The sequence below is a fragment of the Pinus tabuliformis genome, chromosome 5_1, assembly GCF_031772625.1.
Source record: "Pinus tabuliformis cultivar Carrire ecotype Pingquan chromosome 5_1, CPIR1, whole genome shotgun sequence".
In the NCBI taxonomy this organism is placed as follows: Eukaryota; Viridiplantae; Streptophyta; class Pinopsida; order Pinales; family Pinaceae; genus Pinus; species Pinus tabuliformis.
The window spans coordinates 494,108,253-494,180,341 of record NC_142305.1 but is presented as its reverse complement, the minus strand read 5'-3'; the positions used below and the strand labels follow the sequence as shown (position 1 = coordinate 494,180,341).

At 36.6% G+C, this 72,089-nt stretch overlaps 1 long non-coding RNA gene across 3 annotated transcripts; it reads right to left on the bottom strand.

Annotated features, from left to right (window-relative positions):
* Positions 1–18,542: 18,542 nt before the first annotated feature.
* Positions 18,543–43,007, bottom strand: LOC149165652 (uncharacterized). Of its 3 annotated transcripts, none has more exons than XR_016260766.1 (5): positions 41,745–43,007; positions 41,502–41,563; positions 23,479–23,542; positions 19,285–19,332; positions 18,543–19,205 (listed from the first exon to the last, which is right to left on the bottom strand). It is a non-coding gene; the product is annotated as an uncharacterized LOC149165652 (long non-coding RNA). The 3 variants fall into 3 exon arrangements; XR_016260767.1 differs by having other exon boundaries at positions 19,295–19,332; XR_016260765.1 differs by lacking the exons at positions 18,543–19,205; positions 19,285–19,332 and having other exon boundaries at positions 19,675–23,542.
* Between the last annotated feature and the right edge of the window lie 29,082 nt (positions 43,008–72,089).

Genomic DNA, 72,089 nt, shown 5'->3' with positions numbered 1-72,089 from the left:
AGTTTATCCACAGTTTTTGGAGGCATTAAATGGTTTGGCTGCAATTCGTGCATACCAAGCATATGACCCCATGGAAATGATCAATGGAAAAATAATGGGCAATAATGTCAAGTTTACATTGGTAAACATGGGCTCCAACCACTGGCTTGCTATAATATTGGAAAATTTAGGGGGTCTTATGATCTGGTTGACATCAACATTTGTTGTTATGTAGAATCAATGTACTAATTCAACAACATTTGCTCCATTGATGGGTCTACTCCCTAGTTATAGTTTAAATATTACTAGTATGTTGACAACAACTTTATGGTTAGCAAGTATGGCATAGAATAGTTTTAATGATATAGAAAGAGTTGGGACCTATATAGAGTTTCTTGTTGAGGCCCCACTTAGTGTTGATAACAATGGGCCACCACTTGGGTGGCCTTCATCTAGAGTCACTGAATACAAAAATGTTGTAATGTGATATCATCAAGAACTACCTGATGTTCTTCGTGATATATCATTTAGAGTAATGGCAAGTGAGAAAGTTGGAATAGTTGGACGCACTGATGCAGGAAAGTGAAGCATGTACAATAACTTATTTTGCATTGTTGAACTAGAGAGTGGAAATATTATCATTGATGAATGCAACATTTCTAAGATTGGACTCGCCAATTTGCACAAAGCTTTAGGCATGATACCACAAGAACCAATTCTATTTTTAGGTATAGTCGTCTCTATAACTATGGTACATTGTAGCTCACCATTCATCACTCATGTTTAATGTGTGTTGAGAGTTATAAATTTAGAGATACCTTTTATGAAACATTTTTCACCATTTGACATTTACTAATATTAATACCCCAAAGAAAGATGTTCATCTCTGAAGATGGAATATGCCACCTTATTGAAGCATATTCAAGTGTGGCAAGAGAAGTAAAACTAAACTTTGCGAGCACATTTCAATCTTTTTAAAGATGAGACTACTACTTACACATCAGCCTCATCTTAATTGATACTTGTGCTAACCTATAGACTATTAATACTTATAAAGAGTCATGAAATTATAAATTGTAATCTTACTTGTAAAAAGGCTACATTATAACATCATATCCATCTATTATTTTTTGAACATAGTTAAAATTCTGCAAGGATGGTACAATTCAATCTTGATCCATTCGGTGAACATAATGATGCTAATATTTGGGAGTCTTTGAAAATGGCACATTTAAAAGATGTTATCAAGAGGAATTTTTTGGGACTTGCACTAAGGTACTCTCCTCTTTTACCTTCCTCTCATCAATAACTCCATTCTTACCATATCGACATATTAGAGGGAATATACATACTAGAGTATGTGACCTATATCATTATATTTTGGTTTATAAGTTGACTTATTAAATTCAACTGATTTTTATGTGCATAATCTATATATCAGCTTGAATTTTCTGTAGATAAAAGTCTTATACATGCTATTGATATAGGAGTCCATTTTAATGCATTTTTTCTTTTAAAAATCATTAACCTATGAACTCTTTTAGGGTGAGATTCAGTGAATTATTTTTTTATTTTTATCTTTTTGGGTTACTTTTAGACTTTTGTGTCTGTTTTCTGGTAAATAAATATGTTTTCAAAATTCTAATGGGAAAAGATAACTCAACTCATGGAATTATTATTATTATTATTTTGGTAATTTTATACTTTTGTGCCTGTTTACTTGTAAATAAATCTGACTTCAAAATTCTAATGGAAAGATAATTCAACTAGTGGAATTCATCGTTTTCTGGTCTCTTATGAAACCTATAATCCCAAAGTTTGATTGTTGTATTGTCGAAATTATATTTTTCATAGAAATTATATTTGTGGTTGGAGAGACGAGCTTTTATCTAAACTATCACCTCTCTCAAACATTTTCTCAAATGCTCACCATGCATCCTCCATATTTCCGCATTTAGCATATATGTCTACAAGTGTGATCGCCAAAAAAACATCCGAATGAAGTCCACTTATTACCACAGGACCGTGAACCTCCTTACCCTCTTGCACGGCTAATAAGCCAACACAAGCCTTGAGTGCAAATGGAAAAGTGAACTTATTTGGTTCTAATAGTTTCGTACGTTTGATAATAAAGCTTAAGAGTTTCCTAACAGAGGCCATTCCGAGAATTTTTTCTTTCAATCAGTGTTATCACCTAAAAAATCATCACTTATCCATTTCTAACTAGGTGGATCGAAATACACCAAGTAGAATTAATTTTACCATAGTAAAATCACTTTTACCACGAGAAATAATTTAGTAAACCATTTTTATTAAATTATTTCTGATTAACAAAAAAAAAAAAAAAACTCATGAGAATAATTGAATAAATCATTATTTATTTAATTTTCTCTAAGAATAACTATTAAATCATTATTCGATAATTATTCCTTGTCACATTTGACTAAATCACCTAGGAATAATTAAATAAATCACTATTTATTTATTATTTAATTTTGTTTTTGGAATAATTGTTAAATCATTATTTAATAATTATTTCAATTTCACACCTCTCTTAATCCTCGTGAAATAATTAATAAATCATTTTATTTCTAAATAAAGACAATTGACCATTGAGAAATATATATAATATTTGTTTAAAGAGTTAAAAGGGGGACAGACGGATTGGCTAGGGTTTCTGGACTCCTGAGCGCCGCCGCTATGCTGCAGAACAGCGACGGGGGTGTGTTAGCAGCTAGCCCCCTCAGGAAATCAGCTGCAGGGCTACCGGAATCGAATACACGAACAAGGATTTGGCTTCGCGGCAGATCGGATAACAAAACCCCTGTGGCTGAACGGTCCCCTGCGGCAGATCGATCTTCACATAGGTCACGGACGCATACACTGTCTCAGGGTTTATCATACTGTGTGCCGTCTGAACCCACTAAAACTCGTCATGGCATGGATGATGCAGCCCATCACCGACCAGATCTGCAAACCCACCCTGATTCAGTCATGCTAAAAGACAAGGGAGAAATGTTCGGGTCAGGAACGGCTGTGCAAATAAGGGCAGAACAGAATGATGCGCCACTACCTCCCAGTGGGCCAGATCCAGCAAAGCGAGGGCTCCACAAGACCGATCTACTTTGCATGTGCGCAGATCTGGTTCAGCGAGGGCTTCACAAGACTGATCTACTTCGCACGGACGCAGATCTGGTTCAGATTTTCATCAAATCGATTGAGGGCAAACACTTATGCATGCGGCTCAGTAAGGGAATGAGCATCCTTGAGTTAAAAAAGGAAATCCAGGGTCACCTTGGAACCCCAGCACAACTTCAAAACCTCATATACTCAGGGTACAGTATGCAGGACTACCAAACCCTCCAGTACTATGGCATTGCCAAAGATTCAACCATTATTCTAAATCTCCGACTGCGGGGCGGAAGCACTGGAACCAGCTCTAAAAATACAGGTTCCTTTCGGGATGCAGTGAAAGGGAAGGAAAAAATGAAAAATAAAGCAGCACCACCATCAGAACTACCAGGACCCTACATTGTTGAACAGAAGCCAGAATCACCAACGCTACAAGTATCCATGCCAGAGGTAACTAGTTTACACACCGACTTATCTAATAGTGCAGTTATTTGTAGATTTAATGGTTTCTAGCCAAAATCAGATGCCCTGCACCAATGGATCTTCTCAACATGGACATCTAACTGTGAAATTTACCTATGCCCTAAAGGGTTTTTCATAGTTAGATTTAACACAGAACAAGAAAGAGACAGCATTATCAATCAGGGGCCTTGGTTCTGGGGCAGTGCTGGCCTCTTCACCACCCCCTGGTTTTCTGATTTCGACGCCAATACAATGATAGTCTCAATGATGCCTGTATGGGTAAGGCTACATGGGCTCCCTCTACACTTTTGGCATCACAAAGTATTAACAACCATTGGGAATACCCTTGGGAAATTCCTAAAAATGGATGAAGACAGAGCTATCAGGGGAATATTTACATTTGCAAGAATATGTGTAGAAGTGGACTTGAGTCAGGGGCTACCTGACCACATCACGCTGAACTTCAATAATTCTCAATGGATACAACAGCTTGACTATGAGAACACAGCGTTCCGGTGCAGGGGCTGCATGCAAACAGGGCACCTTCAATACGACTGCCCTTTTGCTCGAAAGGACCCCAGGAGAACTAAGAAACAACAAAAAAAGCCCAAAGGCTGGCAGCACACTGACCCATTGGAAGAAGAAGACATAAAGGTGGAGCCTACAGAGAACCAGACACTCAAATGAGACAGAAACAAAATCAGGAAGTAAATGCCCCAACCACTCATTTGGGGCCACACATTTCAGATCTGCAACAAGAGTTACAAATGGAAGTAAGTGGCATCAAACGAACCCATGGATCAGAGGGCTCAGAATCTGACAAAGAACTTCAATTGATCCCAATGGAAAATCAGCTAGCTATTATTACACCCACACCTGACTCTGGAGGATGGCGACGGGTGGAGAAGAAGAAGGGTAGGAAAGTTTAGGCTTGCTGGAACTTATAATTTTTCTGTTATTCTATTTCTGTTGCTTCCTGTCATCACAGGAACAGTCATCTGCTATTTTGTGTTATTTCTATGTTTGTTGCCTGACATTATAGGAACAACCATCTGCATATGCCTCTGGCATCTACAAAATGTAATTTTATCAATATGAATAAAATTACGACTTTTTTCTACGGGAAAAAAAAGATAATTGACCATTTCGAATATATTTTCTCTCTCCAAAAAATATAATAAAGTATTCCTAACAGTTAGATCTTGATTTGGTCAATATTATTTTATTATTTTCCATTTTCGAGATCAACCCAATACTTTGTTATAAATAAGAGGGTTTCCCATTCATTCTACAACATGATCACTATCATTGTCACAACTATCATTACTTCACATTTGAGCTCCCATTTGAGTTCTATTCTTTTGTTTTGGGTTTTTCACATATTGAGAGAGAGAAATAAAGCGTTCAAGCGCAAGGACATCAAAGGACCCATCACACGGAGGGGGATTTTCAGACCCATGTTGTAGATATCTTTCACCATGTGTTTTTAATAAAAGATTATTCATTTAAAAAAGACTTCTTCTATTGGGTTATTATATCGGATATTTCTTGTTGTTTTCTGTTTTGGATCGCATACAATCTTTTTACTGCAGGGTTTTCTCGTTTTATTATTGTAGATTTGAAGCATAAACAACCACATATTGTTGTTAGGGTCACTTGTCACTAGTGAATCAAGTGAAGTATTTTTGGTACACGCGCTAAGAATTTTCATACCAACAATAACAAAAAACTCTTTTTATTAATAATAAAAAAAGTGTTACAACATAAAATATATATTAGTATTTCGAATGAAAACAAAGTATGTTAACAGAGAAACTTCAGTCCTAGATGTAGATTTCCACTTCTTTGAAAGCCCTGCAATGAACCATTACCACAGTAAAGAGATTCTTCCTACAAACCAAGAGACAAAAAGTCGACAAAGGGGAAAGATAGATATCCATACAAAATTAAAAAGTGGATATGAAATCCTCCAGTGATCATGAGATAAAAGTTGAAAATTGATGATACAAGGGACCCTACAAACAAATGTGAAGAGAAACTTCTAGTGATCAAATTCATCCATGGCTAGGAAACAGACAGCTTCGACCAGGAAAGTTCAGATCTTAAATCTAAATTTGTCCTTCCTCCTGTAGGATGTTGTTGTCAAAATACTAGAAGGAGATCCAGTCAATCATCGAAGAACAACCTGCCTTAGATAATCGGTCTGCTTCACCATTTTGTGATCAGTAGACGTGGGAAATAGCTAGGTTGTGGAATTCAGGGATCAGGGCTCTAATTCTAGATTTCCAAGGCTCAAGAGAAGGGGAGAAGAGGGAACCTCTCATGTTTTCCCACTCAATTACAGACTTGGAATCTCCAAAAACAGTGAGCACCCGAAGACCAAGCCAGGTGGCACAATGTAGGATCCCCCAGAAGGCTAGTAACTCAGCACGGGTGTTGGATCCAAAGCCACAGTTCCAATGAAATTTATAGGAGCGTGATGGCCCTAGGTGAATAGCCATGCCGCATCCACAAAGTCCAAAAGACGAGGCACCATCAAAGAAACCAACTGGGAAGATAGACCAAATGTCAAGAGGAGGAGGGGGACATTTTAGATTAGAAGGTGAGGATGAGGAAAATTCCATGTAGTATGAGATGATTTTGCAATCAGTCCACCAGATGTCTGGTTTCACATGGTCAAATATGTGGGCATTCCGAGACTTCCAAATACCCCAAATGATGAAGAATACCAATGATCTATGGAGAGGTTGATCCACTGACCATCTACCAAAGAAAGAGGCAATGTCATAACAGTCCCAATTTATATGAGAACCCATTTGATGAAGCACTTAAATCCAAACCGATGTGGGAAAATGGAAATGGATGAAAAGATGGTTGTTGCCCTGTACGAAAGATAGATAATGCCCACATCTGCTTGGACCCTGGAAACCCCTTTTGCACAAAATATCCCAAATGAGGATCATATTATGCACCATCAGCCAGAAAAATCATTTGAGTTTAAGAGGGAAATTCCATTTCCAAGCACGGGCCAACCAAGAGAAGACTTGAACCAGTTTAGAGGGTTGATATGTATCCTTGACAATAAACAATCCTTGCTAAGAACCTCTAAACCATATCAATTTGTCATCTTTAGGAGAGTGGATTATGCCAGAGAGATTAAGGATAGATATATAGGATTTACATTCCTGAATAAAGTGAACAGACCTTTCAAGCACAATTGCATATTTCCAATGAGTATAAAAAGAAGAGGAAAGAGATATTTCTGCCATGTCTTAAATAAAAAAAATGTCCATATCATGGAGAAAATTAGTGAGAGCAGGAGATAGTAGATGAGAGTCAGACGTACTTGAGAGCAGATCCAAGCCAATCTGTACAAAATGAGCCCGAGCCTTCATCCCATCTAAGGTTCGCAAAAAGCCAATACTTAGTCTTGAGAAGGTTATGCCAAGACTGTGAGATATTAGGATGATCTGGGGCTCCATCAAGCAACCAACTAATAACTTCTTTTTTCTGTAAATATTTGGCATTTATGATATGTTTCCATCTTCCTTGACTGCATACAGCCCTCCAAAAAAAATTAGGAAAAGAACCATATTAAAAGAAGCCAGATATTTTATGCCCCAACCACCAAGAGAGACCGGGAGGTTGAGAATCTCCATACAAGCAAGATGGATTTTGTAGTCTTTTTTTGTACCTGCCCACAGAAAATGGGAAACCAAAGAGTTGATTTTGTGGACAACACCCATAGGAATTTTGAAAATGTGCATCCAGTAAATAGGAATGTTGTGGAGGATATATTTTATGAGGATAAGTTGTCCTCCCAGTGATATCCATTTGTGTGACCACAAATTCAGCCTCTTGTCTATTTTGTGGAATATCCAAGCCCAATCATTATTATTGTATCCATTAGGTTTCAAAAGAAACCCCAAATATTTAAAGCCCCCATCCAAATGTTTGATCTCTACATCAAAGATGTTTGCTATCTCCAGAATCTGAGGCTCTTCAGGTTCGTTTGATATTAGAATGGTCTTATTGTGGTTTATGAAGAAGACCAAAGCAAGACCAAAATATTGTAGAATATCAAATATCACCTGCGATTCTGAGGGGGTCAGATTTTCCAACTGCCAACAAATCATCAACAAAGATGAAGTGGGGCAGGGGAAACCGATCAGCTATGTAACAACTAGTTAAGATCCCATTGGATCGAGCCTCCAAGAGTTTTCTGTTGAGGCCATTGATGATGGTAATGAAAAAAAGTGGAGGCATGGTGCAGCTTGTCGAAGGCCTTGAGAGGCTGAAAATAAGTTTGTAGGAATGTCATTAACCAGAATGGAAAAGGAAGCGGATTTAATACAATATTTTATCCATTGAATCATAATGTGTCCAAGACCATTTTTCTAGAGAATCATCCATAATAATTCCCACTCGACCCAATCAAAAGCTTTGGATATATCAAACTTCATAAGACAAGCATCCAGATGTCCAGACTTGATGGAATGCATGCATTCCTGGGTGATAGATACTGCATCATGGATCTATTAATGTTCTAGGATGCCAAATTGCTCAACAAATATATGTTTAGATAAGAAGGGTTTGAGACGGTTTGCAATAGTTTTAGATATCAATTTGTAGATGGTATTACATAGAGATATTGGTCGAAAATCAAAAAAAGAATTAGGATTGGATACCTTTGGGATAAGGGTGATGAAGGTAGATTTTCTTGCTCCGAATACCCATCCAAGACATCTAGACTCCTTGACCATCTTAGTAAGCTCGTAAATCATAATGTCTTGGAAATGTATGAAAAGCCCCATGGTCTTTTAGAATGAGAAGGAATTCCTCTTTGGAGATCGGACGTTCCATTTTTTATTGTCCTCCTCTCCAAATAAAACAAGAAAGAGATCACATATATCCCTTTGTTTGCAGGAAGGGACCTATTCCCTGAAGCATATAAATCATTGAAATGTTGCATTGCTTCCCCAATGATGTCATCTTGTGAAGTGAGAATTTCTCTAAATGCAAATTTAATACTCCAAATGTTGTTTTTCTGTTTCCTCATGTTAACTTGGTTGTGGAAAAACCTTCTATTTTTATCCCTTGTTGTAACCCACATAAGTCGGCTCTTTTGTTGCAGTTCTTCAGCCTATCAAAGTAGGATTTGGGATCTGCGAATTTCTAGGTTAAGGATTCTAGTCTTTGTTGTTTCACAAAAATATTCCAGGTGGCTAGGATCCCCCAACTTTTTAAATTGTTTATCGATCATGATTAGTTATTTAACCGAATCCTGATTATTTTTTCTTGACCCGGATTTTTACCTTTTTCTTGAGAGCTCTCAGTTTATTGTTTATTTTATCCATCATTCGAGGAGCGGAGTCATCAAGTGGAGTCTGCCAAAAAGAATGTCTGAGTCAATGAAATATGGCTCTTTTAGCCATAAGTGGTTAAATTTGAAAGGTGGGGCCTTTTGAAGTAGTACCCCGAACCAATATAGGAAAATCATCTGAAAAAATATCGGGAAGAATCCACGAGTGCAGATCCTATAAAAAAAAATTGTGTATTCTTTTACATAGAACCAATCTAATTGTTTTTCTATGCCTTGTGATCCCATACAACCATTTCTCCATGTAGGACCCATTGGATCAGGTTTAATATCTCGAAGGAATTTCTTCTTAAAGAGATCCTTAAAGTAGTCACCCATCGGGTCTGGACAACCAAGAGAGCCCCAAATTTCCGATGAGTTGATAGTATAGTTGTAATCTCCTGCCAAAATCATGGAATGGAAATCTAGAAAGCAACTATAATCTACAGTTTCCCAAAAATCCCTCCTTCTTAAATAGGGAGCATAAATGTTGATGATACGAAGACACATTTTGTTGCCCCTGTGACCACCAGAGATTATGACTCCAACCAGCGAATTAAATGCGTTGAATTTATACATTTTTGGGTTCCACGTCACTGCCATGCCCCCTAATAACCCCTTTGCACTGACTGCACATACATGCCATTTTGGATAGATTTGCAGCATGTATTCCCAAGCCTTTTCCTAGTTTTTCATTGTTTCTTATAGAAGTACTATCTCTGGATTATAGATCCTGATGATGCTTTTCAAGGATCGTCTTTTGTGGGTCAATCCAAGACCCCAAACATTTAGAGACAATATGGTCATTAACGAAGGTCAAATTCGAGAGGTTATGCTCTAAGGACCCGAGCTTTATTAGGAAGTGTTTCCTGAGAATTGTGATATCTGAGGATTGTTTAAAATGTTTCAACAAATTTGATGGATTCAGGGAGTAGTTTGAGATTTTTTTATATTTGATCCCTTTCTTCTTTCTGGATGTGACATTCTTGCGAGAGGCAGGGCTAGGAATGATGTCATTATCATCAAAGAATGATTTTTTGATTGTCAGTGGCTCCAAGTTGTTCTGAGATTCCCTGGTGAGGACCTCCATCTCCACGTCTTCTGAAAATGGGGAAAAGGTACAGTCGAAGGGGGCCCCAAATTTAATAGGGGAGGTGAAATATGGATCAGCAGGAAGGGTTAGAGGAGGGTTCATATACTTAGAGGCTAGTTATGAGAGAGACCATCATGGCTTGGGAGGAGCAAGGGAATTTGTGTGTTGTTTAATCATGGTCGATAGATGATTAGTAATTTTATAGATACAATAGGATAATTTTTTTGAGGGAGATGTTATGGATAGGGATCGAAGTGTATTAAGATGAATATACCTAGCCTGGCATGTAGTTTGGTTTAGTGGACCAGTAATGACTATCATTTTTGTGCTTCAAAGGAGTTGTTTGGGCGATGAGAGGATCTGTAATGTCTATCTGGACAGGTGCTCATAAGGTGTCTCATTTCGTGGCAAAGATTACAACTAAAAGGAGCTGCCCAGTAGTATATTATTTTCTTACGCGAGAAAGGACCCCGATAGAGGTCAAATACTGTCGGGAGACCCCCTAAAAGTGATCTTTCAACCAAAACCCGGGTTGTGTGTTTGGCCATCCCTTCCAAACTTCTTTCATCTAGATAGTAGAATTTACCAATTGAATTTGCAATGTCTGTAATTGCTTGCCTAGTCCATAGCTCCAAAGGAAGTCCAGGCAGTTTGACCCAAAATATATTTCACCGCGATAGCTCGATGACTGGATCAAAGCCAAAAGACCAAGATTGCAGGGATAAGTATCCACGTCCTTTGACCCACAAACTAGCTGCAATAAGATATACACCCATAGGAGTAAGGAAATGGAAGGCATACCAACCATTTTATGAGACAATGATGCGAGGGTGATAGTTATGAAGTGGAAGCCACCAGGTATCTGTCCATTTTTTCATTTGAACTCCATCTAACCTGTAGTAAACCCAACGTCCAACTAGTGCCTGATTTTTTAGTTTGATCGATTCGTCCCAGTATCCATCAGCTTCGATTACTAAACCATGTGTCTTTTGAGCCACTTTTATTTCCTTTGGCTTACGATGCTTTTGAACAAGGACAGTCTTATGATCGAGAGGATCGTGTAATGAAGTCTGCTCTCTCCCCAATGCAATATCCAAAGTTTTTGATTGGGTGTATAGTTCCTCTCCCTGTAAAGTTATCTCGATCATCTGCTCAACCTTCGGGGAGGGAGGCAAAGTTAAAATGTCGTCCATTGGGTCAGTGTTCAATAGTCTAATCCAACCAATTAGGGATTCGCTAATGCAATGTTGGATCAATAAATGGGCATTAATCATGGCCCGATGTCCATTTGACTTTGTTCAAAACATGGATCACACAACATTCAAAATGATCGGCAAGATTGTAGGCGTAGTCCTTCCATCTAATCAAGATTTTCTTAGATGGTTTGGTGGGCCAAAACATGCCAATAGAGAGCCCCATTGTCGTTGATAATTGAGCTAAAATATGTCATTCAAATGTAGTGGAAGATTGAACAACAACTCAGCGTCAAGTATGGGCCCATTGGCTACAAAATGGGTCCAAAAAATATTGTTGATGAGGTAGTCTAGTAGAAAAGACCCCAAAGGAGAGGCTGACAACTAGCCGAAATCAAATCTTAATGACAAGATCCATATAAAAATTTGATTGGGGAGAAAATGTTGGCAGAATGATGATAGAGAGATTTGTCAAAATTGTTCTGTCAGGTTGTCAGTCGTTGTGTGTTAGTATCCTATGTTATAGTAATCAAATACCAGCTTAGTCTTTTCATCATTTTAGACATTTTGTAAAGTTTTGCTATGATCTCTTAGAGATCAAGTTATTAGTCTTTTGAGTGAAGATAATAACATATTTGGGTTTTTCATCATTGTGTTGAATCAAGTGGTGTATTCTCAAGTTGATTGCAAGGTCAAATTGAATATTTCATCAAATCATCATCATCACAAGTTATTGTTGTGCTTTCCCTTTGCATTGCACTTTTCCAAATTTGGGTACTTCTTGTGCCACGATCACTCTTAGGTTCCAAATTTCTCTTCTCTAAGATAATTCATGGTGTATGTTGTCAATTTCATCTTTAATAATTGAGAAGAATGCCCAGAAAATCTCACAACCCTCATAAACTTGAATGTGTTGCACTTTCTTGTTGCGCTAATGTCATAAGCATAAAGTTTGGTAGGAGATGGAATTTTTTTGTGATATTTCAGTTTATGGAGGATCAAGAAGGGTGTTAAGACTGTCAGCATCATCAGCAATCTATTTTATTCATTCAAAGACCCTAGTGCTCAGCCAAACCTATGAAGGTGAAATTGCATTGCGCTTCTATTGTAGATGATGATTTTCAAAGAAGGAAGGTTTGCAGTTTGGTCAGGTGTTTCTTAATAGGTATTTGATGATTTAGGAGTTATTTTCCACCTTTTTGGCACATTCAAAGGTACATAGGATGATAAAAAGTATACAGATAGTGAATTCACGGCGCTTTTGAAGTAGCATTGCGAATGCGCTCGGCTTCCACACAGTGAGCATTTTGACCTTTTAATTCGACTCCAAACCTCATGAAATTGATTCTCATGGTTATGAAAAAATTCCTTGAGTTTCTCGAAGGTTCAGCATAAAAGCATTGATCATCTAATATGAAAAAGAAGCTCGTTGCACTTTTGCTGCAGGGGATTTGTTACATTTTTTTTTTGTTTTAATAGTTAACTTCAAAATCGGTTTCTGACCAAATGGAGATGAATTTTGAAAAAGTGAAAGAGGTTTTTCAAACACGAGCTAAATTACAATAACCTCCTTCAGTTTTGTAATAGGTGTCATAGATTGGAAGATTCAAATGAATCTTTACAACCTATTTTTCAGATTTCGTCATTTCCTGTTTTAGTCATGAGCTTTGGGTGCAGATTCCGAGGAGTGGAGAAGAATTTTTTTAAAACCGAGAGAGGTTTCTCTCAAGCACAAGCTCATAAACAAAAAAATCCTTCGATTTTTAATAGCTATCATGATTTGAGAGATATGATTTAATATTTGACCCCTATTTTCCAGAAATTTGGTCCCTATTTCCTAGCAAGCAATTTCTAAATCTAATGTTATTGACTCTATCTTTGGGGAAATGTTGAGCTCAACCCCCTAAGTCCAAGGATGAGCTAATTATATATATTTCATGAGTTTTAGTGTGCAAAGGGTTGGTTGGTTTGTCAGGGGATAGGAGAAGAAATAGTGTGTGCATTGTATTTTTCTGATATTTTCCATTGAATGAAAAACACTGAGGTGTGAACAACGTAAACTTTGAAATGAGAACTGATACTGTTACCCGTTTTGTAGAGATAGCAAAAAAGTGACACGATTTTGAAAAGGGGCGATGCAGAACACACATATTTTCTTTAGAGCATAGTTTTTGGCACTTTAAATAACCGATACGATTACCCGTTTCGTAGGGGTAGTAAAAACGTGACCCGATTTTGAAAAGTGGTGATGCAAAATACACTTCTTTTTTTTCGGAGCATATGTTTTACACTTTAAATTTTCTTATGTATCAAATATAAATATTTGTTTTTAAATGTTAGTGATTTTCATGCTGATTTTGAAACGTGTTGATGCAACATACCTTTTTTTTAGAGGACTTAGGTTTCACACTTTAAAATTTATTATGTCCAATTTTTTTGAAATTATGATTACTTAACGAATTTTCAAGTTGTTTTATTTTTCTTTTTTTAAATGTTGATTACTTAAAAAAAACAAATATAAAAATATATATAAAAAAAGACTAAAAAAAAAAAATTATCTCATAAACCATAAAATAATTTGAAAAAAATATATAAAATTAAATAAAAATAGAAAAATTTGAAAAAACATTAACAAAAACTAGAAAATAAAAATTTAAAAATTTAAAAAATTTAAAAATTTAAAAAAAAAAATTAAAAACAAACTAGATTAAAAAATTATAGAAAATTAACCAAAAATAATTTTAAAAACTAGTAAAATTAATATTAAAAACATTTAAAAAACCAAAAAAAAAAAAATAAACACAAATTGTAAAACAAAAAATATGAAATTTTTTAAAATGTATGTATCTTTTCAAATTTAAAAAAAAAAAAACAATAATAATAATAATAAAATTTAAAGTTTAAAAAATATATATATTTTTGATTTAAAAAATAAATAAATAAATTACTAAGCCTTATCTCTTTTATTTATAAAAAGAAATTAAATTAAATTAAATTTAAAAGTTTTAAACTATTTTTTTTTAACCATTTTTTTATTTCAAAAAAAAAATTAATAATTTTTTTTTAACAAATTTTTTTTTTTATTTATAAAATAAATAAATAAATAAAAATAAAAATTGTCCGCCCCCTAGCCGCCCGTGGCGCAACCCCTGGCAGAGGGTCTGCGTGCAGGCCCCTCCGCCCAGGGCGGCGCCAGCACGGGCGGCCGGAGGTGGAGAGGCGATTCTCGCAGACCCTCCGCCCAGGGCCACGTCACCACAGCGAGCCAGGGGGCGGAGAGGCGATTCTTGTAGACCCTCCGCCAAGGGCCGTGCCACCACCGGCGGCCGAGGGGCGGAGAGGCAATTGGCGCAGCCCTGGGCAGTGAGCCACCACGGGCAGCCAGGGGGCGGAAAATTTAAAAAAAAAAAAATAATAATAATAATAATAAAATGTTAAAAAAAAAACATTTGTTTAAAAAAAATTGTTATTTAAAAAAAAAAAAAAAATGGTTTAAAAAAAATAGTTTAAAATTTTTAAATTTTAAATGTTTTTTGTTTTTAAATAAAAGGGATAAGGCTTAATAAATAAAAAAAAATTTAATCAAAAATACATATTTTGATACATATATTTTAAAAATTTTCATATTTTTTTGTTTTTTTTTTTTGTTTTATAATTTGTGTTTATTTTTATTTTTTTAGTTTTTTTTAAATGTTTTTAATATTAATTTTACTAGTTTTTTAAATTAATTTTTGTTAATTTTCTATTTTTTAATCTAGTTTGTTTTTCATTTTTATCTTTATTTTTTTTCTAGTTTTTGATAATGTTTTTTTAAATTTTTCTATTTTTACTTACTTACTTTTATATATATATATATATATTTTTAATTTTGTTTTTTTTCTTCAAACTATTTTATGGTTTATGAAATAATTTTTTTTTTTACTTTTTTTTTGTGTTATATATATATATATATATATATATATATATATATATATATATATATATAAGTAATTAACATTTAAAAAATAAAAAATAAAACAACTTAAAAAAAATTATTGTTTACAAGATTTTTATTTTTTTTTTTCCATTTTTTTTTTTAAATATGTTTTTCTTACTATTTACTTGCTTATAATTTTTAAGTTTTTTTTTAGTTTTTTAGTTCTTCTTTTATAGGTTAATTTTGTTTTTTTTTGTTTCACATTTTTATGATTGATTTTTTTTATGTTTGATTTTTTTTTTGTCTTTTTTTATATATTTGATTTTTTTTTATGTTTTGTTTTTAGTATATATTTTAATTTATGTTTTGTTATTTTTTTTCAACATTTTTTTGTTTGTGTTTTTTAATTTTTATAATTTTATAATTTTTTATTTTATTTTATGTTTTCATTATTCTTTTGAAATTTTTATGTTTTTCGGGTTCATGATAAAATCTTTTACGCCATTATTTCGAAATGTTGAAATTTTAACCTTAAAAAAAGTGTTATCCCAGCGTAAATACTTTTCGTTTTCAGGGTGTTTTTTGCACAAAATTTACCATTAAAAAAAAGTGTTATTCAAACATCAACACTTTTCATTTTGAGGGTGTGTTTTGTACAATTTTTGCAAAAAAAATTGGTTTTCACTTCCATGTTGAAAATTTGCCCTAGAAAAAAAAGGTATTTTTCCAACATCAACACTTTTCATTTTTAGCACAGTTTTTGATGTTTTTACGGGGTTTTTTAGCCAGAATTCCCATTTTGAGTTTATAGTTCACGTTTCAAAGTTTACATTGTTTGTGACTTTACAAAGATTCTTGTGTCAGTCCCTAATGGTGATGTGCTTTCTTATGTTGTAAGTTTTGTCTCTTGTCATTTCCATGCTTTGAATGTATGTCTTGATGTTTGGTTAAACAAGGATTTATCTTCGAACTCGCTATCAAAGTGCTCTAATATAGTTTGCTAAATAGTTTATGTTTTCTTCTTAAATGGAATTTAGAATTCATCCTTCAGTTAGATGCTCTATATGTCATTTCCACCATTCCTCTGCTCACCCTTCTACAACGAATTAAATTGAAAACACTAGCAGGACTACCTACCTTGCCCCTGTCAAAAGGTCCCTCATCCCTTCATCCTCTCACTGGAAAAACAATCAACTTTATATAACCGTATGTCCAATGGATTTTCCCTCAAACCTACCAACGAATTGTTAAAACATTTTCCCCTCTGATCTCCATACCTAGCCCAAGACCTAAGTGACTAAATATTTGGAGAGAGATAGCCTTCTCTAAACCTGGAAGGGCTAGATTCAAGTTTTAAAGTGGTTTGTGGTTACCTTTGGATTCCTTTCCTCAGCCTGGAGGAATTACGAAGAGCTAACACTGTAATCCAATAAAAAATCATTATTCGGAGGGGTCTAGAGAAGAGAATAGTATAGCACTTCAGCAGGAAACAATCCCAAGGCACTCCACCTTTGTACCGGAACCAGGGAAATTGTATATGGATTATAAATACACTAGCAGCAATGTAGGAGAAGAAAATGTCTGCCAGTGTCTGCCAAATCCCCAAGTGTATTCTCAGTTTGCTCTATAGTCCTTTTAGAGTGTTGTAGCTTTATACGCCAAGGACAAGTAGTTGAGGTTCTGCTCCAATTATACCAACCACCAAATATCCATTTAATGCATGATAATTTAAATTTTGGAGTCGAATCCCCTGTGAAGACTGTAATCTAGAGATCAAAACTCAAGGATGGATTTCTTAATATCCTTCAGTCTAATTTTCTGCACAACATGCACAAAAATGACACCTACGAAGGTTGATCCGAAGGCAACACAAGCAACAATTCCAACCAATACTTTATTTAAAAGTAACCTCTTGATTGCTGGGCAACTCCTCACCTCATGTGCAGAACATTTTCTCTATGATCACTATGGAGAAAACCTAACTTGACTTCCTGCAGACTTGCATTTTGTGGGCTTTGGAGATGTCCATAATAAGATTCAAGAGTAATATGAGAGCAATGATGATAAACCCCATAGTCAGCATACAATCTATATCAAAGGAACCTAGTGTTTGTTTGGGTTGTTCAAACATTGTAATAGCATTGGCGTGAACACGAAAATTGCAGACAAAAATAATGTGCTTCAAATTTATAGAATGTCGAGTGGAGGGCAGTAATGCAAATGAAAGAGAATCCATGATTCCATTGCAGACATTAACTAGAATACAGATGCAGTCCATGAAAGGACATTTCTTTCACACATTATGTAAACCACATCATGAGCACCTTGCTCTGTTCATTTAATAATAATCTGATACCACTCTGCAAGGGCTTCTGTAGATACACTGTGTGATGGTTATTTTGTAATCATAGTATCTCAAATTATTATATTTCACTTCTGTCAAATAGTTTGCATGAATTTTTTATCCCTTTGATGTCTTTTATGTCTCTTTTATATCTATTGCATTCCTGTAACTTTTTCAAAATAAAAATAAAATTATATTCTTAAATCTCTAATTCATTTGGTTTATTTTAATTAAATAAATTAGAAACATTTATTTTCCCTACTTGCTTAATGGGGCCCTTATTTAATGATCTATCGATAGCAAAATGAAAGAATAAGATCAAAGGTAATTCAACCATAGCATAGTGATTACATCGAAACTTTGAGAAATAAAGCGTAAAAAAAATAAGTCAATAATATCCTAATATGAACAAGAAAAAATGGAAGGCAAATATGTTGGCTAAATTCAAAGTACATTTCAATTATTAGTACCTAAAGGTATACGGAGTTCCATAGTAAATAAAAGCTGACCCAGAATCAAAACTCGTTGATTTTCAAAGTGGCTAGTCAGTAAATTTTGCCAGTCATATCAAAAAAGTTGTGGCACTCGATGGCATTTTGCAGTTTTTTACCCCAGTCCTCAACTTTCATCTTGGTGTACCCATCTACACCTACAGACAAGTATTTATTCATGACCTCTTTTCCAATGTTATAAATACTTCTCTGGTTAACCAGTGGGAGGGTTTCAGCTACATCAACGATGCTTCTCGCCAATTTATCATTGCCCTTGAGGTTGACAAGAACACCAATCCAATTGGTAAGAAATGAAACGCGAAATGAAATACAGGTAATTATCCGCCCGTTTCTTAGAGCTTTCAAAAACCGATCCATTATATCAACTAGACGATTAGAATATCCACTATTATCTCGACAATATCCATCCCATGCAATATATCGATATACGACTTTAGGAATTTCAGCATCTTTACAAAACATGTAGAACACTGGTTCAAACAATTCTCCATCGCATCGCTCGATCACATTAACTATCCAAGAAAGTGCGGAACAAGCTTTAGGGGTTTCAAATTTGGCACTAAACTCTTCCAGAAGTGCAGATCTGCATATTTCTGCGAAAGATTCATTTACCTCAAAATGAGCTACGATATATTCTTCAATATACTCGCCATTAACAAATGAACCACTGGAAATTTTAGACAACATTTTCCAGAGACTCTGCTCCAGCATATGTAGACCCCCAAGATCCGGTTTGCATTGGCTCATGCCGAGTCTATCACTTAAATCACCCAAAATACTTATTTCCAGAGAGAGTAAAAGGGCTCTGAGTTTGACTTCTTGTTTAGTGCTCCAAGGAACGGCACTCAAATATTTCATACATTCTTCCATGCATTGTTGAAACAAGAGTTTGGAAGCAACTGGTAGAATAGCAAGGGCTTCATCCACATTTGAGAAACGCAAGGGTTTACCTGCATGAGAAGAATACATGAGCTGAATACATTTAATATAAATCTCACCGCTGTAACGGCTTGGTACAGTGATTTCAAAAGGCTTCGTCCTCTCCACGGACCAGCGCTCAGACAACAAGGTGTTATAGAATTCGGATTTTCTGAGCACAATGGAATGAAGATGAAGAAGATTTCTTTGGTACTCAGTTCCATCTTTGTAGATTAACTGTAATTGAATGTCAGCGGTGCTGTGATCTCCAAATTGAAATTGATCAGCCATTGCTACCTGCAAATGGGAAATTTTCAAAACCCTGAAATTCAAAACCTTCTGAAACTTTTGAAGAACTAAAAAGTATAACACTCACCGTTGCTCACCTTTATTGTCTTTTACAGTCTTTTCTTGCTTCGCACGCCTGCGAAACGGAAGCGAAAGAGGCATCAGCAGCATATATCTTCCGAGCCCGATTAGACTTCACCGCAACCAATTATTTAACGGTGATATATATCATACAGCAGATTTTAAAAATATAACTGCTCTTTTATATATGTATAATCCAATTTTAATTTTCAAATGTATTATATATTTATTTTAAAAAATAATATTAACTATATTTTACTCAAGGTAATATTTATTTATTTTTTAGAATAACTCTATTTTTTTATAATATTAATTTTAAAATAAATAAAATTTTCAATCCTATGTAATATTTGGAGACAAACAATCAAAACCACTGAGATTAATTCGATTGGTACTTCATAATCCTTAAAATAGGACGCGATAATAACGTTATTTATTTATTTCTTAAAATTGACCATATCCACCTATAGATATATATTATACTAGCTTTGGTATCAAAAGGTACGACTATATCCACCTATTTATAGATATATATTATACTAGTTTTGGTACCAAAAGGTGCAAGAGCACATAGATTGTGTTTCCTGTTTTTTTATTTTTTTTTGAATGAAAGGACAAACTGTTCTAGCAACAAAATTATCAATGGTTTGAGAGACCCTCTCCCTCTTGTTTTGAAAACCTGATGTAGGAGAAGGAAACACCGAAGAGAATATAAGGTCTATATGTTGTAAAAGGAAAGTAGAGTGTCTTTTTTGGATAGTGAGTTGTAGCCTATTACGTTCCAATAGCAGAGGTTGCTTGTAATAGACCAACAATAAAGTTAGACTAATAATAGGTGATTGTTTGTAATAGACGAACAATAAAGTTAGACTAAGATAGGTGATTGTTTGTAATAGTAGGGAAGATGGCTCTAATGCTTCCTTCTATCACTTTGTAAATCCTTCAATCCTGTCCCATTGATATTTAAGGGATTTGTTAAGATATTCAACACTAGGAGTGAGTTAAGGTCAATTTATCTAATGTTAGGTTACAAGGTGCTTTTGGTGTGTTTATTTAATGTGATTTTATATTTTAATGATCCAATAGTCACAAACATGTCCTAGATGAGTGATCTAACAATGCATACATCTCTTTGATATTAATGATAATTTATTCATAACTTACCATCCAATTGGTCCATCATCTATATTTAAAAAGTATGAAGGATCTATTGCCAATGATCGATTATGGAAAATATTCATGTAAATTATTCTTTTTGCATTAATTAATTACTTCGAGTGATCATGTTTGCCAAGGTTGTGCATTGTTTTCCTCTTTAAATGTTTTAACCCTGTAAACAATGGTGAACTGATCGATGGCATTTTTCAATTTCTTAACGTGTTTCACTTGTGTTGATGTATCCTATTTTTTTTTTTAACATAAAGAAGCCAAAACAAAAATCATCCCCCTCCAATCTCAACAAAGACATCATTGTTTTCTTGTCTTTCTCATCAAAGACTTGAACCAAACCAATATTTTCTTTTTCTATTGGTGGTTCCCCGAGGAAATAATGCTTGGGCGACTCTTTTCAAACAATCTAGCCCTCCTAGACTCTCATTATCCACTCAACGCAAAGAACTTGTCTTAAATACAAGTGTTGAGAACACCCATATCATCCTGAGCTCTTGAGGTACAACATAAATTCAAGTTGGTTCTACGAAATCCTTTTGCAATTCAAAACCAACACAAAGAAATGGCCTCAAAGATCCGTCCAACGTCTCATAGGCACCTCAAGATGGCACCAAACAAGAAGAATAATAAACATGATTGATCATTAAATTTTTGGTACAAATCTCAAATAGTATTGATTGTAATCAACTTTTCAACTGTTTTTTCTACATTGTCAATCATCATACCCCATAACTCCTTTGGCAAATCCTAGACAACAAAGAGATGTCAAAAAAAAACTTGAATAGTGTGTCAAGTGGAATCCATGTCCATCCTTTGTTTAAGAATAATGTTAGCCTCTCTTTAACACTTGACTGAAGCTTTGAAAGAAATATCAAGCGAATGCACTCTATTCTCTATGAATTTTTTATCATCAAGATAGAGAGGAACAAGTCGTCTATGAAATGGCCTAGAAAGAGTTATCATTGCTTTGGCTTGAGAAGAGGAAAGCATTAAATGAGTCTCTCTTCAATTCTTTGCACAAATAGATATTCTAGTGCTTTGAACAATGATATTGGAGAACCTTCTCTAATAGATTTGAACAAGTCCACAACTTTAAATTTTCATCAATGGATGGAAAGATACACTAATTTGTGATTCATGAACAATTTAGCAAGAACTATGAAGAAAAAGGAGTCAAATCTCAAGGCCTTGGCCATTAATCAAATAAAAGATCACCACATTCTATCATAAGCCCTTTTTTAAATAAATTTTAATCAACCCGGTGTCGAGGTTTAGAAATCTAGCCTATTTCATGCCTGATCCATTCTCAATAATAAAAATTGTAATAATAATAATAATCTAATTTTAAGGTCATGGCTAAGCCAACAACAAATTGGTGTATAAGACCATCTTGTTTCCAGGACAAGGGATCCTCCCCTCACAATGATTTAATGGCTAAAGTCTATAGAGGCATATATACTCTACCCTGCTCTCCATTTGAACCTATAACCTATTAGGAGAAAGCAACCCACTCAAGCTGTACATGTAGTGAACCATACTACTTTGACCTGATAATATGGGGAGAATATGCTCAATTCAAGGGCAAAGGCCATTGTCAAGACCTCACAAGACACACAACGATGCAATGGATGTCCAACCCCAGATCAACACTAATGATCAAACCTAGATGGTAAACCTTGTTGAAAAATACCTTTGTTTATTTTTACCCAATAATTGTTTTCTCACTACTTCCTCGAGTACTAGTAGAATGTTTATGCTCACAAACCCCCCAAATAGCCTTTTAAACTACACATGGAAGTACCAAGAGATTGAATATATGTATGCAATACAATTACAAGTATTTCAAATAAACAACAATTTATTTTTTTCAAGATTTGAAAAAAATATTTTAAAGAAAGAACATTTATTTATAATAATAATAATAATCTAATTTCAAAGTCACGACTTAAAGAAACACCAAATTAGATTATACAGTCGCTTGTGATGCCAAAAGAATTTTTTTTTAAGAACATTATAAACTGTTTCATTACGAGTCCTTTGACCTTAATGGGCAATTGGGTATGCATGCAAGTGCAACCTGTGAATAAATCCAGGGCACAATTTGCTCGTAAAAGGTATCAGCCTAGATCAATCTTTCATTGGATAAGGTTTGATCAGGATCAACAATTGACCTTTCAAAACCTTATTCTTGGAATTCACTGAATAAGGCACAGGTATTACGCCACTACATCAATCACCCCCAATCAGTTTTCAAAGAGTCAAGGCTGAAGACTCTAATTAAGAAGTTCCAGAATTATAAACTTCTAAGGAACAAAAGAAAGTTCACAAGCTCACAAGCCATGGAACTCGCAGAAGGGTGACTGCACCTACTTTTCTCTGTTATACTTTTAGGCAACCTTTTCTAAACATTCATCATTTGAGTGCTGAAGTTACAGCTGCTTTTTTTCATCAGCAAAACAAGATATAAAGCTCAAGGGATTTCCAAAGACTACGATCAAGGAGTTGTAGACTAATAAACCTCTTATGGAATGAGGAATTTCATAACCTTTTCCTAGGAGTCAAGACTATGATCAACAAGTTCTAGAACTATAAAATTCTAAGGAACCAAGAAAACTCACAAGCCATAGAACTACATTGGTGACTGTCCCTGCTTTTTCTTCAATCCACTTAGGTCACACCTCTTAACTTTTTTATTGTTGCTTAAATTACAGATGTACTTTTTCATCATTAAAATAATATATGAAGCAAAAGTTTTTCCATAACCTTTAATCCAGAAGTTTTGGAATTATAGTTTTCTTTCGGGAGGTGAGAAACAGAGAGCCAAAACAGAAAAGTCCATTTGCATTTTGTCTACATGGCTCCAAACAGCACAAAATATAAAATTCTTTACATGAACCCTCCTGTTGGGTCTTAGCCTACCCAAAGGCTGTACTCATGATACATCAGTATTCAATATAGATATTAAAACTTTGTTGCTTGGACAGTGCAGACATTTCGGATACTCAATTAAAGAATTGATGAATGATTTTACCTGACCAACGCATGTCCCAAAACCAACCCTTCACGTGTTCTATCCAAATGTGAAGAATGGACGGCTGCAATTACAAAGAAATTATATCAGGACAGTGTTTTCAAATGGAAAGTTGCTCAGGTCATGAATAGCAAGTCTCAATGAAGTGTTCAATTATGCATCTCAGCATCTTGAAACTTCCACAACTACGTGTCCTTCCAGCCCCTCAATTAAATGAGTTTTGCCAAAACATATATGGCTTACTCAGATACTAGACAAAGTCCTGGCGAAAATTAAAGATATTTATGAATAACGAACAACACAAACTTGTGTAAAATGATTTCAATTTGACAAGCTATTTTATCTCCGTGGCATTTATTTTTGCAATTAATATGCTTTGCAGTAACTGTAAAATGGGTTATATATTTGTCATCATTGTCAATCCTTGAAACCTTTGTCTTTTTTCCTCTATGCCTTTTTAACAACTTTCTGAATTTCTTAAATACTCAAAGGCTTTAAAATTGATCATAAAACACTGGAAAATACTCAGAGCCACCAATTGGTTCCATCCTTGTTGATTCACATATATCACTAAAGCACTAATTTTAGTGTTTGCCTCACTCACTGTGCCATGTTCTTTCAAAGCTGTCATGGTGTTGCTTGCCTGATGAACCTGCTTCACTGGTACTCGCTTCTCTTTGGATTTCGGTGGACCCTTCACCATTCTGTGCCTAATCACTAGCTTAAGATAATAGTAGTTAAGATGGTTGTACCTTCAGGACCATATTTTATCAATCTACTAAAGTTACAGGTAATATTGTTTTGTTGCTATGGATTCAAACCTGTAAACGCATCCTCTCCTTGAAAGTAATTACAATCTCTTTATGATTGTGTTTGTTTTCTCTGTGGTTGGTGATTCGGCAGGGACATCACCATCTTCCTCTATTTTCACTGCTGTTCCTATTGAGACATTAGGGCTTCCTCTTTTGATGAGGATGAGTAGCCTTTTTTATGTTGCAGATGATTATGCCTTTGCTTGTCTCTTTTTCAGTAGCTTAGTTTATTTCTTTATTATGTTCTAGTTTTTAGGAGTTGCTTCAGCACTTCCGTGGCATGTCACTACTAAATTGTACTTTTGAAACCCATTACCCTACTTTTGTGGTATAAAATTATTTTATCTTATCAAATCAAACACTTCTCAGTTTTGAACTTCCTCTCATTGTGTTATTAGCAACATGATTGACATTGAGAAGATTATTCTACAAACCAGGGATATATTGAATATGTTGGATGTGTTTCACTCAGTGTTCCACGGGGGACATGTCTTGCAGGGTCGGGGGTGTTCCCCTTGCACTTTATTTGCCCCTAGGACAGGGGGGTGCCTAGTGATACGCATCCCATCTTGGGCAGCTTGTTGAAAAGTACAGTGAAACAATTTGGCGATGTGTGGGATGTGTTTCGCAAAATGGGGGGCTTCTGGGTGCATGCCCACCGAACACTAACCCCCCGGAAAAGCAACATGCTTGGATGTCTCCCTATGATTTTTGTCCAGAAGACCCCAAAAATTGTAAAAAATTAATAAAAAATAAATAAATAAATCTATGCAAACAAAGAATCTATTGTGTAATGATGAATTTATGTGGGATGAATTGTTATGTTGAGATATTTTTCTTAAATAATTAATTCTAGAGATACCCCTGTTCCCTATGAATTTCCTTAAAACTCAGGGATATCTCCACACATCCCCCTGTGTTTCCCTTCTTCTGCATCCCAAAAACTTGGTGGAACATTTTGCTTCTCTCATTCATCACTTAAATTGGTATAGTACCTTGTTCCTGTATTTCATATAGTTTCCATCTCCAAGAGCCACTATTTAGTTTGTCTATGTCTTTTCTGAAAGAGGTGAAAACTCGGGAAGTCCTGCACTCTAAAGAACTCAAGTCTAGTTACCAACAATTTGTAGACTAATTGGTAACATTCTACGTGACTGCAAAGAAAAATTCTTTCAAGCATTTTCCTTCCCTTTATCCATTTTACTGTCGACATAATAATTTGAGTCTCCTAAAATGGTAAGGGAAAGGTATTCTACTGTTTTTGATTTACAACCAAACTCTCTTGCAATGCAATTTTAAAACATATTTATTTGCTTGCTGCCACTTGCCTCTGACTTGTGTACTAATGCATTGCCCTTGTTGGCTTCACCATCATACTGTTTGCCTCTTAGCTTTCGTGTAACATGTAGTCTAAACTTTTTCGAAGGACCAATGATTAGTAGGAATGGTCAATGTTTCAAGAATATTTCAAATGAATAAAGCTAATTGTTAAAGTCAATTGATGTGTAATTGTTTTTCTTGTATTGTTTCATTGATTGCAGACAATTGATCATTGATATCGTTAACACCTTTTAGGTGGCCATCGTTGATCTGCTATTTTGTATTTGTGACACATATAGCCTGACTTACAGATGAGTATTCTTGTTTTATTTGCATCTTTTTATGAAAGTCATAAACTTTTTTCTTCACCATGCATATTCCATGTCCTACACTTGAGGCACCCGATATGATGTCATCTACTGCAGATGGCATAGTGATCATCGATCCTTCCTGGTTTACTCGTATACTTTTTCTGACTTCTGACAATAATATTTTAACAGCCAGTTAAATGCAGAAGCTGCTGGAAAGTTTGAAAACTCCATTAGTGTGCAGATTTATTGTTAAACAAAAAGGTCAGCAAAATCTTACTTCTGTCACTAATCCTTGTGATTTTGTTAGACTTTGTACAATCTTAACGACATTTTGCTGGGTAGAATGGGTTATTCTTTGACTTTGGATAGAAGCTTGCCCTTCTGGGCCGTCTCTTAGGAAAAGTCATACCTCTTGTTGGCATCTGTATTTTTCCTCAATCTTCTTGTCACTTCAAATGATCAAAGTCTGCTGGACAGGTTTCTTCATGCTAGTCTACACTACTGGAGATGCATTCTAAACTCTCACAGTCTCACTTGCTCTTACCTGACCTCAGTCTTTTCTTTCCACATACTGACATAGGCTCTTGTTGATGTTCTCCAATTTCATGGCTCTAGTGTCAAGGTCTCTAGCATAGGAGTCCCCGCCTCTAAAATTATAAAAATAAATAATAATGATAAAATCCCAACAAGAACAATTCATCTCATGCAAATTCATCATTGTGCAATCTGGTGGAAATCTTCTACTCCTGCCAATCAATGTTATAATAAGTCTGCTGAATTTTGGATGGGATATGAAATTCTACTTTCTCCAATGAGGTTGGAACCACTCTCAAAAACCCTGAAAAAATTAATGGTAATGTTAAAAATTTAAGTAAAAGTGACTTTCTCTGGACATTCTCCAAACAGTCATAAATGGGATAGAAAAAGTAAGATAAAAGAGAATGTCTCCTTTATGACTATTTGGAGAATGTCTGGAGAATGTCATTTTTATTTTAAGAGTTTAATATTTCCCTAATTAACAAGGTCACAAACTCCTCAAATTTCTATCCCATACTTCTGTTCTGTCTTAAAGGGTTGTTGAACAGAACATTTGGGGGTCGGGGCACCCAGGCATTCCCTCCTACAGTTGGTGGGGAGAGGGGGGGAGGCGGTGCCTAGATCCCCTTTGGGGAAATGTGTCCCCCACATTGGGAAATGTTTCCCTTGGCGGCCCATGCATAGCTTGAGAAACATGGGGGTATGTCCCCATGGAACATTGAAGAAAATATGGGGGCCGGGGCACCCAGGCATTCCCTCTTAGAGTTGGTGGGGAGAGGGGGGGAGGGGGTGCCTAGATCTCCTTTGGGGAAATGTGTCCCCCACATTGGTAAATGTTTCCCTTGGCGCCCATGCATAGCTTGAGAATGTTAGGTCCCTATACTACCAGTGTAACCCCTTATTGTTATTAGTACAACCCCTTTATTATATTGTTGTGCCCATGTAGTCCCCATATTGTTATTAGTGTGCCCCATAGAAGCCCGCTATTGTTATTATTATGCCCTTACATTATTATTGTTATGTCGACTTTGATTATATTATGACCTCTTAGACTCCTATATATAGAAAGGAGGTCTTGTCATTTGTATCATCTAAAAATTGTTCATTTGTGTAATGTAAAGGAGGTTGCCCCCTCAAAGAGGCTTATTTCTAAGGCATTGATCTATCTTTTCTATCTTTTTGTGAGCTGGTTCCATAACATTTGGTATCAGAGCTTTGGATTCTAGGGTTTCGCTGCTCCAAACAGGTCATCGTGGCATTTTCGCTATAACATTTTCGCTAAAAAGTTTCAGAAGCTAAAAAAAACCATTTGAGAAGAGATCTCTCTGAACCTCAGGTCCGAATTTCAAATCTTGTTTCACTATATGTTCGGAGATATGATCTGAGGAAGCTAGGGTTTTTGCAAGCTCCGGAATTTCATCTCAAACAGGTCATCGTGGAATTGTCGCTATAATATTTTTTCTACAAAGGTTAAGACTCTGAAATTAAAACCCATTTGAGCCGAAATCGTGCTGAAGCTCGGGTCCGAATCTCAGATCTTGTCTCGTTATACTTTCAAAGATATAATCTGAGGAAGTTAGGGTTTTTGCACACTGCCGAATTACATTCTAAACAGGTGACCTTGGGAAAATCGTCATAACTTTCTCTCCGAGCAACAAATTGAAATTTCGTAAAAAGTTGCAGAAAGAGGATAGACTTTAGTTTTTTGTGTATATTTTTTAGATCCGAAGGTCAAAATAGTGACACGTGGCACGTCGTACAAGTTCGCTCTACTGAAACCAGTGTTGCGAAAACCGTGATAAAATCGTGATTTTATTGGAAAATCACGGTTTTTAAATTTCACCGATAATATTGCGCAATAATTATAAAGTTTTTTTTGGGTGATTTTTTCGAAAAAAAATGCGATTTTTTGAAATAACCGTAATTTTTTCGAAAAAAATCACGATTCGATTCAAAAAAATCGTGGGCCATGCGGACTGCACGTTTATAAGAGCAAAAAACATGATTTTTGGAAATCATTTGCACAGACAGCGACACGCCGGTAGCGATGGGGTTTTGGAGTGACCTCTTGATCGTTTGGGAGTTGACTTCGCTGATTGGAGGAGAAAAATGGAGTGAGAGCTAAGGAGGAGATGAATTTTCTCCATCAAACCGGTATGGGCACCAAAATTTTGTGTTTTGTAACTTTGTTTTGGTTTTTTTTTATGTTTTTGGTTGGGTTTGGAATCTGGATAACCCATTGTTTATCAAAAGAATTCAATGGGTTATCAAATATTTTTTAATTGATTTGAATCTTGATGGGGTTTTTGTCATTTGATTTTTCATTTTGTTTGTTAAAAACTTAAATTGTCAAAAATTCCATGTGTTTTGTCATGTTACTCATGTATGTAATTTTTTTTTAGTTTTTGTAAATTGTAAGTTTGTAATTTGTAAATTGTAATCCTCATTTTTCCATAGGTTCACTGAATCACCATTCAACTTCAAAGTTCAAAGTTCAAAGTCAAACTTCATCTTACAAATTTAAAACTCAAGAATCCAGAGTTCAACCAAGTTACAAACATGCCAAGGAAATTGGACCCTCTGTGGGAATTTGGTGAACCTGATGGAGGGTTTGATAGAATAAACTTGTCTTGCAAGTTGTGTGGGCAACATATGTCAGGGGGGTTTACAGATTGAAGTATCACCTTGCACAAATCCCTGGATTTGATGTAGGGCCTTACACAAATACAAATCCTAAAATCATCCAAAAAGCCATGAGATCATTAGAAAATTTAGAGCACAATAGAGAGGCCAAAGCAGAAATGAAGAAGCAACTAACAAAGTCTGTGTTAGGCTCAAGTGAACAAGAAAATGGCACTGGTTCTACTTTAGCATCAATATCTACAACCAATCCACTAGCTGCCTCATCATTTTTTGTTCCTAGAACCACGTCTGGTTCACAGCCATCTATCACTTCAATGCTTAAAAAAACTAAGAAAGAACAACCTGACAAGTTGTTGGCCAAATTTATCCTTTGGAGTGATATTCCTTTCAGCGTTGCAAGGAATAATCCATTTTTCAAGCCTGTTGTTGATGCTATTGCAACTGTTGGCCCAGGGTACAAAATCCCTTCTTATAATGACTTTAGAGGCCGGATTCTTCAAAATGAAAAGGTTGACTGCACCAAAAGATTGGAGGAGTTTAGGGCATCATGGGCACAAACAAGGTGCACTGTGATGTTAGATGGTTGGACCGACCAAAAGGGGAGAACCCTTATAAACTTCTTGTTTAGTTGTCCCAAGGGGACTATGTTTATGAAATTTGTTGATGCATATTCATATATCAAAGATGCAAAAACTTTATGTGATTTGCTGGATGTGTTTATTTTGGAGATGGGTGCAGAACATATTGTCCAAGTCATAACAGACAATGCTGCAAATTATGTTGCTGCTGGCAGGATGTTTATGAAGAGGCATCCTACTTTATTTTGAACACCTTGTGCTGCACATTGTATTGATTTGATGTTGGAGGACATAGGGAAAATTTCTTTTGTCAAAGATATTGTTGAGTAGTCAAAAAGCATTACAAAATTTATATATAATCATATATTTGTGCTTAGCTTGATGAGAAAATTCACCAACAACAAAAAGTTAGTGCGCCCCGCCATTACACAGTTTGCCACCAGTTTCATATCTCTTCAATCCCTCTTGAATTCTATGTGGGATGTGAAGAGAATGTTTCTTTCAGAGGAGTGGTGTGCTTTGACAATGAGCCGCAAACCAGAGGAAGAGGCCATATGTAGACTGGTTTCATACCAGGAAGACTTCGGGGCGGAAGTGCAAAAGGTGTGCACCGTTACTGAACCTTTGGTAAAAGTCCTTCGATTAGTTAATGGTGAGAAGCCCGCATTGGACTATTTGTATGAGGCCATGGACAGGGCGAAATAATCCATTCGGGCTTATTATGATGATATGGGAGATGAGGGGTTTCAGAGACAACTCCTCCTATGGAAAGTGATCGATGAACAATGGAACAACACACTCTATCATCCCATTCATGCTGCAGGGATCTACCTAAACCCCGCATTTTCTTACCCATATGGGTTCGTATTTGATGCTGGGATCATGGATAGATTTTTAACCTGTGTTCAGAGGATGGTGCGATCTCCAGCAGAACGTACAGAAATCTCCAAAGAAATTGAGACATACAGGATGGCAGGTGGCACATTTGGCTTTGACATGGCTGTGACTGATAGGATGACTAAAATGCCAGGTATTTTTTAGTTTGTTTCAAATTTCATTGTCTCTTCAAGTTCATAACTTCATACTTTGCTTCAACTTTCAAATTTCATTTTTTTCTTATGTTTATTTAAAATTTTATTTGTAATTTTGTTGTAGATGCATGGTGGAGAATGTATGGTGCCAGGGTACCCCTTCTGCAAAAGCTTTCCATTCGAATCCTCAGCCAAACATGTAGCTTCTCAGGATGGAAGCACAACTGGAGTGTATTTGAAAAAATACACAACAAGAAGCGCAACAGGTTAACACTTAAAATATTGCAAATTTCCAAATAATTTTTTGAATTCATTAAACAATATTTTTTTTATAATTATTATTTCATGATCTTTGTACAGGTTGGAGTCCCAGCGACTTAATGACATGCTCTACGTCTACTACAATCTTTGATTGTGGATGAGGCAACTTGAGAGGACACCTAATATGGAGGCCATCTCATTGGATGGGATTGACACCACTGCTGCATGGAGGGTTGAGGCCGACAGGCCTCTCATAGAGTCTGTCGATGATTGGTTAGAGCAGGAGGGGGAGGAGGAGAAGAAAGAGGCGGAGAAACAAGAGGAGGAAGTGACACCACCTACCCGGGCTACCTCTGCCACCAGTAGAGGACGTGGTCTACCTCCTATAGCTCCTAGTTCTTCAACTTCTAGAGCACAGCAGAGTCCACTGCCAACTCCACTAGCATCTACATCTAGAGGGAAAGGGAAAGCTATTGCATTTTCTCGCAAGAGGGGCAGAGGAAATCAATAGTATTAGACTTTAGTTATTTGGTTCATTTCATTGTATATGACATTATGACTCATGAGATACATTATTATATTTTTTGTTGATATTTTGAGGCTGAGTTGGGAGTCATGAGTCAGGACTTACTATTCAGGAGTCAGGACATGATTGATGATTCACTATTATGTGTGATGTAGCACTAGAAATGATATTAAACATCTTATATATTAGTTCTTTTATCATATTTATGTGTCAATGTATTTATTTTATGTTGTAGATGCTTTAGATATTAAAAAAAATTTAAAAAAAATGAATATTTTTGTATGTTACGATTTTTTTCCAATTTTTTCCCCTCGCCAATTATCCCGATAACGATTACTACAACATTGAATGAAACATTGTATAATCAGGGCATCTTATGATATTGGGCATAACTCTTTCTTGGAGAATCAAATTCTGATAAGACTTGCAGGGTTAGAAAGAAGACTCAGAGGGCTACTACAGGACGAAATTTCAGAACTTGGAGATCTGAAATTACCGAGTTACAGTCGTTTCAAGATCAAGTTCCTAAAATCAAGAAAAGGCGATATGAGGAAGTTTGATGGCAAGGATCCGGTAAATTGGATACTACAAATGGAGCAATATTTTGATCTACATGAGGTTCAACTGTTACAAAAGGTACATATTGCATCTTTATATTTAGAACCAAATCAATTTTTATGGTATAAAGGGCTTTGTTCTTGTAAAGCACTTGTCACTTGGTCAATTTTCACGGAAGAAATGATAGCACATTATGAGGATACAAAGAATAACACTTTCTTTAGCTAATTGATAAATCTCGAACAAAAGGGTTTAATGGCAGAGCACATTGAGGACTTTCAAAAGTTGAATATAAGGTTAAATGATATTCTAGAGAAGCAAAGGGTTGATGTCTTCATAAGGACTTTAAAGAATAACATTCAACATGAGGTTCGTCTTTGAGAACCTGATTCATTGGAGAAGGCATTCAGGTTGGCAAGAAAAATTGAAAGCGAAATTATGGAAACAAGGAATCCCACCACTCACGACTATAATTATGGAAGTGTTATTTCTCCTAACCTTCCACAACCTACAAGATTTACATGACAACAATTGGAAGAAAAAAGAGAAAAAGGGCTTTATTACAATTGTGATAGCAAATACACTAAAGGTCATAAGTGTGATGAGAAGAAATTATTTTACATAGATTATGAAGAGGAGGAAGAAAAGGATCAAGAAACATCAAAAGAAGAGAATATACACTAGGAACCAACCCTAGAGAAAGAAGAAATGAATCCGACCATATCTTGTAAAGCATTGGCAAGAATTACCACTCCTCAAACTCGTAAGATAGAAGGACATATCAAGAAGAAAAAGGTTCAAGAAGTGAAATATCACATCAAGAAAGAAGAAATGAATCCGACCATATCTTGTAATGCATTGGCCGGAATTACCACTCCTCAAACTATCAAGATAGAAGGACATATCAAGAAGAAAAATGTTCAAGAAGTGAAAGATCACATCAAGCATCAAGAAATGAATCCAGCCATATCTTGTAATGCATTGGAAGAAATTACGACAGCTCAAACTCTCAAGATAGAAGGACATATCAAGAAGAAAAATATTCAAGCAGTGAAAGATCACATCCAACATCAACAACAAGTTCTCCAACTTTTAAAGGATAACACCACTTTGGTGCAGAATCGAATGAAACAACGGGCTGATCAACATCGCAGTGAAAGAAGTTTTGATGTAATCGATTGGGTATTTTTACGGCTACATCTCAGGCAAGCTATTTATGAGAAGGAAATGTTGGCAATACTACATGCACTTAAGAAATGGCGACCTTACCTAATGGGAAGACGCTTCAAGGTAAAAATGGATCATGATAGTCTTAAATACTTTTTAGAACAAAGATTATCTTTAGAAGAACATAAAAAATGGGTTACAAATATGTTGGGTTATGACTTTGAAGTCATCTACAAAAAAGGAAGCAAAATATTGTTGCAGATGCACTCTCAAGAAAGGATGAGGATGTGGAAGCATTGTTTTGAGCTATTTCTATTATCCAACTAGATTCGATAAACGAAGCAAGGGATGAATGGAAGTGTTAGGGCCTAAATCTACCTCAGGCTGAAGGAAGGTAGGTCTAGGGTAACATCAAACCACACTTAACCTGGTAGCTAGCCCTACCAGGTTGGGAGAGGGCTCTCTCCTTGTCAATCTCAATGAAAACTTATCGAGGAAGGCTTGAGATGACTGATATAACAACTAATTTTAGGCTAGGTATGCTTGCTCAAAGGAATTTGTTTGATTTTAATGGTTGGTTGCTGGATCAGATGAGGAAGGCAGCTTTGGGTCCAGGAAATGAACATATATTTGCAGAGGTTTCTGTGGGGCAAGGTAGGCAAGTGTCTTAGCACTTTGAAATGAGTGTAATGGTGAGTCTAAAGATTGGTGAGGAGCTGGAAAGGGCATGCAAGTGTCATGAGTCCTCTTCAAACAGTAGAAAACATGTAGAAACTAAATAAACCCCAAGGTAGAGCACTAAAATACCAATGAATTCCACCTTTCAGACTTGATTCATTTAGTTATGCAGAAAGAGAGAGAAATGATGGCACACATAAACATAAGATCAATTGAATTACAAAGAAGAAAACAATGTTAATTCACATTGCCACAAGAATCCCACAAAATGTTGCAAAACCCTGGTTTATTTCCTTGCCAAACTGCAAAAGTGATGTACAAAGTAGCTCAATGCATCCACAAGAGTCCAACCTTGACAAATGACTAAGAAAGTACAAGATATAGGCATCAAACCACCTATGCTAGCCATTAGGGGTCGAATCCATGAGTCAAGGAGCTGTTTCAACAAGATCTAAACTAGGAACTAAAAAATAGGCAGTGGAACAGCTTGCCTCTAAAACTATGGAAACTGATTCATTCAGTTCAAAACCACCTAAAACTGATGTATCTACCTCCTTAAGTCAATTTTCATCATTTTTACATCAAAGTACATCAATTTACATCATGAATTTGACCATGAGAGAGAAAAAGTCAAACTGATAGAAAACTAGGCGAAAATTTTGAGTTTTGAGCAAAATTGGCAAAATTTTCTCCTATGCATAGCGTCACTGATTCTATGCGTAGCGCTTTTTCCAGGCCAGTTTTGGAAGGCTTCCCGAAGTCCAAATCAGGTGCAGAATAGCTCATTGGAAAGCTTGGTGAGTCTATTTTCTGGGACAACTTGAATTTTTTGATTTGGAGTCCATTTGCCCCTCCAAAAATGCAATCTTCCCAAGACTGCTTCTTATGTGGCAAAAAAGTGGCAGAGAGGCTGGGCACTTTTTGGGAGTTTTTGGCCCTTTTGGAGGTCCAAAACTTGTCAAAACTTTCCAGCCATTTTTGAGCATGCATATTTTTTCATGCTGATTCCAAATATGCAAGCCATTTTGCAAGAAGATGCCTCCATCAAAAGCGTAGTGCCAGTGGTGCTACGCACCTGTTGGAAAAGCCTGTGTTAAAAATTTCTATGCGTAGCGCCACTGATTCTGTGCGTAGCACTGTTTTCAGATCAAGTTTTGGAGGCCTTCCCGGTGTCCAAATTGGGTGAACAATAGCTCGTTGGAAAGCTTATTGAATCTACTTTCCAACACAACTTGAATATTTCAATTTGGAGTTCATTGGCCTTATCAAAAGTTAAATCTCCCAAGACTAGTCAAAATGTGCAAAATGAGGCTGCCTAAAGGCAGAGTGCTGTTGCAGTCAACTTTTGAAGGTCTTCCTCAACTCCAAATTGAGCTCATGATAGCTCATTGGAAAGTTCTTTGTGTCTAGTTATCATTCAACTCATCAAGCAAGTCATTTAGCCAACTAAGCTAGGAGAAATATTGATTTTCCCAAGGTCACTTCAGAGGTGCATCAATTCTCCTAAGGCAACTGTATTTTTGACATTTCTCTAAAACCATGACACTTGTATAAAAAGTGAAGGAATTTTTCTTCCTTGGACTATTTTGGACAAAAATGTCTCGCAGTTTTCCAAATTCATTTTTTTTTTTGCTCAGAAACATCATTTGAGTAAAATTTATCCCGATGTGTGGAACAAGGGATTTGTCGAAATGAAGTGAAATAAAGGGGATAAGGAGCTTCTAAATTCTTGAGAAAATTTTAGGAAGTAGAGAGGGATGTTAGGAATTAGAGGTAAGTGGAATTTCAAAGATTGAGTGAGGGGAAGGAGTCCAAAAGGGCAAAACACAAGCCTAGCCTAGAAAATTGTCAAATTGTAGCAAGAAACTAGGATTTGTGGAAAAACGAGGAATTTGAGTGATATCAGTGATGGGAAGTGTTTAATAAAGTACATTAAAGATAGGGGAAGGTGTATGAATATTAGGACACAAGTTTTGTCAATAATTTGACCATCCAAGAGAAATTAACTTCAAAACCCTAGGAGAGGGAAATGAACCTTACCTAGGCACAACTGAAGCATGAACAAAGTGTAAAATGACCCATTGGAACCTGACATGATGATGACAACCCTCTGAATGATGGTACACTCAGCTGAATGGTGACATGGACCGACATTTGGACAACTTTGAAAGGAGTGAAAACAAACCCTAGACCTAATACCTAGTGACCAAATTTTACTTGAAGACTCACTGAAATGACAAAATTTCACTTTAACACCCTAAAACCACTTTGTAAGAGCATATTTGGTCAGTGGTGAAAGGTTTCAAAGACTAACACTAACAGAAAGAAGGACAAAGAAGTCGGGCCACTCATTCAAAAGTCGCAGAAGATCCCAGTTCAAACAATATTGTCAAAACTTGACAAGGAAGGAAAAATCATATTGGAGCCTGGAGCAATCACAGAAACAGGAACGCCACAGCTACGAAATCGATCAATTTCAGAATATCTCATCAAGTGGAAGAACTTACCCGCTGAAAATTCCACATGGGAAGACAAGAATTTTATACAGAAGCATCAAGAACTACTCAAGCATTGAAGACAACACTTTTTGAAGGAGAGAGGCATGTTAGGTCCCTATACTAATAGTGTAACCCTTTATTGTTATTAGTACAACCCCCTTATTATATTGTTGTGCCCATGTAGTCCCTATATTGTTATTAGTGTGCCCCATAGAAGCCCACTATTGTTATTATTGTGCCCTTACATTATTATTGTTATGTCGGCTCTGATTATATTATGACCCTTTAGACTCCTATATATAGAAAGGAGGTCATATCATTTGTATCATCTAAAAATTGTTCATTTATGTAATGTAAAGAAGGTTGCCCCCTCGAAGATGCTTATTTCTAAGGCATTGATCTATCTTTTCTATCGTTTTATGAGCTGATTTCATAACAGAGAAACATGGGGGCATGTCCCCATGGAACATTGGAGAAAATATGTAACAAAAAAAATCCAAGGTGGTTAAAATGCCTAAGCAGACATCTTATAGACACGAAAACATGCCTTCCTCAAATTTTTAAAAAATTAAAAAATATACATAAACCATCCGACATTTTAAATCTTTCTTCATTGAAAAGCGACTTGAAACATAACATACCACATAACAATGTGACATATATGATCTCATCATCTTAATTCCCTCACTAGTTTTAGGAGAATTATTAGTGTTAAAAAAATTCAACACACAAGTTTTTAACACAAAAGTACAACTGAAGCAGTATGATATCAATTAGATACATTTGAAATCATAAATTAAAATTCCAGGCTCATGGTCTCAATATATTTATGTCCATCTTCATCACTGACAAAACTAAACTCTTCAGCTTTGTCAATATCTGGAATATTTCTAAGCAGTACATTGCCACCCTCATCGTCTAGGTGGTGGTGTATGAATGTAGGCACTCGGACCCCTCTTCCTCGTGTGTTTTCTTTTTAAATCCAATCTACTTCAATTTCCATTCAAGTAATCAAACCTACCCACCCCATTCCAGCCACACCGATTTCCCACATTGTATGATTCCCTCTTGCTGCCACACTGTCTGTCTCGGAAAGAAAGAGAGAACCGAGCCAACCAACTTCCTCTGTACACAGCACATCCTCCTATGTGGCCTATATTATCCTTCTCTTTTCCCGTTTAAAATCACTCCAACTTAGAGAAGCTTTCATTGCAATCATCAAAGCCATCGAAATGATTAAAAAGTTCCTTCCTGAAAACAGGTTCAATATTAGGTGCTATAGCGGAGGGTGTTATTTCTTCAGGAAGGATCATGTCGGATCTCTATTTCCCTCCAGTGTGAATGTGAAGATGACAAATGATCGTTCTCCCCAACCCCTGTGGTAGTATTGGTGTTAGCATCTTTGGTGGAGTGGACTCTTGCCGGTAAGTAGAGGACCATGGCCTCTTAAAAGTTACAACCCATTTCTTTGCCTCCCAGGTACGACATATTCGATGGCACAACCCCACCTCTTTGCCTCCCAGGTACGACATATTGGATGGTATGCAGGTGCCTAAAATGTGCATAGAGTGGTGGTATCTAGACAGGATTTTTAAGAATGTTAACTGCAGCTCATTCGTGCTTGTAGCAACCTGTGCTTATATCAATGACCTCATTCAATTCACTTATTCCATCCGCAATTGCTCATTATCTCTTAATGTCCAAATTCATCACCACTGTCATGGTTGCCTCCGAGTTCGTGGAAGACCGGTAATGTTGACTGTATCATATCTGAAGTTTGGACTATGCCAAATATTCAATGTATTTCAAACTTAATGCAAATAACTATACACGGAAACCCAATACAGCCTAATCATGCTGCTATGCTTTAAACAGTCACAGACTGGTCTGGAAAAGAATCATTAAGACAACCACTGCTGTAATGATCTGAGATCTGAACTTCAGAATTTCTCAATACAAAAATCCTTGTCAAATTCCAAAATTGCAACTCTGAATATAATAACAAAACATCAAGCGCATTCAGAGAATAATTCTGGTGTGCACTTAATTCGTAGAGCAAAGGCTTGCCACCAAAAGAATCAAACCACTCAAAGGCCATGCAGCATCCCTCAGGACTTGAACCCAACCAATTAATGAATTTACAGATCAAAGATTTTATTGCAACTCGAAATATAATAACGAAATAAAATTAACAAAACATCAAGCCACTAATAGAAATTAAGAGCATAATTCCGGTGTGCAACTCAATTCGTAGAGCAAAGACTTCCACCTAAAGAATTAACCCGATCAATGGCCATGCATCATCCCTTATGACTTGGACCGATCAAAGATTTTACACCTTACCATTGTCTTGCTTTAGCAGTGTTACAATGGAATCTAGCACCCCCCATGATGTAAAGTCCTAACCATCAAGGTGCTAGTTTTGTGCACTCTGAAAGGCTACCCACGTCACCACAATAACCCTTGCTCACATTTCTTGTTGGCTCTTTTCCAACTCGGAGAGGGGAGGCTTCCCAAACAATCAGATTGCTAAAGCTATGGAGTGAAGGCAGAAGGTGAATTTTGAAGAGTAAGCCTTAACGAAATGGGTGGTAATAGTACAATGGATTAATGGATGATGTGAGAAAGGAATATAAAGGTAAAATCCCCAAGACCAAGTGCCCAATCACACCTTGGGAAATGGTGTCAAGGGAGCATCAATAAAACAAGGCAAGTGCATGAGAATGTAAGGCAATATGGACTGCTATCCATGCCACAAATCAGACTCAGTTTGCTAATTTTCATGGCAGAAAACTACCTTGGAAGGCTACAGGTGCTATACCTAAGCATTTGTCATGAATGTGAGGTTATGTTAACTTAGCAAAAATTTGAATTATTATATGAAAGGTTAACATAAGAACAAATTATTATATGAAAGGTTAACATAAGAACAAGAGGAGTGGTAAATCCTCAAATTATTATCCAAATGACATATGGTTCATTATAAAGGGAATCACAGTAGTAAAAAAATTCTCCATATAAGAGGACATGTGCCAAGTGTTGATGATATTAGCATTGGAAAGGTACTTCCAGACACGGTTAGTTTTCTTAAACCTACATATGATTTTTATGAACAAAAATACACTGAGTTTAGTAACTTTAAAATGCAAGCGAAAACTGAAAACCATTCACAAAAATTTGACACAAATATTTTACCCTGAAAACCCCAAAAGGGAAAACCAGCAAACAAGTGATTTTAATCTCAGCCCATAGAGAAGAATTCTGAAAATTTATGACAGCAATTTGTACAAGTTCAGAAGTCTTGGAAATTGTGCCACAGAATTCAGCCCAGATTTCTCCCTCAGCTGTGTGGCCTCCTTGGAAATTGCACCACTTCAATAAACTGCCCCTGAACAGCCTCGATCTGCGTGCAGCAGATGTGAACCAAAATCTATACCTGTGTATGGCCCGTACAGCCTCAGCAAATGTGCCCAACTGCCTTGGGGATTGTGCAGCTGTATGGCTGTTTCAAATGGCTGCCTAGGGATGTGTTCAGCAAGAAGAATTTGGCTTTCACTCTGCTCTATGATTTCGCTCTCCTGCAATTTATTTTCTTTGGAGGCGTCCCATCACCAACTCCGGCCTCTGGAGTTTTGGTGTTTGGAATCAATTTGCAAGAGCCCCACCCGTGTTCAAATCTCTAGAGTCGTCACCCATACACCCATAGTGTAGGAAGATACAAGCAATATGAAAGCAAGTCCCATCACCAATTCCAGCCTCTGGACTTTTGGTGTTTGGAATCAATTTGCAAGAGTCCCACCCATGTTCAAATCTTTGGATGCATCACCCATACACCTGTATTGTAGGAAGATACAAGCAATATGAAAGCAAGTCCCATCACCAACTCCAACCTCTAGAGTTTTGGTGTTTGGAATCGATTTGCAAGAGTCCCACCCGTGTTCAAATCTCTGGAGGCATCACCCATACGCCCATAGTGTAGGAAGATACAAGCAATATGAAAGCAAGTCCCATCACCAACTCTGGCCTTTGGAGTTTTGGTGTTTGGAATCGATTTGCAAGAGTCCCACCCATGTTCAAATCTCTGGAGGCGTCACCCATATGCCCGTAGTGTAAAAAGATACAAGCAATATGAAAGCAAGTCCCATCACCAACTCCGGCCTCTGGATTTTTGGTGTTTGGAATTGATTTGCAAAAGTCCCACCCATGTTCTCCTCAGCCTCAAACACTCATCTGTCAAGTAGTAAAAAAAATTTGTGAAAGCCTCCTTGTGAGCACTCCGGTTTTGAAACTACTCAATATTAAATAACTTAAATCTATAGTCTAATGTTTCAGTTAGATACCTTGTTAGCACATTTAGAGCTCTCAATTGGTAAGAGCTGATGCATTAAGCCAGATTGAACGATGATGGGAAAAAAAATCGAATGACAACAAAATATCAGTCAATAGACTCTTCTGTAATTGGGAAAGGATGCTTCTTAGAAATTCAAGATAACATAGGCAGCATTTTGCAGGGTATGAATAATCTCAAAAGCTTTTCCTAAAAGTCAAGACAATGACCAATGAGTTCTAGAACTATAAACTTTTAAGGAACCAAGAAAACTCACAAGTCATAGAACTCCTACTTTGGTGACTGTCCCTCCTTTTTCTTCAATCCACTTAGGTCACACCTTTTAGCTTTTTTTATTGTTGCTTAAATTACAGCTGTAGTTTTTCATTATTATAATTAAAATTATATATGAAGCAAAAGCTTTTCCAAAACCTTTGATCCAAAAGTTTTGGACGTATAGACCTCCTTTGATCCTGAAATTTTGGAAGTATAGACCTCTTATGGGGGAGAAACAGAGAGCCAAAACAGAAAAATCCATTTGTATTTTGTCTACATGGCTCCAAACAGCACAAAAAAACAAAATTCTTTACATGAACCAAAATTCTTTACATGAACCCTCCGGGTGGGTCTTACCCTACCCAAAGGCTGTACTCATGATACATCAGTATTCAATAAAGATATTAAAACTCAATATTCAATATAGATATTAAAACTTTGTTGGTTGAACAGTGCAGACATTTCGTATACTCAATTAAAGAATTAATGAACGATTTTACCTAACCAACGCATGTCGCAAAACCAACCCTTGCGTGTTCTTTCCAATGTGAAGAATGGACAGCTGCAATTACAAAGAAATTATATCAGGACGGTGTTTTCAAATGGAAAGTTGCTCAGGTCATGAATAACAAATCTCAACGATGTGTTCAAATATGCATCTCAGCATCTTGAACCTTCCACAACTAATTTTCCTTCCAGCCCCTCAATTAAATGAGATTTTTTCCAAAACATAAATGGCTTACTCAGATACTAGATAAAATCCTGGAGAAAATAAAAGTCGCAAGGGCTGTGCTGTAAACAATGGACTTCCTTAAAACAGATCAGAGGCATTCCTCCTTTGGAAAACCAACATCATGGGATCAACAAACAACCAACCAGAGAGAGCATTCTCCATCAAGCTGTGGACTCCAAATGAGAGCACTCGCCTGATGTTGGTAGAACGCATGACTTATAATCTCTTTTGAATTTCATTCTTTTCCAGAAAATATGGCCTCCTGAGCAAGAAGAAGCTGCGGAAATGCTTAGAGAATCGAAGAGAGCATTTGTTGCTGTAAATGACCATGAAGCCAAGGAACCCAGTTCAGATGATAGCTCCGTAGTGCAGTTTTATGCAAGAGAAGCCAGTAGACTCATGCTAGAGGCCCTTAAGCGAGAACCCACAAGCCAGAAACAAGAACATTAGAAGGAACTAAGGCCTGAATTGAAGGAGATCATTTTTGACATTAAAAGAGGTGATCGAGGGTTTGTCTATGGAACCCTTGCTGAGAAGTTCCTGAGGCCATTAGCAGTGAAAGGGAATAGTTATACCAAGATAAGCTTCAGCAACAGAAGCTTTGGTCTCGATGCTGCTCCAGCAGTGAAAGGGAATAGTTATACCAAGATATGCTTCAGCAACGGAAGCTTTGGTCTCGATGCTGCTCCTGTTGCAGATAGAGAGTCTTGATGGAAGTTCAAAATACAGCAATATGTTTCCCTAAAAGTTTGGTCTTTTTCTATGTTGATTGACCTGATTCAGATCTTTCAGACACTGCAAACATATGCAGTGAGTAAGGAAAGAAACAACCAGGATTAACTGAATGGATGGAGATCTAGCTATACTCTCAACGACATTGATGCCTCTGATTAATCCTGAATGGATGGAGATCTAACTATACTTTCAACGACATTGATGCCTCTGATTAGAACGCGGAATATGCACTTACTGAATTTCATCCATTTCTCTATTAATTCTAGATAGTGATGGTTCAACACGTCTTTCAGACTCTGTGTCCTGTTTACTCAGTCCAAGCTCTGAGTATATATGTTAAAATCACTGGTGAAAAGTTGATCTGCTTGCAATCGACTGAAATAGTAATATTCCAGAGGTCCACCATTAGAAATTGCAAATATAACTGTAACAAGCATTTTTTCAATTTTGTTTGTAGATTGAATACAATAAAGAAACAATGGCCATTATTCTGGATACACCTTTTACTGCGAGAAGGAAGGCTGGCGGTTGGAAGGGGAAGCTAGGGGAGGGTCGCCAATACATGTGCGCCCTCCCCGCCACGTCACTTTACCACGCGTCAGGACACATAGAGCCGGTACGACACCTGTCCACCGTGGAGCTCCATGTGTGGGCTATCACCTCACTGCATAAAAAATCAACTTCGCGCCATTTCAACGGTTGGTTTGGGCTCATTTCTGCGCTGTTCCATTTTCCCTTTGTCTTTCTGCTCGGGGCCGGTTGTTGGGCGAAGCCCCCCGCCGAAGATGGCGCGAGACGGCCCTATAACCTGCGCGCATGGTGGTTTATTCGTGTGCTGGGGGAATTGTTTGTTTGGTTGACAGGGTTTGTGTACCTGCGCGCAGAGTCGTTTATTCGTGTGTTGGTGCGAAGGTTTGATGGAGTTTCAGGGTTTGTGGTTGGGACAACGGTTCTGCTTTTCTTGTGCTTTTCCGCCTGGATTTCTTGGTCGTTCTGGAATGCAAGTTGTTTAGCATGGAATGCCGGTTGTTTAGCATTTCTCTGGTGGTGGTCTTATTCGGCGATTTTGTTGTTTGGGGAGGAGTCGGTCGCAGTTTTACTGAGCTCGAGGTAAAATAGGATTTTGCTGTTTTGCGTTGGTGTTTTTGGTGGTTTTTTGATCTCTAATGGCTTTTTTCTTCTTGTTGCAGGTGTGGAAAAGGACGTTGCAGGTGTGGAGAAGGTCTGGCGAGCTCTGGGGAAGGTGGGGGAGGTCAGCGACCATCCATGGCCTGTAACCGATAGGATTTTAATCCTACCAACAATTTCTCTGTGTTTTTCAACACAAGCAACTCTAACAGGATATTTTGTAAACTTTCTATGGCATTTTATGGCATTTTTTTGAGCATTTTTTTGAGGGTTTAGGGTTTTAGGCATTCTATGGCATTCTATGTTATTTTTGTTGTTTTAGCCTGTAATTTTTTTGAGCATTTTTTTGAGGGTTTAGGGTTTTAGGCATTCTATGTTATTTTTGTTGTTTTAGCCTGTAATTTTTGCTGCCCCGTGCCCTCGGCCATCCCGTGCCATTCTCGGCATTCTATGGCATTCTATGTTATTTTTGTTGTTTTAGCCTGTAATTTTTGCTGCCCCGTGCCCTCGGCCATCCCGTGCCCTCGGTCGTCCCGTGCCATTCTCGGCGGAGGGCTTCGCCCCACAGCCGGCCCCGAGCAGAAAGACAAAGGGAAAATGGAACATCGCATAAATGAGCCCAGACCAACCCTTGAAACTCTCTGTAGCTGCTCTCAATTGACTTGCATAGCCGGCCCCGAGCAGAAAGACAAAGGGAAAATGGAACATCGCAGAAATGAGCCCAGACCAACCCTCGAAACTCTCTGTAGCTGCTCTCAATTGACTTGCATAACTTGTAAATTCATGTAAATTTCGAGTGGACTTGGCTTGGCACTTTGACATGCCTGTCAGAGTAGCCCCTTGTTACTGTGTTTGCTTTATAGATAAAAACGTTGCATTTTTATTGTCCCTGCTATAGTATCTTTTTCATTGAATTCGGGATTTCATTCCATGTAGATATGACTACTTTTGTTCATTTTAGCAAGTTTAGTTTTTTAACTGTTTCTCTGGTTTGGTTGGCTCTAGCATCATAACCTGACCAGGAAACTTTTGCTAACATAACCTGAGTTATTCTTGCATGTTAACGTTTGTGTTTTTATGGTTTGTACATTTGAAGCGAGCAGGAGGTGTTTCTAATTGCGAGTGTAGACCTCTATTCAGTGTTAAGTGATTGTGGACTTGCCCAGCACTGTCATCACATGATAATTGTTTTTGTTTCTAATAAAATTTATATGCTAAATATGTTCGATCTAACCCCTTATTGTTATGACTCTCGCCTCTGCTTACTTGGTGTGACTCTCACCATTGTTGTGACTTATAGCACATGGTTATTGCTACAACTTGCTCAATATTGTTGTTGCAACTCTAAGAAGGTGGTTGTAACTTTGCGTCAATTATAACAATTCATTAGTTAACCAAACAATTGTCATATGTGAATCACTCATAAAGTCAAACAATTGATCTACTCATGAAGGAAAATGAAAAAGGTGAATAGGTGCTTAGAAAAGAATTAATGACTAAGCCACAATTCGTCATATAGCTGATTAGGTCACTGTGCACCCAAATTTCTCTATCTTTTGGAAAGTTGATGTAACAAGATGGAACAATATGATTCTCATAGTTGTTCATCAACTGATTTGATTAATTTAGATACTTCCATCATTTTTACTGACACATATAAAAACACATGCTCTCTATAAGTTGGGCAGTAGAAAAAAAATAGGCTAGCTAGGTGATTGATAAAAATCATAACTATGTTCTTTATTGTATTTCTAGTTTCCAGCAATGTAAAGTTCTTATTCATTCTAATTCAATCAATAGCATGCTAAGTATAGAGTTCCTTACTACTAGTGCCTCGTACATTAGAAGCGAGCAGGAGGTGTTTCTAATTGTTAGTGTAGACTTCTATTCAGTGTTAAGTGATTGTAAACTTGCCCAGCACTGTCATCACATTATAACTGTTTTTGTTTCTAATAAAATTTATATGGTAAATATGTTCGATCTAAATCAGGACAGTATAGTGGTGTAGTGAATGCAGACCCATTAGAAGAGATTTACAATGGCACTTATTTTTTATAAGTTGTATGGTGTTCCTTTAGATAACGGTCCACTTATTGGAGCCATAAGTGAGTTTAGAGCTTTGTACAGTGCGCACAGAATAACTTACAGAAATAGTTTTATCATAATTAATATTTTACAGAAAGACATATTCCATTGAAAATTTCTTATCAACACATAGTTAGGTTGCCACAAGAAATCACTACTAGGTTGTAAGCCAAAATGTTTTTGTGCCAAGAAAAAGATACAATCCATCCAAAATCCACATCATAATGTGGTTAGAACCAAAAACATATGACACCCCTATTCTTTATGGGCCTGAGAATCTTGAGTGCCAAAACTCCCCGAGTTACCTTCTTGAGCCAGGTAGGTTGGCCTACCAATCAAGGGCTGATTAAGAAATGGTTGATTGATGCCATATGATTGATTCCAATTTGCAGCTTCCAACCATGGAGGTATTGAGTACCCATACCTCACATTTGCACTACTGACCCCTGCATTAAGTGGAGGTGTGTAATGAGCATACAGAGAATTGACACCAGCTCTGGTAGGAACAAGGCAAGTGGGTAAACCCTCGGTTTGATAGTGGGGCACTTGAATGTTTATGAGATCTTGGAATAATGGTGTATTATCTGCAATGGAGTCCAATGAGTTTGAAATAATCCTGGTTTCATCAGCTATTCTTGTATCGTTGATCATCCCTTGTTCCTTTTCAAGCATTTGTTGTGCCTTTCGTTTTTCCTTTTCCTGTCTTGCCATTTGCTTTTGTTGGTCCTTAACTTGCCTTGCTTTATCTCTTTCAATCCTTTCTTCTGCTCGATGTTGCGCTGCAACAATCCTTGCTGCCTTCTTCTCCTTGACCATATCCTTCTTTTTCTGTTTTAATTCTTGCATTTCAAATTTCTTTTTTTCTGACTCAACTAACAGGTTTATATAGTCCTCTGAGGTGAGTAACTGTGAGCTTCGGCCCAGACGAAGACTACCCGGTGCACCTTGCTTTCTTCTCATTGATACTCTCTCTACTGGTAGCTTTAGGAACCGTCCAAGTGTCTTCTCCACCCCTCCCACCTGCATGTCATTGCTTGGTACTTCCCTTTCAGTATCTGTTGGAACTGATTGAACCATATCATTATCTTCATTTGATGCCTCATTATGTCCTTCATCTTCTTCCATTGATCTATTGTCCACAAAAAAATTAACAATTTCACTGTTCAATTCTGCTGGTTGTGAGGGCATGTTCATGCTTTCTTCATTGGTTGCTGAGACACTATGTGCATTCATATTGATCATTGCTTCTGCTAGCCATGAAGGTGGGGTTACTTGGCTTGGCAATGTCAATTGGTCATTGTCAACTGCATGTTCAACAATATCATTAGCAATATCAGCAACAGGAATTTGATGTTCTTGAGTTGGTGGAACAATCTCCATGTTACTAGGAATTTGTTCATTGTTATATTGTGTTTCACATACAGTTTCATCATCTTCAACATATAACTGTCCTTGAGACAGGGAAATCATATTACCAGCTGCAACAACATCATCTTGGTCATCTACTTCTTGCACTTCAACACATGTTTGGACATTCCCTTCTTCCTGACCATCCACATGAAACGCTTGGCTACAACCAGTATCATGCATAAGAGCATCATAGTTCAGTGGCCAGATTCCTGTCCTCCTAAAGCCAGCCTTGATATTTGATGGTGTCAAAGCCCTTTTAAAAGCTTTACTTGCAAGCTCTGCTAGCTCAAACCTTTTCACCTCAACCCCTGGATTCTTTGCCATCCATGCAGCACGCTCTGACCTGAAATAGTTCTTGAAAGGGCCAAACACACTAACATCAAGGGGTTGCAGCCTATGAGTGGTATGAGCGGGCAATGTCAACAGGTCGATGCCTAAATTGTTTGCTTCCTCAATTGTTTGTACAGCCATGTGGCTCCCATGGCCATCTAATATCAAAAGGTGTCTGTTATTAGGCGAGACGCCACCTGGTACCGATGCAGCAAAGTGAAAAAGCCAACTTAGAAACAGTTCTTTAGTCATCCATGCATGGGGATGTGCAGCCATGCATACACCTGGTTCACAGTGCTGTATATAGTTTTTCAGTTGATTTTTACCTTTGAATAGATAAAATCCTGGGATTGAAGTACCAATTGCATTAACACAACATAAAATAGTTATCCACTCCCTGCGCTTGGGCAAAATCTTTGGCACATTTCGGCTCCCGCTCTTGGCAATTACCCGCATGCCACAATTCCTCCCTGCCTGTAAACCTGTTTCATCACAGTTCCATATATGGTCTGCTCCATAAGAATGTTTATCATAAGCACTAGAAAGTGTGTCATAGAATTTTTGCACAACTGCAGGGCGCAAATTTAATGCTCTGTCTCTGTCAAGGCCCTCAGCAGTACGCAATACAAGTTCTGGATGCCTTTTTTTAAACCCAAACCACCATGATTTACCAGGAAACCCATCTTTGAATGGGTTTGGCCTCCCTTGACAGATTTGAGCAACTGTTGATTTGAGTTGTATCAGCTCTAGCCCATGTCCCAGTTGGGCCATCTCTTTACACCACTCAACCACCTTAGCCTCCTCATCCTCAGTCATAACTGTAAGAGGCCCTCTACGTTTTGTATGAGTCAGTCCATTTATCCAATAATGTATTGATGAGGGAGGAATACCATGTTTTTTTGCAGATGCCCGAACTGAGTATCCATTAAACTCTATGTCGTCAATTGCAACTAACATTTGTTCTTTTGTCCATCCTCTTATAGCACTGATCTTTTTAGTTGAGCTTGCCCCTTGGACTGTTGTTGATGGTGGTTCTGTGGCTGATGGTGTGTTAACATCAACGGCTGTCACATGGTCATCTTCAACAATGTTCCCTGGTGCATTGCTGGCATCGACATCAGCTAGCCTGTCATCATCAGACGATGTGCATCGCAGCTACGCACCCCTTGTCACTCTCCTGCCACTTCTCCTTGTACGAGCAGAGTAACTTCCTTTTGCCATAGATGCAACAACCTGTAAAATTATTGCATGCATTTAGACATTAGAATATATGTTAAATTATGCTTTATTACTTCTGCAAAAATTACTTTTCCTCTATTACAGGAAATTATCAACATGTATGTTGCATTTAGACATTAGAATATATGTCAAATTATGCGTTTTTAATTCTGCAAAAATACTTTTCCTCTATTACAGGAAATTGTCAACATGTATGTCACTGTTTTCATAATGAGAGAAAATGTTTCACTTTCATAGGGCAGTGTCAGGATATGCATATACATTAGGATACAGAGCTTGTTACATTAGGATATGCGTATACAGTGATTACAGTCTATCCATATGTATTACATTAGGATATGCGTGTACAGTGATTACAGTCTATCCATATGTATTGATTCTGTATTACATTAGGATATGCGTATACAGTGATTACAGTCTATTCATATGTATTGATTATGTATTACATTAGGATATGCGTATACAGTGATTACAGTCTATCCATATGTATTGATTATGGAGAGAACGGTAGTCTATATACTAATAAGAAAAAAGGTATTTATATAATAGGAATGACTAAGAGTGAGAACCCCGGGATATCATGTTGTATATTGATTAACTTGTCACCTTTGTATCTTATCTAAGCTTATGACAAGCTATGCAATTAGAACACAGTAGTTACACATGACTCTTTCTAACCATGCTTGTTTACCTAATCACTTGCTTGTCTCATTCTCATTACACTCGGCATAAGTAATAGCACAGATATTTTACAAGTAACATCATCTAAAGGTTGACCTATCAGTGCTAACCTAATAAATACATGTATAGATATGATAAAGTACCTGTATCACAGGTTGGTTATCTCCCTAATAGACTGGATTCAGCTTTAATATACATATAACATATGTAATTATACAGAGCTTTGTTCTAGCTCACTCATAGATAAGGGTGAACTGAAACCATGCTCAGATACTAATACGAGCTTTTTAGTGTATAGAGCTTACTAGTGATAAGATGAATGAGATGTATTCAATAGGTTCAATTCCTGTAAGCTAAGGTTCAATTCCTGTAAGCTAAACAAGCTATGACTACAGTACTAACACGACATACGTAACCTCTGTGATATGTAAGCTGTAATCACTATCACATTTGATTCTATGGTCTCCTAGGTGTCATAGACAATTGGTTTTACTTCAGTTTAATCGAGTTTCATTGCAGTCATTTATTTTTTGTATTTTTCATATAATTTATTTAGTTATTTTGAATATTGTGAAGAACAATCTCTGCTCCAAGATTTCTCTCCATTATCTGTGACTTAATTTACAGTGCTGAATTATGTAAATCCCCATTCCTTTGGTCCAACTTTTACAACTCTGTATGGCTCGGGCTCTCCATACCCTAAGGTCTCGAGCTCAACGAGGTGAAAAGATATGAAGGCCAATAAGACTGTCATCTGCTATGTTACTTATAATTGTGTTTTCTCATTATCTAAAATCTTACAGTCATCTAATCCAATAAAGAGAAATGGTCATCTGCTCGGGCTTCCATTCTAAGAAACCATTCCTCAGTTCTATGGTCCATTCATCAGTAGTAGAAATTCACTTATTTGCATTCTTTCGACTCAATATCAAAATTTTTGCTTTCTCAATAGCTTCATGCTTCTGAAAATACATGTCTTTCGATTATGTTTCAATGTGATGTCTCAATGATGATTGTCAAGGTCTGAAAATATGTGAAAAATTACTAAGTTTATCAGAGTCATTAAAGTTACAATTCGTTTTTGTTCTATGTTTTAACTCATTCTGCATAGAACCCAAGCCATAATAATCGCTCAATTCCTGTAAGCTAAGGTTCAAGGTTCAATTCCTGTTAGGTAAACAAGCTATGACTACAGTACTAACATGACATACGTAACCTCTGTGATATGTAAGCTGTAATCACTATCACATTTGATTCTATGGTCTCCTAGGTGTCATAGACAATTGGTTTTACTTCAGTTTAATCGAGTTTCATTGCCGTCATTTATTTTTTATATTTTTCATATAATTTATTTAGTTATTTTGAATACTGTGAAGAACAATCTCTGCTCCAAGATTTCTCTCCATTTTCTGTGACTTAATTTACAGTGCTGAGTTATGTAAATCCCCATTCCTTTGGTCCAACTTTTACAACTCCGTATGGCTCAGGCTCTCCATACCCTAAGGTCTCGAGCTCAACGAGGTGAAAAGATATGAAGGCCAATAAGACGGTCATCTGCTATGTTACTTATAATTGTGTTTTCTCATTATCTAAAATCTTACAGTCATCTAATCCAATAAAGAGAAATGGTCATCCGCTCGGGCTTCCATTCTAAGAAACCATTCCTCAGTTCTATGGTCCATTCACCAGTAGTAGAAATTCACTTATTTGCACTCTTTCGACTCAATATCAAAATTTTTGCTTTCTCAATAGCTTCATGCTTCTGAAAATACATGTCTTTCGATTATGTTTCAATGTGATGTCTCAATGATGATTGTCAAGGTCTGAAAATATGTGAAAAATTACTAAGTTTATCAGAGTCATTAAAGTTACAATTCGTTTTTGTTCTATGTTTTAACTCATTCTGCATAGAACCGAAGCCATAATAATCGCTCAATTCCTGTAAGCTAAGGTTCAATTCCTGTAAGGTAAGCAACCTGTGACGTTGATTAGATGGATACGACTGTATTCAATAGGTTCAATTCCTGTAAGCTAAGCTTCAATTCTTGTAAGCTAAACAAGCTGTGACTACAGTACTAACACGACATACGTAACCTCTGTGATATGTAAGTTGTAATCACTATGAAGCTGATGATATAATAAGCTAGAACACATACATAAACTCTGTATAAAAAAGGTTAACTATAACTGTATAGGTTAACTGTCACCCTATGGACAGAACTGTAATGTAAGAAATCTGATAAATGAAAACAGAACTGTAAAAAGAATGAGTTGTAATTCATATAACTAACTTGAATATATTGGCCACTGTTTTGTGATGTTGTCTTCAAGTTTGCTGAATAGTTTGAAAGCATAAGATGCAACTTCAACAGTGGGTGGACTTCTTTTATAGTTTTGGGGACTTGATTTTAATTGGTGGACATGGATGCACATGGATTGCAATGGCTTCATTTTGAATGTGTGGTATGGATTTAATTTGATGTGATCTAATGGTTGGGATTTGTTTATTTGTTGATCCATGTGCTTTGATCTGTTTTAATGAGAAATAGAGTGAGTTGGGTGTCATTTATTGCAGTTATTGGGTCTGGGTGTCATTTATTGAACAAAGTGGATTTAATTGTTATTGGGTTGGGTGTCATTTATTGAACAAATTGGATTTAATTGTTATTGGGTTGGGTGTCATTAATTGAACATAGGGTGTTTAGTTGTTGAACAACACAGCAGTTATGGCTGACATACATTCCTTTTGTTATGTGCAGGTAGGCATATTTATTTGGGATGCAAAGTTGCAGTTCTGATGAGTGGGGGTTGAAGTGACTGCTGTTTTGTACTTCTGGAATAGACCAGTTTGGAAGCCTTTATGGCTCTAGCTGTTTTCTACTTGGGTCAATATGTTTTGCAATATTAAGTAGTAAAATACTATTTATGGACAGTTGTGGGCCCAGTCAATGTATGGGTGATTTTTGGACATAATTTAATACTTATTTATACATAATGTTATTTATTTCTGTTTAAATTTTGGTTTCAAAAGTCTTAATCACTGGTGGTTTGGTGGGACCAGTATTATATCAACTACTGGTCTCTGCACAACATTAGGAATCTCTCCCCTATTGAACAAGGTGTCCTCACCGGCCTCAGTTTTCAAACCCAACATAGCGTTTAATGCATATATCTGAGGAATTCTACGCAGTGAATTTCGTTTAATGATTCTTGAATATAATTATTCTTTAAAATATTAAATTATTTTTAAAATAAAGTTACTATTGATTTTTAAAAAATATCATATCATTAAAAAATTGTCTTTTACCTGATCAAACGCTAATTGTCTTTTAATTCCAAGTTTCATGGGCTTTTTTTTTGGGTGTAATCCAAAACCAAATGGTTGGCATGCGGTTTTATTATTTTTTATTGTGCTTAGCTACTTTTTCGACATGTTTTAAGTATAATTATCTAATTCGAATTGAATTTGATTTGATACGGGAAAAATTTGACTTTATAAAATTCAATACAGAAAAAATTCGACATTATACATCTTACAAATATTGAATTGAGACTTCTGTGATCCATATCAAATTTTTGAAGATTCACATAGAGAAACTTTTGTCGACACGTTTCGAACCAACCAGTGTGGTTCATCATCAGGACAAGTTGAATGAGCAGATCTCACTTTGCACATTAAATAGATAGGGCAGAATATCCAATGACCCAATTTCCTAGATAAGGTAACATCTAAAAAGACAACGGCTAGATTTGACCAAAGAACGACAAGTTTGACTATAATAAGGGGTATAAATTATATTTATTTAAATAAGTTAATTCGGTTATTAATATTCATATTAAAATGTAAGTGGAACATTTTATAAATATATAATAGAATAAGTAATTTAATAAATATATATTAAAATAAATTAATTTAAAATTGTTAGAATAAGTAAATCATAAAATAAATTAATTTAAAATTATTAGATATTATAAAAGCTAAAAATAGAGTAATAGTTAATTATATTTATTAATTAAAATATAAGATGAATGAACCTATATTTATAAATTAAAATAAATTAAATTTTATATTCAACGTCAAAGAGTTTTTTCGAAATATAAAAATTAGAGAATTTAAGTGTTAGAAAAATATTACAATATTAAAAATTAATTAATAATCTATTTAAGGGTAAAAAATAGTATAATAGTTTTAAATTAATTAATTATAAAATAGATTAATTTTAAATTAATTTTTTTGTAAATTAAGTTTAAATTAATACACCAAGAGTTTACACATAAAAAATAAATAAATAAATTACCATATTAAAAATTAAATAGTTCAAATTAATTAATTATAAAATAGATTAATTTTACATTAATTTTTGTAAATTAATTATAGAATAAATTAAGTTTAAATTAATAGTCAAAGAGTTTTCACATACATAAATTATAAAAAAAAATTACCATATTAAAAATTAATTAATCGATTATTTAAGGGAGGGGAAGAAAGAAAATGACTAGGAGGAGAGGGCTGGGACCCAGCAACTACTGATCTTCCAGCCATCCTCTCTATTGAGATTGTTCGGCCTTTTTTCAATCTCAAGGGCTTCCCTAAATTTCCAGTGATGGAATTGTGACACTCTAGCAATTGCACTAGCTTCCTCGATGCAGACATGATGATTGGTTTTTTCCACATGCTCTTCTAAAGCGGAAGACTTAGTTCTCATATGCTTGAGGTCAGCTGTGTGCTCACTAATCCTTTGATTAATGAAGTGACCAGTCTCACCAATATAGGGGGTCCCATAGGAACAAGCAATAATATAAACCTCTTTCATGTCCTTGGGGTCAATAGGATCCTTCACAGATCTGAGGGATTTACGAATTGTGTTAAGAGGTCTAAAAGATGTGGGGATATTGTGCTTCTTAAGAATCCTCGCAATCTTATCCGTGGTCCCCTGAACAAAAGGAAGATGGACACCAGGCATCCGCTCTTTAGGCCCTCTTCTGGTTAACGAATTCTTAGCTGCTTTAAGGAATGCCATTTGTCCCAAGTGTCTGCTATAATCATTCTCAACAAAGACATTAAGGAGATGGGATTTCTCCTCCTCGAAGCTCTTTTCATCAGAGATGCTTAAGGCACGAGTTGCAAGGGTGCTGAGAACCCCTAACTTCTGGGCCGAGAAATGGTGGGAACAAGCATGAAGATATTGCTCCGTATTTAATATGCAAAGCGAGATCTTCTCATTCAACTTGTCCTGACGATGAACCACACTAGTTGGTTCGAAACGCGTCGACAAAAGTTTCTCTATGTAATTTTCGCCGAAGAATCTTCAAAAATCTTACAAATACTTCATTTTTTTTTAAATTTAAATAAACAATCATTATATGAAAATTCATTAAATCTTTCCCTAATATTTCTGTTTACATATTTCCAATGTTAATTTCTCCTATTTAAAATGTTATAGACCTCTTCTCTCTAAAACGGCTTAGAAATAATGAGGATCAAAATGCATCAAATTAATTATTATTGCAGACTAGAAAAACATGTAAAAGTAAAATCTAATAATATGAGTCACAACACACAAAGCTAGAGTTCAATGTAAAAATTGAGATATTGGATATTAAAAATATGATTTAAGTGATCTCTAAATACCATGAAATTTATGTCTAAAACGATAAATAGATCTATTTGAAAATGTTCATGCCATCTACAAACAGTGATACCACTCCTAAAGGGTCTTTTTGTAGATATCTACAAACTTCTAGAGAATCTTCTTGAAAGACAACAACAATGATATCCAATTTAAGATTCAAATATGAATTTAGATCATTTACTTCATGCTCATTTTGTATTATAGTTAAAAAATACAACAACAATGATATCCAATTTAAGATTCAAATATGAATTTAGATCATTTACTTCATGCTCATTTTGTATTATAGTTAAAAAACAATGTTACTTATAAAATAAACACCTTTAAACCTTATAAAACAATGCAATAAAAGTAACTAAGAATCATAATATGTCAAACTAGAACAATTCAATCATAAAATGTCAAAAAGTTAAAACATAGTTTAAGACTTATGTGCTTATACAAAATGCTAATAGAAATAAAAAATTTATGATCATTACCATAAATGAAGGGCCAAAATTATCTTAAGGTGTGTAGGTCATCTCATCTCCATTGTCCTCATCCACATCAGTGTATTCACTCATGAGAGAGGCATTATCACTACTAGCACTCTCATCTAGAATATCTCTGAGCAAGACATCATTCTCATTGATGTGATGTGTGGATGTAGAAGACGATCCCACAATTGGTGCTTGTGAGGTTGCACTAGATGCATTAAAAATAGGGGGAACCTCTCGTACTATATTTGAAGTTGTTTTCTTCCCCTCCAAAGATTTCAGCCACAAGTGTAAATTGCAATGAATGCCAGCCAAATATGCAAATTTGCTAGCTCCTACATGGTTTCTTTTCTTACTATGGACGAACTCATGAGTGCTACAACTCCTTTCACACGCTGATGCACTATTGACCTATTTTTTACATGAAAATAATATTATATTAATATAATAATTTACATGGAATAATTTGCAAATATACATACAAAGTATAAATAATTATGATGCCTACATACTTGACTCAACACTCTAACTGAAATGTTTGTAGTTGAGGTGTCTCATATCCATAGAGAAACCACCATTGAGTAGGGGTGACCTCTGGATTGTGCATATCTCATTGTGCCCTAGCTATTGTGAAAGCATGACCAGTCCCTTGCCTATATGATATTGATTGTATTTGTATTTGATATTGTATCTCAGGATCATGATACATCCTCTCCATGCAATTATAAAATCCCTCCATGATATCTCTATCCTTAGGAACGTGAAAGTAATTAGGTGCTAGAGAAAGCGTTGCAGCATGTAATGGCGTATGCAACATACACCACCTTTTTTCCACAATTCTCCATAGTGAATTATATATTGAACTATCATTCTTACATATCAATGATATGTGTTCTCTTACCCTATCCATGCCCTCATATACAAAACCCATACATGCAACATTAGAATCCACCATCCTCAATATTTGTATAATAGGCTCACAAATAGAGATGATTTTTTTTGCACATGACCAAAACATTTCATTGAAGATTGTTTTCTCTACTAGTTTACCACCTTCTAACCTTGACAAAGGAGAGTTCACCCACTCTTCATTACATACAAATGATCTTAATGTAGCTTTTTGCTCTACCACCCTTTGTAGTGCAATAAAATGGGTGGCAAACCTAGTGTCACATGGTCTCAATAGATTCCTGGTTTTGTATTTTCTAAATATACTCAAACTCAAACGATGGTTAAGAATGAATTTGACCAGTTGCCTTGCTTGAGATATATTTACTTGCACCCAACCTATTTTACCAATGTCATGAAGGGCTAGATCAGTACAATGTGCTGCAAAAGGTGTCCAAAACAACTTAGGGAAATGCTCCATCAATAGCTCACCAGCACGAACATAATTAGATGCATTATCAGTGACAACTTGGACTACGTTGTCCTCTCCTATAGATAATATGGTGTCCTTTGGTATCTGAAATAAATATTCAACAGTCTTTGTTTTGTCCATACAATCAATAGTAGACAAATGGATCACTCTCTGAGGACAACAAGCAAGTGTGTTCTGGCGATCAGTCCAATCATCACTAACTAAAGTACATCCAGAAATAGCCCATGAATCCCTTATTGGTTTAACTCTTTCATCTATTCTTTGTTTGCTCCTATCAATTCCTTTGGTCCTAAGACTTTCATAGCTTGGAAGAACATATGAGGGACCAAAATGGCTGATCTTTTCTAACATATCATGAAATAATTGGCTTTTGATAGTGTTGAAAGAGATATTACAACCAATGTAAAAATCATAAACTGCATCATCTACCTCATTTCACTCCAATGGCTTCCAAAATTTCTCCAATGTTTGTTGTGTTGGATCAACATCTAGTAAAGTAGGTTCTCTTTGTGATCCATATGGCATAGAAGATGTTGTAGATGCCACAAATGATGGGAAAGAGCTTGGTGTTGAATTAATAACATTTTCTCTTCCCATGAGTGTATCTTGTGTTCTTTATTTTCTTGCGTCTTGGACTACCTTTCCTTACTTATGAGCATTTAATTCTTCACTTAAACTTTCCTTCACACCTTGATCAATTTAAGTACATGCTGCCACTCCTCCACTAGTTCCACCCACAATATTAAGCAAATGATCTCTTGCTCGAGTCACTGATGTCCCACAAGTATTATTGTAGAACTTGCAATAAATTTTTCCATCATTTTTTCTTTCAAGATATTTCCATTCAGGAAGTTTCGATCTAGGTGCCATCAATGTTCTTTAGAGGGTCTCCAAATATCCTGTTTGCAAGAAAAAAAAATCATTCAAATTCAATGAACTATATTTGTACATATTTTAAAATACAAAAATTTTCAAACTATAGAGAATACAAAAAAGAAAATGCATAGAAGCCTACTTATGATATTACTTACAATTGAATTAAAAACATGGCACTCTATGTGAAACTAAAACACATTAATTCCTAGTAATCTAGTAGAAAATTGCAAATATGGCCAGGATATACAATTTCAAAACTATTACTAGAGTGATAATTGGGTAGATACAAGGAAATTAGTATTTACATGTCTATTAACAACTAAGACAAAATATTTGATCACAAATAACAAATAATAGTTTTCATTTAATTTCAATTTGTTATGTGTCCTATCTTATCCAAATTTATTAGACAATATGTGGTAGTGCCCAACCTTTTTGGTTGACTACGGAAAATGAGCCCCTCTATTTGAATTCCACACCAGTGATCCTTGTTTTGAAATGGAATGCAATCCAGGTAATCACTATACTCCAACTTGGTAATCGATATCATAAAAAAATCATGAGAATAAAAACAAAAATGTGATTTAAATATATTTGCATTTTTTTTAATATAAAACTTACAATTCCCTATATTTTTTTAATTCCAAAAGTGTTTAGTTGATGCACTAATCCAAAATTCTTTGTTGAAGAGAACAAATTCTTAATTCTAACTCTGTTTTGCTACTAATTTGACCAAGAATTCTTTATGGAACGGAATAAGTTTTTAATTATAATTTCTAAGTATACTTTGCTACTACATTAAGACATAATTCCATGTTAATTCTCATTACTTGTAGAAGGTTTCCAAAAAAAACAAGATTAGTTGGTAAACTAGTTTTATTGCAATTTAAAAAAATAGAACTTACTTTCTATGTCATAATTTAAATTTAATATGGAAAAAAAATTCACAAGTGCAAACTTATAATTTTCTACCATACTTTAATATAAAATTGAACATGTAAATTTAGTTTATTGTTTTTTTATATAAAACATGTAGCATGCAAATTTACTAAGCATACCAATCTTACTATACCATTTGTAACTCCATAATTTTTTTTACATGCGATTTATTATTTTATACATAAAATTTAAAATGTAAATTTACTTTCTATTCTATTCACAAGTGTAAACTTACATTTATTACTATTTTATAGCTTTTTCATGTAAATTTAATTATTATTCTAAGCAAAACTTACCTTTACTATTTGCAATTGTACTTCAACATAAAAATAACATAATAAATTTACATATTATTTTATTCACAAGTGCACACTTTAATTACAATTTCTTATTTTATATTTTTTTTGTCACATTTTTCTATACTTTTGTATAGTAGTTATGGATTTGCAACTAAGCTTTTTTATTTTATATTTTTTATATATACTTTTTAATATTAGATTTATCTTTTTCCTATTTTTCCTATTTTTTAGTAATATATAAGTTACTGTTTTTCTATTTCTTTTATAGAGTCGGAGATTCTTCCCACCCATCGTGTCAGGAAGCATGAACGGTTAAGGGCTTAATCGGAACGAATGAAAGGCAAACACAGCCAAGATAAATCAGCGAAGGGCAAATTTGGTGGCGGAGTTGTGCTGGACACCATGCCGAGGTTCAATTTTATTGTTCTACAGCCACACTGTTCGTCAACTCAGCGGGAGCAGCACAGTGGACGCTCGCCATAAGCCGATAGAAAGCTTTGACCAAAATCATGCAACGCTGACCGTACCGAATTGGAAACTGACGAATTATTCGCTGTACCGAACCGAATCAGCGAATTTCTGGAAATTTTTTTTTGCCGGTACGGCAAAACTTGGTAACTATGGTTTTAAGTTGTGAACTTAGGTAAACAGTGATACAAGATTAAGACAATAAGGACTCATGTTATGGCTGAGAACAACTGTAAATACAAAAATTCGAAACGACTCTGAACAACCTAGTTTCTTAGTACAACAAAACTTGAAACGCACCTGAACAACACGAAGATTGGATAGCAAAGAGCACACAGAACCTTGGAGGTAGATGCTTGTTACAACGTGGCGCTTGTATTATGGGCTCAACCTCCTTACCAGAGAGAAGGGTGCATGCAACATAAAATTTGGCATCTTATCAGGGCACCACCCAGCAATTAGGTTCCACCAACAGCACTACTCTCGAGTCTCAACCATGTTATTTTAGCAGCTACATCTCTTGTTGCAGATCCTCTAGTAGCATAGACAGAGGTGGCTGGAACAGTTCGTGATCGAGTCATATCTTAATATTGGTATTGAGTCCTCAGCTTGTAGAGATTATGACCTTTGTGTTCGAGTTTTTCTATAATAGGCAACAATCGCAAAAACAATGATAGAGGCATTACCGACAGATAAGGTAGCAGCAGAAGCAAGGGTAGCTGGAGTAGAGATAGGGACAAACGAGAGCCAAAGGGAAGCATCCGAGTTGCACTAGATGTATCAAAATCCCAAGCCAAGGACTACAGAAACGATGTCGAAGTAGAAGAGAAAAGTCCTAAAAAACAACACAGAAACTCATCGCTTCGTTGCTAGATACCTAGCAGTGAAATTGCCCAGAATTGGTACGTAAATTCTCTCGTCTCTTAATTGTGACTTGTTCCATGAAAATGAGCATGAACATCTTTTCTTGTGCTAATTTAGATAATCATCTTTAAAGCTACGTTGGATCTTGCTATGCTCTCGTTCTATCTAGCTTTTCCTGTGATGCTTTGTCTTCGCTTATATATATCTTACTATGCCCACATTCTTTAGCAATATACCACATCCTGAAATTCCAATATTAAACTTGTGAGAATGGGTAACGTTAACTTACCTTTCCATTCCAGTCCAATGGCAGTGGCAGAGGTTACAACGCTCTACCAGAGAATAATCTTAAATGTCCACCTTAACAAAATCAATTAACCAATGAATATTGGCAATGAAGCAAATTTCAATGATAAGAAAGTAAGACTAACACTGTGCGCTTACCGCCAAATGGTTTGAAGGCGTGCCACCATATTTAAGAGCCAACCCCAATGGAAACCCTTTTTTAGTAGAGTCGACGGTAGGGGCTGTTGAATTTCGAGGATTTTGGGTCTAGGACAGAATCTTAAAATCTTTGACGCTACCAAACGAAGAATCTCAACTATACTACTTTTCACAGTGGAATATAAACAACAGTAAATCACACATGCACAAACATGCACAAAATATAAATAAATTTGTATATTTTTCAACCCAACTTAGTTATATTAAACAACATATAATACAAAAGTCTAGGGCTCCCTTACCACGGATAATGGCCCTCATACATCCACTAGTACAAGATACAAAATTGGGGCTTGGTGTTAGTCCGTCGACAACCAATCTACCCTCAACAAGATACTCTGACCATCTGGGTAATGAAGTCGATTCTCTCAACTCCCCTCGGTCGTACCGTGTACCTGCACGGTCCTTCGGTGCCCGGTCTAAAGCTCCTGCCTCTATCAATGCTCCAAGTCCATCTGGCCACTGAATCTTGGCAATCCAATCTTCTTTCTAGTTGTGCCTTAGTCCATCAAGGGCACAACACATCAAGACTTGTGTTGAGTTGTTCACAGCTCCACTTGTGAACAACTCTCAATCTGCCCATTGTTGCTCTTCAGCTACTCAAGGACTTCATCCCACTATGGTCTTCCTATGTTGTATCGATGAAGACCAACATAGGGCACGGAGGGATGCCACCTATCACTAGAAGATGTCCATCTCCCACAATGAACATGGGCTTGGAGGACTACCCATCATCTGATGTAGAATTCCTTCTCCACACACAAGTATCGGGCTCCATTGACTACCACTGGTTGATCAGACCCTTGAGCTCAATAACTGCCTCTCTCGCAACTACCTTTTTCCATCAAGGTGTTGCTCATCGGGCTCCAACTTAGACACTATCACGATGTCCTCCATCACACCATAAGTGCCCAATCAGGTCCACACTTAATCCACTCTCACGCTACCCTCCAACAGTGTGCAAGAGATCAAGTTCACGTTGCAGCATATGCACCTAACTAGGACATCCCCACACCTAGGATACCCTTACACATGGCTGCCCACACACTTCTCGACGTCTGCCCTTTGCTCTGCAATAGAGGAGCTATTGCACAAATCTAGGCACCAAACTTCACTATGAAATTGCCCATTGGTTAGGGCTTCTAACATGCCACGTCAACCCTACCTCCTTAGCTTCCACAGGCTGCAACAACTTTGTCCACTCTAGGATACCTAAATCACTCCATAGTGGGATCTGCTCCTAGTTGGAGTTCCTTCAAGCCCAAGGAAACTCCAACAAATGGCTCCCAACAATCTGCAATGTAGACTAATCCAAATTGATCCAAGAACGTGGATCCAATGCACATTCCCACGTTGCTACAATATTGTTGTACTGTTGTCCTGGTTAGGGCAAGTGCATGTTGCAACTTCCCTTCATAAACCGACTTGACAACCCTCTCTTTGTTGCGGCCTAGGCCAGGAGGTACACCTTCTTTGTGGGTTGTTGTTTTGGGCAATTGGCAGCCCTTAACAACCCAACTTTAGGCCTATTTTGGGAGGCTAGGCCTGCGGCCTACCTCAGTTGGTTTCGACTCTCCTACACCCCACCAAAACAGCCCCCATATTGGCCCTAAAACAGTCCACAATACTACCAGCAGTCTCGGCCTTCCTCCAAGGGACCTTAACCCCTCTACCAGCAACTCAGACCCCTAAAACAGCAAGCTCAGACCCTTAAGACAGTCCCTCCTTCCACGTTGTTCCTTCCTCTTTATTGTTGCGGCTAGGGCACAAGAGAATCCTCCTCCAATGAGTCTTCCTTTTGAGAATTCTTTGCACAAATGGATACCTTAATGCCTCTACATCACCCTCTATTTATACATAAATGAGGGGCTCCTCCCAACGTCACTCTAGGTCTATCCAACTTATCAAGAGGCTTATTTAACCCAAGCTTTCCTTGACACATATGGTGTAAACCCATTCATGAGCTTCAAAAATTCATAACTCCTTAATGGCAACTCGAAATCGGATGATTTTTGTTGCGTTAGAATCGTCTCGCCGAGAGCTATCACCCTCATCCTTCACATGTTTGAAACTCATCACGATTTTAGCCCAAACATCTATGGGTGCAAAACCCCAGGGCTTGGGTTCTAAGCCTATAAGCCTACTTGTGGCGCTTACCTCCAACCCTCGAACACTAGGGCTTGGAGTACCTCCCGAGCTACACAAAAATCAACACTCCCTCTTAGCGAGGGAGGTAATTCTAAGACTAGGAAGTAACCATCATCGTTTGGCAACACTAGCCCATCTGGAATCCATCAGTGCAACGTACTCTGTAGAATGAATCTGGTAATCTTGGTAGTTCCTCTGCCTCATCACATTCGAACCTAAAGATCCAAAACCTCCACAGGGATGCTCCCTCTGAGGCTAGACTCCCTTTGAGCCTACATGATCTCCATTGGCTTAGTCCTACAAGCACTCATCCTCTTGGATCAAATACCACTTATCCAAATCCCACCAATCTCGGATATGAAACATCACGATCTGATGAATACTCTAGCCTGCCAACCTGTAGTCCATCACATGAAGCCATCTCGATCAACCTAATCTCGTCTAAGCCAAAGTAACCCTTGAGTTGTCCCAACCATCCATGACAAGTCAACAGAAGTCCACGATCAACAATCTACCCTACAACAAATTGTTGTTCACCAGGCTCACCACCAATCCACCAGAACTCCCAGCCAATCTCGCTGCCAAGCCAATCAAGACCACATCTCCATGTCTTTAGCTAAACCTTCTGCTCCATTATCTAGACACCCACAACTCCCTCTAAGTTGCTTCGTTGTGCACACTCTGATTCACTATCCCTCAAAGTAGCTTAGATATGCTTTGATACCATGTTTAATTTCCACGATCTTGGGTCTAGGATAGAATCTTAAAATATCTTACGCTACCAAACCAAGAATCACAATGATACTACTTTGCACAACGGAATATAAACAACAGTAAATCACACATGCACAAAATATAGACAAATTTTTACATTTTTCAACCCAACTTCGTTATATTAAATAATATATAATACAACAGTCTAGGGCTCCTATACCGAGGATAATGGCCCTCATACATCCACTAGTACAAGATACAAAACTGGGGATTGGTGTCAATCCATTGACAACCAATCTACCCTCAACAAGATACTTTGACCATGTGGCTGATGAAGTCGACTCTCTTAGCTCCCCTCGGTCGTACTGTATACCTACCCAGTCCTTCGGTTCCCGATCTGCAGCTCTTGCCTCTGTCAATTCTCCAAGTCCATATAGCCATTGAATCTTAGCCATCCAATCTGCTCTCTAGTTGTGCTTTAGTCCATCAAGGACACAACACATCGAGACTCATGCCGAGTTGATCACAGCTCCACTTGTGAACAACTCTTGATATGCCCACTGCTGCTCCTGAGCTACTCAGGGACTTCAACCCACTATGGTCTTCCTATGTTGTACCGATGAAGACCAACATAGGGCACAAAGGGATGCCAACTACCACTGTAAGATGTCCATCTCCCATAATGAACATGGGCTAGGAGGGATGCCCATCATCTGATGTAGAAGTCCTTCTCCACACACAAGTCTTGGGCTCCACAAACTGCTCTTGGTTGATCAGACCCTTGAGATCAACAACTACCTCTCTCGCAACTACCTTTTTCCATCAAGGTGTTGCTCACCAGGCTCCAACTTGGACACTATCACACTATCCTTCATCACACCATAAGTGCTCAATCACATCCACATTTAATCCACTCTCACGCTACCCTCCAATAGTCCACGAGTGATCAAGTTCACATTGTAGCATCTGCACATAGTTAGGACATCCCCACACCTAGGATACCCTTACACAAGGTTTCCCATAGAATTCTCCACATCCACACTAGAACACCTACATCACACTGTAGCGGGATCTAATCCTAGTTGGAGTTCCTTCAAGCCCAAGGAAACTCCAACAAATGGCTCCCAACAATCTGCAACGTAGGCTGATCCAAACTGATCCAAAAATGTGGATCCAACACACATTCCCACGCTATTGCAATATTGTTGTATTGTTGTCCTGGTTAGGGCAAGTGCATGCTGCAACTTCCCATCATAAATCGACTTGACAACCCTTGCTTTGTTGCCGCCTCGGACAGGAGGTACACCTTCTTTGTGGGTTGTTGTTTTGGACAATTGGCATCCCTTGACAACCCAAATTTAGGCCTATTTTGGGAGGCTAGGCATGCGGCCTACCTCAACTTGTTGCAACTCTCTTACATCCCACCAAAACAACCCCCATACTAGCCCTAAAACAATCTACAATACTCCCAACAATCTCGGACTTCCTCCAAGGGACCTCGGCTCCTCTACCAGCAACTCAGACCCCCAAAATAGCAAGCTCAGACCCTTAAGACAATCTCGCCTTCCATGTTGTTTCCTCCTCCTTATTGTTGTGGCTAAAGCATAAGAGAATCCTCCTCCAACAAGTCTTCCTTTTGAGAATGCATTGCACAAATGGATACCTTAATGCCTCCACATCACCCTTTATTTATACATAAATGAGGGACTCCTTCCAATGTCACTCTAGGTCTATCCAACTTGTCAAGAGTCTTATTTAACCCAAGCTTACCTTGACATATATGGTGTAAACCCACACATGACCTTCAAAAATTCATAACTCCTTAATGACAACTCGGAATTGGATGATTTTTGTTGCATTAGAATCGTCTTGTTAAGAGTTATCATCCTCATCCATCACATGTCGAAAAATCTTCACGGTTTTGGCCCAAACATCTATGGGTGCAAAACCCCAGGCTTGGGTTCTAAGTGCATAAGCCTAATTATGGCGCTTACCTCTAACCCTCGAACACTAGGGCTTGGAGTACCTCCCAAGCTACACAAAAGTCAATAGGGGCTTCAAAAGCTATCTAATTAAACAGGCAGTGGTTGTAGAAACCAATACCTTTATATCCACATTTGGTCGAAGAACCAGCAAGTGTAACAACACCAGTTGCAAGAGAAGCATAGAAAGATCCAGGACCAGGTGTTGATTTGTATGAGATCAAAAAAATAATTCCATGTTGCAACTATTTTTATTTTTTACCCTTTGTTTAGTTCATGTGGTAGGAAGAACAACAAGACATGCATTACATGTCTTTTCTTTCCCTTTGTTGATTATTACATGTCTTTTCTGCAGGATGAGTTCATGTGGAAGGAAGAATAGGACCTGTATTTTCCTCAGGATGAGTTTTTGTGGTAGGAAGTTGTTGGTCCTTTGAGTGCTTTCATGTTTTCTTTTCTTAAATAAATGAAGAATTATTGAATTGATGCGTGAATGCCAAATTTTCTATGCACATGTCTTAAAAAGTAAATTGTAATTGTTGTGTAGGAAAACACCCCCATGATTTGGATTTGGGTTTGTGGTTGTAGTACAACTGCTACATCTCGTTCACCATGCATAATCCAGGATTTGGATTTGGGTTTGTCGTTGTAGTACAACTCTTGCAGATACATCTACTCTATTCAACTTTTGTTGAAGTTAATAAATTTGTGTGCATCACATGGATAAAGATAAAGGATACATTTGACAACAACGTCAACCAATAATCTTCAACAATGTTGTGAGGACCCAACAATACACCTAACAACTTAATTATATCATAAACTAGCAATTGCCTCTAAAGGTGCAAAGATACACCGAAGGTATGGAAGATTTGTCTTTCATCATTGTGCTTGAAGTAGCAAGTTTGTCTTGTGGTTATGCATATAACAACCTGAATTATTTATCACCAAAATATGTGACTCATCCTTTTTGTAGGGAATTTTCCTATTGCATGTGCCTCTTGAGTCCCACTGGTCATTTTCAAAATGGTCTATTATGAAAGATTCCAGGAAGGTAATGCCTTTGAATCCCAACAGTAAGCGGATCAAACCTTGTTACTGGATTCACCACACTAGGGTGGAAAAACCATTTCTGATCCAAACCAGTAACATGGAATTGCCAAATGGCACAAGAAACCACACCAAAAACTGCACCATTTCCCCAAAAATCGCAAGCCAGAAAATAAGTAGAAATAGACCTCACAATTGAAATCCAAACAATAAGTAGAAATAGACCCCATCGACTGCAAGCCTTCAAACTACGGGTTCAAGGATAGCTTGTAAACTTTCACTATTATGTTTATCTGAAGAAAAGTGTAAGTGTCAACTTTTGGACTTTTCTTAGTCTGGAAATCTTTACTTAAAGATTTTCAAATTCATGGCATAGCTCAAATAAATTGGTTTCTACTAGTTACATGGCAAACTGAAGACATTTATGAGTTGACTCAAATGATGACAGGGCACCAACACTCTCTACATGGACCATTTTAGGGTAATCACCACATTGAGCCAAGTCACGGTAAATGAACCTATTCATGTCCTCACAATCACATGGTTGTTCTAGTTGATTTCTAATAGTTACATGATTAGCATGGATTTCAGCCTTATGCTTTGGTGTTGATATTGCATTAACAAGATTATCTATATGCCCTACATGGTCGTGGTTAAAATGTGTAGTAGCAGATTTTTGGGGTACTACACTCCCAATCCTTAAATTTGGGACAGTTGCTACAACTGCATGCACAATTCACATATTTTGGTGATAATTCATTCAAGATGTTGTATGCATAACCACAAGACAAAATTGCTACTTCAAGCACAACAATGAAAGACAAATCTTCCCAAATCTTGGCCAGATGATCAACAAACCTAGAGATGTAGTGAGAGAGTGGTCATATTGATGAGAAAACAGAGATGGAGTTGATGGTTTGAAGTTTAGTGAAGGAGCCAACATGTGATGAGAGCCCTAGTGGTGTGATAACACTAGTGGTGTGTGAACACCCTAAGGTTTTTGATCAAAGGTAGGTGTATTTTTCTAGGAAGTTGTAAGACCTGTTGTTGAGGCATACATGTTATGTATGAGCATAAATTGTTGTAAGGCCTTAATACTTTGATTAGGCATACATTCACTGCAATGGTGCATGGTCATCAAGTTGTGGAATGGACTACTTGTATAGGTACTAGGGTGGCAGGTGCACTGGTATCCTAGCTTGAGGGGGCTAATGTGAGATCTCATGTGAGATGGTTAATGAATGATTGAGACCAAGTTAATCTCCTTGAGTCAATTTTAAGGTGGGGGTACCAGGGTGGTTTAGGTAAAATTAACCTAATCAAATTACCAGATACTTTCAAGCTCTATTTTATGAGAACCCATGGTATTCATCTCTAATGTAACATATTTAATCCCTGATTTATAATTATTAAGAGAGATCAAATCTCTTGGGTTGTGAACTTTTTTTTAAAGATTTTCACTCTAAAAAACAATTGACGGGTCAAGAGGACTAGAAAAAAAAAAAAATATATATATATATATATATATATATATCTATCTATATATATATATATATCTATATCTATATATATATATATATATATATATATATATATATATATATATAGATATAGATATATATATATATATATAGATAGATATATATATATATATATATATATATATATATATATATATATATATCTATCTATATATATATATATATATATATATATATATATATATATATATATCTATCTATATATATATATATATATATATATATATATATATATATATATATATATATATATATATATAAATTGGATGATAATGTTAAGAACCTCATACCTTGCACTATCCAAAAATCGTAAATTTATTTATTTAGAGAATATGTTATTTTTATTTTGATATGGATGCGATAACTGGAAATTGAGCACAATACGATTTACATAGCTCTCTCTAAAATATGCATCTCTACTTAATAACCAAAAAAAATAGATTTCAAGATTCTTGCAAAAGTTCAAAATGACGGATTCTATTGCTTTATTCAAAATGTTTGATGTTGATGTCGATTAATTTGGTTGTTAAATTTTCCTTTTGGTTTAATTTCTCATAGGAAATTGAGCACAATACGACTTACACATCTCTCTAAAAGATGCATCTCTACATAATAACCAAAAAAAAAATATTTCCAAATTCTTGCAAAAGAATCAAAATGACAAATTCTATTTTGCTTTATTCAAAATGTTTGATGTTGATGTCGATTAATTTGGTTGTTAAATTTTCCTTTTGGTTTAATTTCTTATATATGTGTGTGTGTGTGTGTTTTGGCAAATAGGCAGGTTTTATACATATCTTTCTCACATTGAGTTATAGAAAATGTCTTTAGGCCTGAATAATTCTTTAAAAAAATCCACATGTTTAATAATTAGATTGTGCCTTTTTAAGCCAGTTTCAAACTCTCATGCCACAGGGGTCACATCCCCACCATGACACCTATGACACGCAACCAAAGTAGCCACAAGTAAACAACTTGGATTTGATCATTAAACCTTCACACTTTATATTTTTCATGAGTTTTCCAACTAAACTCCATAAAAACTGATATATTATTAATAAATATATATATTATTAATAATTAATAACATTTTATTTGAAATTTTCTTAGTTTCATACTTTTGACTTGACTCTTTTCCTCACAAATTCTCTATTCAATTTTGTTTGAAAATTTAAATCCCTTACCTATTAATAATCAATATAATTACATAATTATAAATTATTTAAAAATTTGTTACTTTCATACTTTTCCCTTACTCTTTTTCAAACATATTTTCTGTTCAGCCTTGAAAATTTAAATCCCTTAACAGAAATAGATCTTTAATTCTTAAAACCAGTAATTCTATATAAATCGTTGAAGGCAAGCAAGTATTGATAACTTTGAGAGTTGAAAATTTTGTCTAGCTCAACAGTAAATTATATTATAAGAAACATATATAGCTCTTCATGTTGTTGGCATAGCATCAGCAATAGATGACACAAGCACTTTATGATACAAATTGCTACTCAAAATAAAGGTCGCAATAGTAATTTGAGAGTGCATTGTGTTTTATTAATTTCATGCTCCTATAAATGTTTTTCTGAATGCGTAGCCATTTTTTTGGTGCCATAGGAAACCATAGTCTTTATTTTGAAATGTGCATCTGAAATGGAGGTTACTATAAGTAACAACAACAAAAGCATTGATGTTTTAGTTGTACGTTTAAGCAGAAAACAAAGGCTCTGTATCTGCAGGTTTTGAATAGAGGAGATCATTTGTTCGATCTTTTGGAAGAAATAGGGCGTGGCGCAGTGTGTGTATTTTGAAATCTTATGTATGGAAAGAAGAGAATATTCAATGGGATGCCTTCATCGTCTGGACATTCTAGGGACGGTAATAGCAAAAACAACATCAGTAACAGTAACAGTGTGATGGTTGTCTCAACGGGTTTACATACCTTGTCCTACAAGAAGGAAGGAAGGTCTACAAGAAACAACAACAACGTGAACAATAACAATAGTAGTAACCTTAACATTATGAACTCTTCGGTTGCCCAAAATCCTATCAATATGACTGGGAATGGAAGCCTAGCCATAACCATGGCTATGGGGAACCAGAGAATATTCAATGGGATGCCTTCATCGTCTGGACAGTCTGGGGGCGATAATAGCAAAAACAACATCAATAACAGTAACAGTGTGATGGTTGTCTCAACGGGCTTACATACCTTGTCCTGCAAGCAGGAAGGAAGGCCTGCAAGCAACAACAACAACATGAACAATAACAGTAGCAGTAACCTTAACATTGTGAACTCTTCGGTTGCCCAGAATCCTACCAATATGACCGCGAATGGAAGCCTGGCCATAACCATGGCTATGGGGGACCAGACTCCTTGAAGAGAAATCGAAGGAGACTTCACAAGTATGGATTAGATGGAAGCATGGCTTTGGAAATTGCAAGATGACGAGATGTTGTGGAGTGGAGATGATCCCCCATTATCTATGGGACCATGTCCCCCCATTTTCTTCACAACATCAACAAGTGACTGTAGGCAACTACTAAATGCCTGTTGCTTGAATTTTGCATCCCTAATGACCAGGAGTTGCGTATTGTGGACGAGAAACATTTACTAGTCTTGCATGGTGTGCACAAGCTAGGAGGGAAATTCATGAAGTATGGTCAACGCACAGTGTGTGGCCACATGCCTTTACAGATCCAATGGTAAAAAACAAAAAGGTAGATGATTGTGTGCAGTGAATAGATTAAAAAAGAAACACTTTCAATGTAAATATTGTTGGGTTGTGTTATATTCTTTCCAAAACTACCCGACGCATGGTAGGGTCACATGGGGGGCGACAGCCCCCCCTATACGTTGTGTTAAGTGCTGCCGGGGGGTATGCAGGGGGTGGTATTCCCCCCTGCACGGGGTTTGTGGTAGTGCCTCAGCAAAATTTTTTTGGACCCTATATTAGGTGGGTGGACCTACCTATGGTTTTGTGCATGGATTTCGCACATGGTTTTGGGCATGATGTTTTTCAGTCCATGGTATTTTGTAGATCTGGCCAAGGGAACTACGGTTATGTTCTAATCCAGGGTTAATGGATTGGGGTTTATGGATGCTTTGAAATGTATATATATGTATTGTAACATTGAAGGAAATATAATGAAAAAAACAATCTGGTAGTCCCGATTTTGGGATCCAGGGAAAAATCTCTGTGTATATATGTTTTATGTTTTATGCTCTCGCCATTGTTTATTTTTTGTTTTTAGAATTCGTATGCAGGTAATTTATGTACAGGTTTAAAACCTACATTTGGTATTTGAGCTATTTTGGCTTCAAGGGGACACCTTTGCTATTGAGGGGTTTTTTGCTCGAGCCTGTGATAAACCTTGTTCATTGGGAGATCTATGGGATCAATTCTTGTGGTGAAAGAAGATGGCGAGCAGTGGAAAGATAGAAATTGAGAAATTTAATGGTCAGATTTTTGAGTTGTGGAAACTCAAGATGGAGGATCTTCTGGTGGATAAAGATCAGTGGGTCGCGGTAGATCCGAGTAGTAAACCAACAACAATGTTAGCTGCAGACTGGGCGAAGTTGGATCGGAAGACAAAGAGCACAATACGATTGTGTGTCTTAGATTTGTTATTGTTGAATGTATCAGGGGAAGCTTCGGTAAAGGCTTTGTGGGACAAGTTAGGGACTTTGAACCAATCTAAGTCTCTGGTGAATAAATTTTCCTACGGAAAAAGCTATATAACCTAAGGATGAAAGATGGAGACTCGGTGACAGAGCATCTGAACGCCTTTAATTCTGTGGTAAGCTAGTTATTATCTATTGATATTAATATTTCAGATGAAGATAAGTGCATTAGTTTGTTGTGTTCTCTACCAGA